Source organism: Bufo gargarizans, chromosome 2, assembly GCF_014858855.1.
Source record: "Bufo gargarizans isolate SCDJY-AF-19 chromosome 2, ASM1485885v1, whole genome shotgun sequence".
In the NCBI taxonomy this organism is placed as follows: domain Eukaryota; kingdom Metazoa; phylum Chordata; class Amphibia; order Anura; family Bufonidae; genus Bufo; species Bufo gargarizans.
In genome coordinates this window covers 59,637,978-59,710,066 of record NC_058081.1, presented here as the reverse complement: position 1 = coordinate 59,710,066, position 72,089 = coordinate 59,637,978, and the positions used below count along the sequence as shown (strand labels likewise).

At 45.2% G+C, this 72,089-nt stretch overlaps 1 protein-coding gene and 1 long non-coding RNA gene across 3 annotated transcripts in view; one reads left to right on the top strand and one right to left on the bottom strand.

Annotated features, from left to right (window-relative positions):
* LOC122926207 overlaps window positions 1-4,110 on the top strand; it is an 8,411-nt gene extending 4,301 nt beyond the window's left edge. The window contains exon 3 of the long non-coding RNA XR_006387654.1: window positions 3,806-4,110. This is a non-coding gene — a long non-coding RNA (uncharacterized LOC122926207). The remainder of the gene's footprint in view (window positions 1-3,805) is intronic.
* Window positions 4,111-17,428: 13,318 nt separating this feature from the next.
* Window positions 17,429-70,358, bottom strand: LOC122927301 (tumor necrosis factor receptor superfamily member 10B-like). Of its 2 annotated transcripts, none has more exons than XM_044279010.1 (9): window positions 70,194-70,358; window positions 40,553-40,640; window positions 31,784-31,915; window positions 30,399-30,516; window positions 28,227-28,315; window positions 27,578-27,664; window positions 27,317-27,336; window positions 20,649-20,766; window positions 17,429-17,780 (listed from the first exon to the last, which is right to left on the bottom strand). In XM_044279010.1, the coding sequence occupies exons 1-9, from the start codon at window positions 70,293-70,295 to the stop codon at window positions 17,491-17,493; spliced, it is 1,044 nt and encodes a 347-aa protein (XP_044134945.1). In that variant the 5' UTR covers window positions 70,296-70,358; the 3' UTR covers window positions 17,429-17,490. The 2 variants fall into 2 exon arrangements, with proteins under 2 accessions (XP_044134945.1, XP_044134946.1); XM_044279011.1 differs by having other exon boundaries at window positions 20,649-20,742.
* Window positions 70,359-72,089: the final 1,731 nt, after the last annotated feature.

The window sequence follows — 72,089 nt, the reverse complement described above, 5'->3', positions numbered from 1 at the left end:
TCCGGCATTCCGGTATTTTGAATGCCGGATCCGGCACTAATACATTCCTATGGAAAAAAAAGCCGGATCTGGCATTCCGGCAAGTCTTCAGTTTTTTTCGCCGGAGATAAAACCGTAGCATGCTATGGTTTTCTCTTTTGCCTGATCAGTCAAAACGACTGAACTGAAGACATCCTGATGCATCCTGAACGGAATGCTCTCAATTCAGAATGCATGGGAATAAAACTGATCAGTTCTTTTCCGGTATTGAGCCCCTAAGACGGAACTCTATGCCGGAAAAGAAAAACGCTAGTATGAAAGTACCCTGAGTGTTATGAGTAGTAGAGGCATCGGATGGCGAAAATAAATAAGATATTTATGCAACATTCCATCTTGAGTGTCGCGGTCTTCCAAGTAACATTTGTATTATACTTACCACTGAGCACCATCCATACTAAATGAGTTCAACTCTTACTTTCAATCGAGTGTGACACACAGACATCTTAGCTTCCTCACTTTTCTCTACCCCCAAATACTATCCTGAAGAAAAATGAGTGCCCCCCATAGTAATAGTACTTCTCATAGTCCCACCAATAGTAATTCCCTTCTAGAATGCCCTCATTAATAATACTGCCCTCTACAGTGCCCCCCAACAGTGATAGTGCTCCCCAAGAGTGCCCCCATTAGTAGAAGAGCCCTCCGGTATTAATAATGTCCTTACAGAGCCCCATATAGAAGTAAGGCCCCCCTATTGTTATCCCAGTGATAATAAAGTTTTCTACAGACCCCTCAGTAGTAATAAGGCCCCCTATAATGCTCTTAATAGAAATAATGTGGATCTATAAGTCCCTCCTATAGAGCCCCCAATAGGAACGCTTAATGTCCCCTGTCCACACAGTGCCCCCAGTATTTATATTGCCTCCTACTGTTATAATGCTCGCCTTGAAGCGCCCCCAGTATTTATAATGCCCCCTGTAGTTATTTTCCTCCGTTTACTGTCCACAAAAATGATAATTCCTCAGCCCCTCCACCATACAGTCCCATGTAAATAACATCACCCCCTCCCCAGCCACCTTCAACATACAGTCCCATGTAAATAACATCACCCCTCAATATTCAGTCCCATGTAAATAACATCACTCCACCCCACTGTCCCACACTTCAGCCCTAACATACAGTCCCAGTTAAATAACTACAACTCCCAACATTGCTCTGCCTCTCACACTGAGTAATCTTCACTTACCTGTCCTCATGTAGCAGATCTCACCACAGCTATTTCCCAGGACTTCTCTTCACTGCTGAGCCATCCTGTCCTGCACTGGTCACATGATGGTGACATCATCGCAGGTCCTTTTCAGCTACTGCATTTAGAACTGATCACATGGACTGTGATGTCATCACAGGTCCTTCAGTTCTTGCATTGCATTAGATTTAATTGTATTGACATCCTGAGGACGGCAATACAGTTGTATCTAGCTGGCAGGCAGGACATTTGGGGCCTGGGACATAACATCAGGGGCCCAGGCCCCGAATGTTATAATCTAGCAACGCCCCTGGCCTCGATCAATGTTTAATGTGCATCTAAAGGGTTAATTGATGGGGCGGTGCGATCCCTGTTCCCCGTCATTGCAACCGCTCCATACAATGGAAAGCGATTTGTGCCGAATTCATTTGTAACAAATCAAATTTCGTGTTGAAATTCGGCAAAGCAGCAGAATTGAATTTTTTGCTCATCTCCGGTTACATGTATATTAGAGCCGATCCATAAGTCGGTATTCTACGGTGCGTTTGCAGTATTCGGGTCTTAGTTGCCCCGAGTTTAGCGACTACAGTGATTTTATCAATGGCTTACTGTGCCGTCATCTACGCAATAGGATCCTATCCGGCTCCTGATAATGATGGAGAGGAATGGAGCATCCTTTCCATATAAACTAGCACTAAAGGGATAACCTCAGAAGCTGGAACGGTTCCATTGTGGGTGATGCTTCAGTCTTCTTCCCGCTATGCAGAAGTATTTCCTGCTGTTTAAAGGAAATGGAAAGTATGTCACCCTGACATTCGACTGAAGCAGAGCCAATCGGCCCTTCCTTTCTCCAGCTGTAGAGGTGTCTATTCCCAGATTACAATGGGCGTGCCGAGCATGAACATGCTGATGCCGATGGCTTAGGGCTCATTCAGACAAGTGATCTTTCTTGGCAGCACCTGGATTGAACATTGACAAATTGCAGTCAATGGGCCAACTCATGCCATTTTGATTTTGTGGTTCTTTTAGAGATTATCTCAGCATGCGCCATCTTCGTCCTTTTTTTTTTTTCATGCTGGACTGGCTGATTCAAGTCCATGTGTCCATAAAAATCATTGTGTGTGGTCCGTTTTTCAGTATATGATTCCTAGGAGATGCTGAGTGGGCATTCTTCAGAGGTTTTTTGGCAGACGTGAAAATGGATGATGTATTGATGTCGTATGAACGGAAAATGTGGACAAACTGAATCCAGTCGGAGACGATCCTGACTCAACATGGACGAAAAATCAGCACTAGGCCTCATGCATACAAACGTGTGCCAGCCGTGCCTGTGCTGAAGACCGTAAATTGTATTCGACAGTCCGCACAATTTTTTTGCAGACAGTCCGCACTACTTTTTTGCAGTGTGGAGGCACTGACAGAAAATGGGTCCACATCCGTGATACAGTGCGCACGCAACCGGTGCCTGTATATTGCGAACCTGCTGTTTGTGGGCCAAGATACATGCACGGACCTGCTACGTTTGTGTCCATGATGTCCATCACGCGTCTGAACAAGCTCTAAGAAGGACTCAAGCTCCTAGTTGTGGACCAAGGATTGGAGTAGCAGACAGACCGGCATCGGACTAGGAACTTAAAGTGGCCCTGGAAAAAATACTAAAAGTGGCTCCGCTCTGTAGTTAGGTCCAATTTGATGGAAGGCAGGGCCAGCAATACCATATTGCGGCACATTATACCACCCAAACAGAGCCAAATACCACAGTGCATCACAAAATACTGCCACCAGCAGCACAAAATACATCCCCAAAAACTTCCAATGGCCTGCTCTGAGGGGGGCTCAGACGGCCCCCTGGGAAATTTCCCCGTAAGGGCTATGGCCATTCCGCCCATGCAGACAGCGCTGCAGCCTGAGACGGTGAGTGACCACCGGACACCAGGCACTTGACTCGTTCCTTTTTTCTTACTTTTTCTCCCATACACAGAGCCTGTGGTACACAAAATACACAGTAAAGTCACATAACCACATTTTAGCAGCAACCGTATGGTGTTGACCCTTTTAGCAGTGAACCACCAGGTCACTGCACAGGCGATATATGCAATTCATCCAGGCACTATATGACACTAAGAAGACTTTATCTGGGCACTGTAGGGTATATTAGGTATTTTTCACACTCTCGTTACATTTCCAAAAAGTGGTCTGGAGGAGGTGGGTCACAGACAAAACCTCCGCCTCCCTATTCATTTGTCAATGTGCGCCTTAAAACTGGTACAGATTACACCAGAGCTCTACTCCAGCTGCAGTAGATTTAAGCTCTGGAGCACAGGCAGCCCGACATGCACCATAATAACTAAGGGACATACGCCTCTATAATTGTGATCGTCTCACTCCAGCACAGGACAAATCATGGCCGCCGTACACAATGCCAGTCATAATAATGCTGCCCCATCATGTATTTATAAAGGCGGTGCAGTCTCTGTTTATGGCACTGTCATGGCAATGGTGGCACTGTTGTGTGGTTGTTATTTGCACACTGTGTAGCACTGTGTTTTCACAATGATTGGCATTGTCCTTTACTCATTGCAGGACAGAAAAGATGGCTTTGGAAAGAAATCGCACAAAAACCCCCGCCATCCGCACTGCTTTCTCTTTGAAAGAAAAAACCTGCTGGACGTGATTCCAAGTTCTACTATTCATGTGATCTGTGTACAGAGGTGAGACCTAAGCACGGATGCATCATACCGCTCCAGTCCACACCCTTAATGAGCAAGCAGGATGACTAAGACTGCAGGCGGCAAGATAAAAAAGTAATCTGGACAGTCCTTTTGTAATTTTCCCTTATAAGGAAGAATTCTCAAGCGGCAGATTGTTTGCAGAATTCTCTGCACATGTCCCAGTCATCTGAATGAGGTTCGCAGAAAGACTGACATTTCTTATGGCAGTCTTAACAAAGAAATAATCTAGTGTAAGTTAAACCAAATTTAAAGGGTTATTCCCATCACAGACAATGGGGGCATATCGCTAGGATATGCCCCAATTGTCTGGTAGGTGCAGGTCCCACCTCTGGGACCCGCACCTATGCCGAGAACGGAGCGGGGAGTGTGGTGGCTGGAGGATCCTGGGTTTCCTGGAGTCCAGCCACCGCCAACTGCTCTCCCCATACAAGTGCACCGTTCTTGCGAGGCTACCGTTCCCATTTATTTCTATGGGGCCAACGGAAACGGCCTAGTCAGTGCTTGGCTATTTTCGGCAGACCCAAAGAAATGAATGATAGAGGGCGGCTGCGCCTGCGCAGTGAGCCCTCTGCCGCCTTTCCCGCTCTGTTAACGGTGTAGGTGCACCTACCAGACAATGACAATATGCCCCCATTGTATGTGATGGAAATAGCCTTTTAAAGAGCACACCTCTTAAAGGAATATTCCTAGCTGTCGTAAATTTCAGTTTTTGGTCCACCAACCACTCGTTCTAAAAAGTGTGAAATTTACCATGAATTATGCCGGACTGAACCCCACCACTGCCATTCTGACTGCTTGACTTTCTCCTCCAGGAATTGGCAGAAATGGATCGGCGAGGTGAGAAATAGTGTTTTTCTTTTTTTTTCTTTTACAGCACTTAGTTTTTACGCTGGAATACCCCTTTAAAGCGAATATATCAGTTCCGAAACACACCCCGAAACTAGAGTACACGGTGTATATCTGGTTATGTAATTCACTTTCATTCTGACGCTGTTCTCTGACAAACCAGCAGGACAATGCACTTATAGGACTCCTCTTTGAGTCCTCTCCATTATGTGTGTGAGCTCAGGAGTCCTCCCAATGATCATTTTACTGCTGGTTTGTGGGAGCACATAGCTTGCCTCTGGTGTTCTCCAAACAGGGGGAACATATGGCAAAGTAATCTAGATTATATTCGCTGTAATACACGATAGGTGAGAAACATACGCTTGTACTTCCTCAAACTAACACTGGTGTTTCCTCTCCAATCGGCAGTTTTCAGACAGCACGCTAATAAATGGGAATGTATAAATAGCACCTAAACGTGGTACTTAATGTCTGCATTTGGCGAGCAGTATATTTCGTCCAGACCGTCTATGATGGAGTAGTCTCTGAGCAGGCTGGGTTCAAAACTATGTCCTCTTGTAGCAGTTTTTCTTCTTTAAATATTCTCTCCTCTTTTACCTTGTTGATTCCCTTTATGTATTTAAAAGTTTCTATCATATCCCCTCTGTCTCGTCTTTCTTCCAAGCTATACATGTTAAGCTCCTTTAATCTTTCCTGGTAAGTTTTATCCTGCAATCCATGTACTAGTTTAGTACAAATCTTTGTGTCATCAGCAAAAAGACACACCTTACCATCGAGGCCTTCTGCAATTTCGCTGATAAAGATATTAAACAATATGGGTCCCAGAACAGATCCCTGAGGTACCCCACTGGTAACAAGACCATGGTCTGAATATACTCCATTGACTACAACCCTCTGTTGCCTGTCCCTCAGTCACTGCCTAATCCATTCAACAATATGGGAGTCCAAGCTCAAAGATTGCAATTTATTGATAAGCCTTCTATGTGGGACAGTATCAAAAGCCTTACTAAAAGTCTATATAAGCGATGTCTACTGCACCTCCACCATCTATTATTTTAGTCACCCAATCAAAAAAATCAATAAGATTAGTTTGACATGATCTCCCTGAAGTAAACCCATGCTGTTTTTCATCTTTCAATCTATGGGATTTTAGATGTTCCACAATCCTCTCCTTAGGTATGGTTTCCATTAATTTCCCCACTATTGATGTCAGGCTTACTGGCCTATAGTTGCCCGATTCCTCCCTACTACCTATCTTGTGAATGGGCACATTTGCTAATTTCCAATCTTTTGAGACGACTCCTGTTACCAGTGATTGGCAATCTTGGCTTGCTGTCAGTGAATGCAAAATCTTTATTTACATGGGTAAAGGGCTCATTAATTTTATGAGCTCTCTTGTAATGAAGTGTGCACCTGTGTCAGTAAGATATGTTCATTGGGGATTTTCAGCCTCTAGAAATAAACTAAAATGAATAAGATCTCAAGTGCGCCCCCCTCATACCTTAAAGACTCATCGGTCCTTGGACTTCTTATATGTGGCTAGTGAAAGCCCATGGCATACTTGCCAAAATTCTTGTTGGTAAATTTGGAATTGGGACTTTTAAGCCCTGAAAACTTACAAAATTCATGCTCAAAGGTCACTTTATTTCAACAGAACAGACTTTGCATAAATCAGTACTACAGGTCAATATAAGAAACTTTGTAACATATCTTATCAAAAAAAAGCTTCTTCCGCCATCCCAACCCCTTATAAACTTACATTCTCTGCTAAGTCTGTCCGGAGAGACAATACGTATGGTAGCTCACTGAATGATACCCATTGAAGTCTATGGGAGTTGATTTGCATTACCCTGGCAAGGCCACTACAAAGTGGACAGAGCTTTCACCTTCCCATTCCGTCCCCTGTTTAGTCCCTAGTGTTGGTGGGGCCTAAAAACAGCTGATTGGTTTGGGTGCTGAGTATTGGACCCCCACCGATTTGATTCTAAACCTGATGTACATACAGTGGCATGAAAAAGTATTGGCACCCCATGTCAAAATGTTACTATGAGTAGTTAAGCAAGTTGAAGATGAAATGATCCTAAAAAGCCATAAAGTTAAAGATGAAACACACTTTTCAACATTTTAAGCCATATCAATGTATTATTTTTGTTTTGTACAATTTTAAAGTGAAAAAAGGAAAGGAGTACCTTGCATGGGAGCCCAAGGAGATTTGAGTGCTCATATAACCTGTTTGGGTTAAGGCTTGTTCACAATCATCGTTAGGAAAGGCCAGGTGATGCAAATTTCAAAGCTTTATAAATACCCAGACTACTCTAACCTTGTTCCAAAAACCAGAAGCCATGGATTTTTCTAAGCAGCGTCCCAACACTGTGAAAATGAAAATGGTTGAGACCCACAAAGCAGGAGAAGGCTATGAGGAGATAGCAAATCATTTTCAGATTTCCATTTCCTCAGGTCAAAATCTAATTAAGAAATGGTAGTTAACAGGAACAGAGGAGGTCATGAGAAGGTCTGGAAGAGAAAGAAAAATTTCAGAGACAGCTGCTCGTAGGATTGCTAGAAAGGAAAATCAGAACCCCTGCTTGACTGCAAAAGACTTTCAGGAAGATTTGGCAGACTCTGGAGCCGTGGTACATTGTTCTACTGTTCAGCGACACCTGCACAAATATGGCCTTTATGGAATAGTTAGCAGATGAAAACCGCTCCTGCGTCCTCACCACAAAATTCAGCATCAGAAGTTTGCAAAGGAACATCTAAACAAGACTGATGCATTTTGGAAACAAGTCCTGGTGACCGATGAGGTTAAAATAGAACTCTTTGGCCACAAAAAAAAAGGGCACAAAATGTCATGAAAAGAACACCTCTCCAACCATTAAGCATGGGGGGGATCAGTCATGCTTTGGGGTTGTGTTGCAGCCAATGGCACAGGGAACATTTCACTGGTAGAGGAAAGAATGGATTCAATGAAATTCCAGCAAATTCTGGAAGTAAGCATAACACCAACTCTAAAAAGGATGAAGTTAGAAAGAGGATGGCTTCTGCAAATGGATAATGATCCTAAATAGTGTTTATCGAGCACCATAGTGCTCGGGGGCTCTGGCCAAACACATTGTGATATTCGAGCACCCAAGTATAATGGAAGTCAATGGGAGAACCCGAGCATTAAACCAGGTACCCCCTGCTCTGAAGAGGGGAGGGTGCCTGGTTCATAAGAAAATGTCAGAAATTGTTGGTTACTATTGAAATGACCCTTCACAACGTTTTGAGACACAGTAATACTTTTTATTTTCAAATGGTCAGTGAGACCAATAGTTGTCTCTGGGTTGACACGTGTGATTGCATTCTAAATTAAAACGTAACGTTTATTATTGTGTATATATATAACACTACACTAGACTTACATTTAAAAATCTCAGCTATGCCTGCTATGTGGATCATCAATCATTTGGATTATTTTTAGTGTGATATTCGCGCCCTACGATGGATTGGAGGTGCTGATATCTACCCTGCTCTCCTGCTCTGCTGGGCTGCTTTATATTAAACAGCCGCTGCAGATTGTTTCTGATGCCGGCACTGTTGCTCCAAAGTGCAGGGTTGTACACGGTAGTCAGTGAGCACTCACTCCACAATTCCTTCCTATCTGACTGGCGCTATCTGTGGATTATAATTTATGATTCGCTGGCATAAACTGTCTGCCCGAACCCCTGAAGACGCCAAGTTAATTTGGCGAAACATGTCGGGGGGCAGAGTGCTATAATGCATGTTTTTTGACAGTTTATGCCAGCGAATCATAAATTATAATCCACAGATAGCGACAGTCAGATAGGAAGGAATTGTGGAGTGAGTGCTCACTGACTACCGTGTATGACCCTGCACTGTGGAGCAACAGTGCCAGCATCAGAAACAATCTGCGTACCGAAGTTTGGGGTGTCCATGACACGGACCCGAACATTTTCGTAAAAGTCCGGGTTCGGTGTTCGCCGCTTTCTTGTCGCTTTTTGAAAGGCTGCAAAGCAGCCAATCAACAAGCGTCATACTACTTACCCCAAGAGGCCATCACAGCCATGCCTACTATTGGCATGGCTGTGATTGGCCAGTGCAGGATGTGACCCAGCCTCTATTTAAGCTGGAGTCACGTAGCGCCGCCCGTCACTCTGCTCTGATCAGTGTAGGGAGAGAATGCAGCTGCTGCTGTTAGGGCGAGATTAGGCAGGGATTTACTCAGCTGTGGATCATTCAACTGCTGCTATTTAATTGCTCACAGTTTTTAGGCTGCCCAGAGCGTTTTTCTGTCACTTTTTTCTGGGGTGATCGGCGGCCATTTTGTGTCTTGTGGTGCGCCAGCACAAGCTCCACCAAATACATTTAACCATCAATAGTGTGTTTTGTTTTTTTTGCTATATCCTACATCAGGTGCTTGGCTGTGCTTGCTATTTTATTGAGGGGTGAAATGCAATTGTCAAAATAGCAGTACCCTAAATCTGGTGTCTCAGCTGTGGCTAGCCAATTGTAATACTGTCTGCTGTCTGGCAAAGGATATATTTTTTTCTGGGTTGAAATACAATTCCCAAATTAGCAATTCCCTAAATCAGTGGTTTCCCGCTGTAGCAGGCCAAGTTTAAAACTATCCATAAAAGGGTATATTACATTGAAGGTGCAGATAGGGTCATCCTCAATAACTTCACACGCTACCGTGCATTTCCAAGTCTAATTCTGTCCGTAAACATATACCTGTCATCCAGGGCCTAAATACTAGGCCTACAATTTATATTCAGCTAAATCTGTGGTTATTGCTGTGGCTGGTCAAGTTATTTAGTGTCCGTCAAAGCACAGTTTTTGTTCTGGGTTGAAATACAATTCCCAACTTAGCAATTCCCCAAATCAGTGGTTTCTGCTGTATCAGGCCAACTTTAAATCTATCCATAAAAGGGTATATTAGATTGATGGTGCGGATAGGGTCCTCCTAAATAACTTCACACGCTACCGTGCATTTCCAAGTCTAATTCTGTCCGTAAACGTATACCTGTCATCCAGCGCCTAAATACTAGGCCTACAATTTATATTCAGCTAAATCTGTTGTTACTGCTGTGCCTGTATTAGTGTAATACGGTACCTAAATAGATAGCCAGATACTGTTAGGTGTCTGTAAAAAAAGGCCTGAATTTGAATTCAATACATTGGGCCAAATAATTTTTTTCTTATTGTGGTGAACGGTAACAATGAGGAAAACATCTAGTAAGGGACGCGGACATGGTCGTGGTGGTGTTAGTGGACCCTCTGGTGCTGGGAGAGGACGTGGCCGTTCTGCCACAGCCACACGTCCTAGTGAACCAACTACCTCAGGTCCCAGTAGCCGCCAGAATTTACAGCGATATTTGGTGGGGCCCAATGCCGTTCTAAGGATGGTAAGGCCTGAGCAGGTACAGGCATTAGTCAATTAGGTGGCAGACAGTGGATCCAGCACGTTCACATTATCTCCCACCCAGTCTTCTGCAGAAAGCGCACAGATGGCGCCTCAAAACCAAGCCCATCAGTCTGTCACATCACCCCCATGCATATCAGGGAAACTGTCTGAGCCTCAAGTTATGCAGCAGTCTCTTATGCTGTTTGAAGACTCTGCTGGCAGGGTTTCCCAAGGGCATCCATCTAGCCCTTCCCCAGCGGTGGAAGACATAGAATGCACTGACGCACAACCACTTATGTTTCCTGATGATGAGGACATGGGAATACCACCTCAGCACGTCTCTGATGATGACGAAACACAGGTGCCAACTGCTGCTTCTTTCTGCAGTGTGCAGACTGAACAGGAGGTCAGGGAGGAAGACTGGGTGGAAGACGATGCAGGGGACGATGAGGTCCTAGACCCCACATGGAATGAAGGTCGTGCCACTGACTTTCAGAGTTCGGAGGAAGAGGCAGTGGTGAGACCGAGCCAACAGCGTAGCAAAAGAGGGAGCAGTGGGCAAAAGCAAAACACCCGCCGCCAAGAGACTCCGCCTGCTACTGACCGCCGCCATCTGGGACCGAGCACCCCAAAGACAGCTTCAAGGAATTCCCTGGCATGGCACTTCTTCAAACAATGTGCTGATGACAAGACCCGAGTGGTTTGCACGCTGTGCCATCAGAGCCTGAAGCAAGGCATTAACGTTCTGAACCTTAGCACAACCTGCATGACCAGGCACCTGCATGCAAAGCATGAACTGCAGTGGAGTAAACACCTTAAAAACAAGGAAGTCACTCAGGCTCCCCCTGCTACTGTCACGACCATGTTCATGGTCGTGACTCCTTGGGAGCCGCATGTTGTTGCCCGCGGTCTGGTGTTGTGTCAACCGCAGCTGGGGGCACATATTTGTTCGCCTCAAGTGCGGTTGCCGCGGACAACAGGTATGCGTGTGGTTGCCTTTGGTTATGTGGGTGTGTTTGTATGCACTTTGAATGTCTGGTGTGCACTGTGTTTTATGTTATGTGTGCACTCTGACATTTTCCCTTCGCCTGTGGCTGCCCGTGGCAACGTGTGGTGTTGTGTACATGTGGTGGCAGCGTCTCGGCCTTTTGGCCAGCTCCCAGGACACGTTTGCTACGCATGTCGTTGTCGACGGTAACAGCTGCAGTGAGAGTTTGTTTGTGTATTCCCCTTTATGTGGTTTCACTACACTCCCTGGTTAAGGAAGGGTTAACTCCCTCAGTGTGTGTGCACTAGGTGTGTCTGAGTGTGGATGTGGCTACTTTGGGCTATAAAGCCTCTGCTGGTTTCAGTTAGCTGAGGGGTTCTTCAGCCATGGTTGCTGGAGACATCCTCCTGTTATTTACCTACTGCCAGTGGGGCCACCCTTGTGGTCATAAAACTCTATGTCTGGTGTTAGATGATGTCTTTATGGTCTATCTGTTTATTACAACTATGGATGTCCTGGTTACCTGTGTGATATGTGTTGTGTGCTGTGTCCCATAGTGTTTTGTGGACATCAGTTGTCATGCACGGGTTCCAGTCAGCGTGGCTGTGGCAGGTAGGTTTGGAACTGCTTTAGTTCTCCTGCCATATCTATATGTTGTATTTGTGTTCCCCTTTTCCTTGCAGCTTGGCCAGTGAGACTCTTGTTCCTCCGTGTCCAGGAGGAACAGGTAGTCTTACCCTGCTCCTAGTTTAGGGCCACCCTGAGGGCTAGCAGGGACTTCAAGGTTCCGGAGTATGAGCCCTTCTACCATCAGGGTCGGCTCATACAGTTAGGAGTCAGGGTCAGATTAGGGATGCGATTAGGAGGTGACCTGCTCCCTAATTCTGTCTTCCTGGTCGAGCAGCGACCACCATCATCCGGCATTGCACGGCTGAGGGTTTTCCCCATCCTCAGCCGTGACAGCTACCTCTTCTGCTGCTGCCGCCTCGGCCTCTTCCTCCGCCTCTGGAGGAACGTTGGCACCTGCCGCCCAGCAAACAGAGGATGTACCACCAACACCACCACCTCCCTCACCAAGCATCTCAACCATGTCACACGGCAGCGTTCAGCTCTCCATCTCACAAACATTTGAGAGAAAGCGTAAATTCCCACCTAGCCACCCTCGATCCCTGGCCCTGAATGCCAGCATTTCTAAACTACTGGCCTATGAAATGCTGTCATTCAGGCTGGTGGACACAGACAGCTTCAAACAGCTCATGTCGCTTGCTGTCCCACAGTATGTTGTTCCCAGCCGCCACTACTTCTCCAAGAGAGCCGTGCCTTCCCTGCACAACCAAGTATCCGATAAAATCAAGTGTTCACTGCGCAACGCCATCTGTGGCAAGGTCCACCTAACCACAGATACGTGGACCAGTAAACACGGCGCTATATCTCCCTAGGGACGCTATATCTCCCTAACTGCACACTGGGTAAATGTAGTGGCGGCTGGGCCCCAGGCGGAGAGCTGTTTGGCGCACATCCTTCCGCCACCAAGGATTGCAGGGCAACATTCTTTGCCTCCTGTTGCCTCCTCCTCCTACTCGGCTTCCTCCTCCTCTTCTTCCACCCGCTCATCCAGTCAGCCACACACCTTCACCACCAACTTCTGCACAGCCCGGGGTAAACGTCAGCAGGCCATTCTAAAACTCATATGTTTGGGGGACAGGCCCCACACCGCACAGGAGTTGTGGCGGGGTATAGAACAACAGACCGACGAGTGGTTGCTGCCGGTGAGCCTCAAGCCCGGCCTGGTGGTGTGCGATAATGGGCGAAATCTCGTTGCAGCTCTGGGACTAGCCGGTTTGACACACATCCCTTGCCTGGCGCATGTGCTGAATTTGGTGGTGCAGAAGTTCATTCACAACTACCCCGACATGTCAGAGCTGCTGCATAAAGTGCGGGCCGTCTGTTCGCGCTTCCGGCGTTCACATCCTGCCGCTGCTCGCCTGTCTGCGCTACAGCGTAACTTCGGCCTTCCCGCTCACCACCTCATATGAGACGTGCCCACCAGGTGGAAGTCCACCTTGCATAAGCTGGACAGACTGTGCGAGCAGCAGCAGGCCATAGTGGAGTTTCAGCTGCAGCACGCACGGGTCAGTCGCACTGCGGAACAGCACCACTTCACCACCAATGACTGGGCCTCCATGCGAGACCTGTGTGCCCTGTTGCGCTGTCTCAAGTACTCCACCAACATGGCCAGTGGCGATGACGCCGTTATCAGCGTTACAATACCACTTCTATGTCTCCTTGAGAAAACACTTAGGGCGATGATGGAAGAGGAGGTGGCTCAGGAGGAGGAGGAGGAGGAAGAGGGGTCATTTTTAGCACTTTCAGGCCAGTCTCTTCGAAGTGACTCAGAGGGAGGTTTTTTTGCAACAGCAGAGGCCAGGTACAAATGTGGCCAGCCAGGGCCCACTACTGGAGGACGAGGATGAGGAGGAGGTGGAGGAGGATGAAGCATGTTCACAGCGGGGTGGCACCCAACGCAGCTCGGGCCCATCACTGGTGCGTGGCTGGGGGGAAACGCAGGACGATGACGATACGCCTCCCACAGAGGACAGCTTGTCCTTACCCCTGGGCAGCCTGGCACACATGAGCGACTACATGCTGCAGTGCCTGCGCAACGACAGCAGAGTTGCCCACATTTTAACGTGTGCGGACTACTGGGTTGCCACCCTGCTGGATCCACGGTACAAAGACAATGTGTCCACCTTACTTTCTGCACTGGAGCGTGATAGGAAGATGCGCGAGTACAAGCGCACATTGGTAGACGCGCTACTGAGAGCATTCCCAAATGTCACAGGGGAACAAGTGGAAGCCCAAGGCGAAGGCAGAGGAGGAGCAAGAGGTCGCCAACGCAGCTGTGTCACGGCCAGCTCCTCTGAGGGCACGGTTAGCATGGCAGAGATGTGGAAAAGTTTTGTCAACACGCCACAGCTAACTGCACCACCACCTGATACGGAACGTGTTAGCAGGAGGCAACATTTCACTAACATGGTGGAACAGTACGTGTGCACACCCCTCCACGTACTGACTGATGGTTCGGCCCCATTCAACTTCTGGGTCTCCAAATTGTCCACGTGGCCAGAGCTAGCCTTTTATGCCTTGGAGGTGCTGGCCTGCCCGGCGGCCAGCGTTTTGTCTGAACGTGTATTCAGCACGGCAGGGGGCGTCATTACAGACAAACGCAGCCGCCTGTCTACAGCCAATGTGGACAAGCTGACGTTCATAAAAATGAACCAGGCATGGATCCCACAGGATCTGTCCATCCCTTGTGCAGATTAGACATTAACTACCTCCCCTTAACCATATATTATTGTACTCCAGGGCACTTCCTCATTCAATCCTCTTTTTATTTTCATTTTACCATTATATTGCGGGGCAACCCAAAGTTGAATGAACCTCTCCTCTGTCTGGGTGCCGGGGCCTAAAAATATCTGACAGTGGCCTGTTCCAGTGTTGGGTGACATGAAGCCTGATTCTCTGCTATGACATGAAGCCTGATTCTCTGCTATGGCACCTCTCTCCTCTGTCTGGGTGCCGGGGCCTAAATATCTGACAATGGCCTGTTCCAGTGGTGGGTGACGTGAAGCCTGATTCTCTGCTATGACATGAAGCCTGATTCTCTGCTATGGCACCTCTCTCCTCTGTCTGGGTGCCGGGGCCTAAATATCTGACAATGGCCTGTTCCAGTGGTGGGTGACGTGAAGCCTGATTCTCTGCTATGACATGAAGCCTGATTCTCTGCTATGACATGAAGCCTGATTCTCTGCTATGGGACCTCTCTCCTCTGTCTGGGTGCCGGGGCCTAAATATCTGACAGTGGCCTGTTCCAGTGGTGGGTGACATGAAGCCTGATTCTCTGCCATGAGACCTCTCTCCAATTGATATTGGTTAATTTTAATTTATTTTATTTTAATTCATTTCCCTATCCACATGTGTTTGCAGGGGATTTACCTACATTTTGCTGCCCTCTAGCCCTTTCCTGGGCTATTTTACAGCCTTTTTAGTGCCGAAAAGTTCGGGTCCCCATTGACTTCAATGGGGTTCGGGTTCGGGGCGAAGTTCGGGTCGAGTTCGGATCCCGAACCCGAACATTTCCGGGAAGTTCGGCCGAACTTCTCGAACCCGAACATCCAGGTGTTCGCTCAACTCTAGTTGGGAGGATTCATATTGTTAGAATGGTCACCCTCCCAAAACTTCTTTGATTATTTAGGACTCTCCCTGTTCCGGTTCCCAACAGTGACCTAAAATCCCTGCAAGCAGACGTGTTAAAGTTCATCTGGGCAAATAAGCGCCCCCGCATATCCAAAATAGTAATGTGTAGACATAAGTCCCAAGGAGGCCTTTCGGTCCCTGAATAAATATTACAAGGCGGCTAGACTGGCTCAGCTTTTCCTAACTGACTTAGAACCCAAAACACATCCGTTATGGGTATCACTGGAACAATCCCTGTTCACCCCATTCACCTGGAGGGCCCTGACCTGGTCTACTCTCCCCTTGCCACCTGCTATTCGCAACATCTCCCTTTTATCTTATTACTCCCTTCTCCTACGGATTGCTGCTAGATTTGCAAGTCCTCACTGCAATCCAAACACTCCCCGCTGACATATTTGCTGGGAAATCCAGCATTCCTCTGTGGGTTGAGGGCGAATGCTTTTAGGTGGTGGACATCCAACAAACTATGTTCTCTCCATTACTTCCTGGTAAGAGGTAAATTGACTTCCCTAGCTTACTTTGAAGACAAACATGTTCTCCCCAAGATGGAGATGTTTAACGCCAATCAGATTTTCTCTTTTCTACACTCTCTAAAAATTGCAAACTACACTCTAGAATTCACGCCCTTCGAGCGTTCGGTCACCCATTCTTTATACAAACAGGGTTTACTATCCAGGATTTATGGTTTACTAAATGCTCCACCAGAAGGAACCAAATTGTCGTATATGAAAGCATGGGAGGAGGACACGCCTACAGAATATACACTTCCCAGATGGTACCAGCTTTCCCAGACTCTCTCTAGGGGTTCTTGGCAAATTACCTTAGCAGAGACATCAATAAAAATATTACATAGGACATATATGGTCCCGAATAAGCTGCACCGTATTCACCCTGAAGTCAGTAACCTATTGTTATCAGTCCTGGGATGTACCTATCCTACGTTCCCCATCTTTATGTCTTCTAGGGGACAAACCCCCTTGGTTAACCTTTGCTAGATTTAAACTATCGCAATATATACTCCACATAGCATTCAAGTGGCGTTCACATTCACTTAGCTATCAAGCAGTACTGGACAGGATTAACAGAATTCTCTTATATGAGAGAATTTTGGCGATCTGCCTGGACACATATGACATTTTTGAGAGATTCTGCGAGCCCTGTTTGTCCTTCTCTTATTCCATAGACCTCCGTTACTGTATGACATGATGATATATGAAAGATGATATATATTATAAGGACCTGGCATTATATAAAGTGACAGGATTAACCAGTGAATACCACGGCTACTTGACCCTGAAGCTGTTATTACTCTAAACTGTACCAATGTTGATACTTTACCTGTATGATCACCCAGTATTGTTGTAACATTTACTTTATTTAATTTCCATATTTCCTTTTTTTTTGTGTGTGTGTGTGTTTTCCATCACTTCTTCTGATATCTTATGCTACTACAATTTAGTACTGTATAACCTCAATAAATGAACCTTTGAAACTAAAGTATTGGGGTGGGTGCCAGAGAAAGGACCCGCCCCGGGTGCCAAACACATTAGGCACGCCGCTGATGCTGTTACAATGCTGTTCTAACACCTCTGCCAAGGCAGTTTAATCACACCCAATAGCGTTAGTCATGCAAATTGCAATCAACATCTTGTGTCAATTATGATAAACAGATTATACTGACTGAAGCGTCACCAGTATTTAATGACAGAGTTTTCTTGTACAAGTCATTCTAATTGAGAATTCCAGTCGGAGGACTAGCAAAATATCTTCAAGAAAAAAATACAAGAAGTCCAGTTGCTCTGACTTACTACTGACTTCCGTACATTCTTTGCATACGTAAAAATGTCATGTGCAAGTAGGCTTACGCTTTGCAGTACATTGAAAAATGCCAGTATCACTGGACAATTGGGCAGTGTATGATTTGTTTCCGTTACACAAACACACTCACACAGATCAATGACACTGAGACAAGTCACTAGGTTTTTTTTTTTTATTGTATAAAAAAAAAAGGTGGAATATTTACAATAATAAATAATCTTCACTTTTGAATTGACGTCACAAACCATCCCTCTCTCGTCAATTTCTCAGTTATCCTTTGCGCCACGTCCCCCATTCTAATATCATACAGTTTGTTTAACCAGATATTCACATCAAATTTTCCATCCTGCCTCAGTTTAACAAACATGGCGTAATGCTGGTTGTAAGTGCCTGAGTTGTCCTGTTTTGCCCAGTCAATCTCGTTGTTTGTCAGCCCCAGCTCTCGCACAAATTTCTCAAATTCATTTGTCGGGACCAGTTCCAGAAAGTAATTGAAAGTCTTATGAATGGCTGTAAAGATAAAAAAAAAAAAAGTGTTATAAGATAGTAGCTATATTGGTAGGAGGAGGACAAAGCAATATCATCAGCTGTTTTACCAGAGAAACTCTGTGCATTATGGGGACTGATCCTTGGGAACTGTGTAATACTCAATTTCTCCTCTAGAGGTGCTGCAGCAAAACTGTACACTTACTGCAGAGTGTCCTCACAGATTACAGTAGATTACTATGGGTCACAACAGTGGACATCCGGTGATCGGCTTATCATTGGTGCCGCCTTTTAACAGAATTCAGAAAACTTGTTTCATACACCCTATTAGGAAACTTTAAGTTAGGGCTCATGCACACGACAGTGTGCGGGCCGGGCCCATGCTGTGGACCGCAAATTGCGGTCTGCAATGCACGGGCACTGACTGTAGGGCCGCCGCATGCGAATGCAGACCCATTCACTTGAACAGGGACCGCACCACTGAAAAATAGTGCATGCACTACTTTTTTGCCGAGGCACGGACAGAAACATCACGTTCCGTGCCTCCGGTACGCACCGCACCTTCCGGATTGTGGACCCATTCAAGTGGGCCCATATTTTGAGGACCCGCTGTTTGCTGGCTTCAATATGGGTCCAGCCGGCACACGGTCGTGTGCATGAGCCCTTAAAGGGAGTCTGTCGTCCAGGAAATTCACTGTTTAACCAATTAGAATCCCTTGTAGGGAGAGCTAGCTGAATGGAATGATACCTTTCACGTAGCGATCCTTTGCTTCTTTTTGGAGAAAAAGTACTGTTAATCCATATGCAAATGAACAGCTAAGTGCACCGAGGGGGGTCCCCTTGCTCCTCCTGCTTTCTTCACCAGCCCCTTCTTCTGACTGTACAGGAACTTGATCCTGTCAATCTAGAAGGAGAGGGAAGCAGGCAGAGCAAGGGTGCACGGAGTGGCTTGGGTCTGCTCTCTGCGCACTTAACTGCTCATTTGTAGAGACAAGTGAATTGATTCATTATTTGTCTCATCGAGCTCCTCGTCCTGCACCTGCGACAGGTTGTCCCCAAAGCTGAGGATGTTCCCCCCCAAAGCTTGATTGACACGGACAGACATTTTGGCCAGACCTGACAATTTTGCAACTGCGTCGCTGCTTCCAGTACTGGCGTAAGTGCAGAGGTCCTGCTTCCGTTACTGGAGCAGCAACTGCACAGACACCTCTCTGCAGTTCTGGGAGATGGCCAACCCTGTCAATCAAGCATCAGGGCAGCATACTTAGCTTTTCATTTTTACTGATGATCTATCCTCTGGATAGATCATCAGCTTGTGATCGGCGAGGCTCCGACACCCGAGCTGTTTGAGAAGGCGGAGGCCTTTTCTCTGTTTCCCTCAGTCCTCATGTCTGGTATCACTGGCCTGGGCATGGATGAGCTCTATTCAAGTGAACGCGGGCTCATGCTACTTTCACACGCGCGTTTGGTGCGGATCCGTCATGGATCTGCACAGACGGATCCGTTCAGATAATACAACCGTCTGCATCCGTTCAGAATGGATCCGTTTGTATTATCTTTAACATAGCCAAGACGGATCCGTCTTGAACACCATTGAAATTCAATCGAGGACGGATTCGTTTTCTATTGTGCCTGATTGTGTCATAGAAAACGGATCCGTCCCCATTGACTTAAATTGTGTGCCAGGACGGATCCGTTTGGCTCAGTTTCATCAGATGGACGCCAAAATGCTGCAAGCAGTGTTTTGGTGTCCGCCTCCAAAGCGGAATGGAGACAGAACGGAGGCAAACTGATGCAGTCTGAGCGGATCCTTATCCATTCAGAATGCATTAGGGCAAAAGTGATCCGACGGATCTCACAAACGGAAAGCCAAAACGCCAGTGTGAAAGTAGCCTAGCCGTGCCCAGGCCAGTGATGTCACTGGGCCTGCGGTAAACAGCGAGAAAGCCGCAGCGCTCCTGGAGCGCGGATACCTTCTCAAATAGCTGATCGGCGGCGGTCAGACCCCCATCAATCAGATACTAATGATCTATCGAGAGGATAGATCATCAGTAAAAAATAAAATGCAGAACCCTCTAGGTGAAAGTATCATTACATTCAGCTGAACTAGCCCTACAAGGCATGGTTCCTGGTTTATTAGTGAATTTCCTGCTGACAGAATCCCTTTAATAGAGGGGGGGGGGTCCTCTGTTCACGATCATCTCTTGGTCAGATTGTAGGTACTAAAAGTGCTCTTGCTCTGAAGGACCTGTCCTATCCTGCATTACACAGGCAACCCATTGATGTGAATAGACACTGCGTAATACCAAGTTTATCCTGTAGTGGCGCTGCAGGGAAACTGAACACTAAGGCTAGGTCTACACGACGACATTTGTTGCGAGACAAAAAGTCGCGCGACAGATAGGGCGCAACATTTGTCGCGCAACATTTTGTTGCACTAATGTCGCGCAACAATTTTTATAATGGCAGTCTATGGTGTCGCACTGCAACATGCGACATGCTGCAACTGCGACGCGACAGTTTCAGAAAAATCCATCTCGAATGGATTTTCTGCGACTGTCGCATCGCAGTCGCAGCATGTCGCATGTTGCAGTGCGACACCATAGACTGCCATTATAAAAATTGTTGCGCGACATTAGTGCAACAAAATGTCGCGTGACAAATGTCGTTGTGTAGACCTAGCCTAATAGTCGGCTTTTCCTACAGAATACAGCCGATCACTGCTTATTTTCGATGAACCCTTTCTAGCAAGTACGGACCGGACGTTTCTGGAAATCAAATTATTGTGATTAAAGACTCTAAGTAGGCCTCAATAAGTCGTTCATTTGTGAGAAGGGATCAAATGCAGGAAGAAGGGGTGAAATACGGGCGAGATTTTAATATTGAGCATACCTTCATTCGTCTCATTTTCTTCTGTGTTTTCCTTCCAGTGAAGCTGGGGTCTTGGCGGAGGTAGAAATGGCCTTTCTATGTCTTCTGCTGGGGCCTTATCACAATTGAAAGTTAATATCTGTCAGCAAAATACAGTTCATATCAGTGCACACACGTATGAGCTTATATCTATGGGCAGGTAAAAAATACATAATAAACTAGGCTCTTCATATCGATGACCTAACCTCAGGATAGGTCATTAATATTTAATCGGAGAGGCTCCGACACCCGGCGGCCTCCAGTGCTGATAATAGCTCTTGAATGGAACAGGAAGCTGAGCTCCGTTCAAAGTGTCGTGGCCGTGCTGGGTTACTGCGGCTTCCATTCACTTCCATGGTAACTGAGTGGCAGTAAACCAGCGTGGCTACTTTGACCAGAGCTGATCAGTCGGGGTGCAGGGTGTCGGACCATCACCAATCAGATATTAATGACCTATCCTGAGGAGAACGTGTATAAGAAAGGATGGCTCCGGCAGCATGTAGCAGTATCAAAAAACTTCTTTATTTGTACCTCCAGACACAAATGGCAACGTTTCGACTGTTCACCAGTCTTTGTCAAGCCTAATAACATCAGTGTTGGTAGGCATATAAATACCCCCCATAATAAAAATAAAAAAAAATAAAAAAAAATTAACCATCAAACCAGCTGACAAGGGGGGTGCCGTGGTCGTTATGGATACCTGTAAATATATTAATGAGATCATACGACAGGTAGGGGACGTTGATGTGTATGAGATATTGAACAAGGATCCGAAGTTTGATATAGCATGTGTTATAGGGGTATTATTGGATGAGGCACTTAGTCAAGGAGTCATCGATGATGAACTATATAATTTTTTACATGTCAGCCACCCGATTACCCCTGTAATATATGTTCTACCAAAGATCCATAAGAGTTTAATGGATCCTCCTGCCCGACCCATTGTGTCGGGCAGGGGCTCCATCTTCAATCCCATATCCATTTTTTTGGATAGGGTATTGCGGATCCATGCGACCACGGCCCCCTCCTATATCAGGGATACTGGCCATTTCCTGACCAAGCTGAACGCACTAGTTTTGCCTGAGAAATTTTTACTTGTAAGTTTTGATGTGGTATCGTTGTACACATCCATCGACCACTCTTATGGTTTAAGTGTCGTCGATGTGGCCCTTGCCAGCACAGAGCTCTCTCCTGGGGCATGCCGGTTGATCCTCGCCCTCCTGAGGAGAAATTATTTTCTCTTTGGGGACACCTTCTACCAACAAAAGCGTGGTGTGGCGATGGGGTCCAATATGGCCCCTACCTACGCTAACATCTTCATGGCGGAGGTCGAGGATCGGCTTGTATATCGCTCCACATTTTTTGAGAGGGTTCTGTGCTGGTGGCGCTACATCGACGACATTTTTCTGATCTGGACAGGCACTATACCTGAACTGGAGGATTTCCATGTGCACCTGAACTCTGGGGTCCGGGACCTGCAGTTCACCGTGATGCAATCTGCCCGTGAGCTGCAGTTCCTCGACGTCCGGGTTCAGGTGCACAATGGAAGGATCCGCACTGATCTATTCCAGAAACCCACAGATAGGAACACCCTACTTATGTATGATAGTAATCACCCTCAGACCATGGTGAATTCTCTTCCGTGGAGCCAACTCCTCAGGGTACGTCGGATCGTATCCGATGATACCCAGTTTGATTACAGAATAGATGAGATGTGCATGAAATTTGCAAAAAGAGGCTACCCTAACCAGTTGATCAACCGCACCAAACATAGGATTATATCCATGAATCGTGGATCTACATTGGTGAGAAAACCACTGAAACAAGAGACTGCCCGTATCCCTTTTGTGTCCATCTTTGGGGGTGACAGCCGCAATATTGCTGCCATCTTACGTCAGGATTGGCAGATCCTTCAGAAAGGATTGCCAACAGTTAAAGAGTTTTCTGTCCCCCCTATGATGGCATATAAACGGACCCGTAACTTACGTGACAGACTAGTTAAAGCGGACATAGGGGGTAAGGATCTAGACAAACAGAAAAGACTGGCACCACTTAGGAATGGTAATTTCCCTTGCCTCTCCTGCTGCAACTGCAGTTGCATCATGAGAGGTGATGGTTTTACTCATCCCTATAGTGGCAAACGGTTTAAGATCAAGGGACACTTTACATGCAAATCCACAGACGTGGTTTACATGATACAGTGTCCATGTAGCCTTATATATGTGGGTGAAACCACAATGGAACTGAGGGAAAGAATTAATAAGCATAAGAGCACTATCAGAACAGGAGCCATTGACAAACCGGTTGCCAAACACTTTATTGATTGTAAACATGCTATTAATCAACTAAGATTTCGAGTAATTGACAGCGTTGGGTATCTGAGAAGGGGTGGTGACAGGAAGGCGATTCTGAGGAAAAAGGAGCTTAAGTGGATCCATACCCTCAGATCCCTTCAACCTTATGGGTTAAATTTAGAATTTAACGTTACATCCATCGACTGATGTGGGTCGTTTGATAGTCCTCTTCAGTATAGGGACATCATTAATTAATTGTTCATAATTAATTTTTTATAAGTGATACAACATCCCTAACATAGAGATTGCTATAATTGTATGATATAATGCCTTGTATTGTCTGATGGGTGTTATTTTGGAAAATGTACTACACATAACGATTGTGATATGCGAAGCTGGATATGGTCTCCACCTCCGTTGGATATGTGCATCAGCTAGCGAGAATGTGGCGATCATCATTGTGATTTTGATCTGACAATATTCATTCAGCCACCTATGTGCATTGATTGGGTTCATGTTAGCATATGGATCATGCACATTACTTTAGGCCAGGTTGCGCAGGACACGGCGTCTGGGGTTACCATGGCTCCAGTACTTGTACTGTATCTCCAATGGCTGCGCCACCCATGTGACCCATGAGATTGACGCACGGTTGTGCGCACCATGTGGGGTGTCACGTGAGTGTCGCGCTGAGGATGACGACAGTGCTTCTTTCTGGCTGCCTATTGGTTGGGGACGTCAGTTCCGGCCGTAGCCATGGTGACTGATGACACTTCCGGCATGTGTAGCCGGTGAGCCGCGGCTGCGCAGTGGAGAAAACAACACGCTGTGGTGCACATGTTGAGGATGGAGGCCATGCCGGCTTCAGTAAGTAACAATTTGTACAGATTTATTCCATTACAATGATTAGCTTTGTTGATGTAATGTGGGGCGTGTTTTTTTTTTTTTTTTTTTTTTTATTATGGGGGGTATTTATATGCCTACCAACACTGATGTTATTAGGCTTGACAAAGACTGGTGAACAGTCGAAACGTTGCCATTTGTGTCTGGAGGTACAAATAAAGAAGTTTTTTGATACTGCTACATGCTGCCGGAGCCATCCTTTCTTATACACGTATTCCAAGGCCTGATGGATCAAGGGCCTACGGCTAGGCTGCTGCATTGATCAACGCATTATCTTGAGACCGTAAGGTGCTGCTTCTACATTTTTTCACGTTTATCTATCCTGAGGAGAGTCATCAATATCATGAGCATGGAAAACCCCATTAAGAACAAGCAATATAAAACTTATACAATAAGAAGAGGGAGGTGGCAGAGGATAGCAATGAAGTCATGCATTGAGGGAAATTTTTGAACATGCTGAAAGATAAAAAAGAATGGAGCCATTTTAGCAGAAATGATTGGCGTACATATAGGCCAGCCATTACGTGGTGTAAAGAAGGGAATTGTGAGTAAGGGGACTTTCACACTAGTGTTTTTGTTTTCTGTCACAGGAAACTGATCAGTTTTATCCTAATGCATTCTGAATGGAGAGCATTCAGTTCAGGATGCATCAGTTTCAGGATGCATGCTGCAGTTTTCTCTCCGGCCAAAAATACTGAACACTTGCCGGCATTGAAGTGTATTAGTGTCGGAACTGCCTACCGGAATCCTCTGCCGCAAGTGTGAAAGTACCCTAAGGCTTCACTTACATCTCAGTCATGGAGATCTGGCTCAAATGCTGGCTGCCAGCTGGACAAAAAAAAAAAAAAAGTTGCATGCAATGGTTTTTGTCAGGCAGTAACCCAGCATTTATGCCGGAAAGTGGCCGGATGACCGTCGGGCCTCATTACAGTCAGTAGGGTGAAGTAGACAATCCAGTATTGTCTGCTCTGTGCTGGGACAGCCTGAAAGATCTTCTTGACAGATGTGAACTCAGGACATCTATTGAATTTCCCCGATATACAGGGAGATTCTCTCGAAAAGAGGCTTTGAATATTCTGTAATAACTCTCAGTAGGATGAATAATCTGAACGAAACCACGTACAAAGTACTCCTTAGTATATGGATCTTAGACAACCCGGGACGCCCCCGCGACGCAGCAATGAGCTAGGTCCTTGGACAACATCCGTTTGCGACTTCCGGGTGTATACTCCCCTATCTCTTCACTCAGTCACTTGACTTCTCATCAGGATGTACAGTGTTGAGCAACACGTCTTCACGGTGTGATGTGTACCTAAACATTTTTGAACAGTTCGTGATTCAACTGGATGATTACAAGGCTACTTCCAGCATGATAGAGCAACGTGTCACACATCGGAAAGGAACATGGCACAAATTGAGTCCCTCTTCGGCAACAGAGTAATTTCAAAGGGACTTTGACCACCACGGTCGCCATATCTGACACCACCAGACTTTTTCCTTTGGGGTATGCTCACGGGAAAAGTCCAGATGGAGCAACGTGTCACACATCGGAAAGGAACATGGCACAAATTGAGTCCCTCTTCGGCAACGGGGTAATTTCAAAGGGACTTTGACCACCACGGTCGCCATATCTGACACCACTAGACTTTTTCCTTTGGGGTATGCTCACGGGAAAAGTCCAGATGGAGCAACGTGTCACACATCGGAAAGGAACATGGCACAAATTGAGACCCTCTTCGGCAACAGAGTAATTTCAAAGGGACTTTGACCACCACGGTCGCCATATCTGACACCACCAGACTTTTTCCTTTGGGGTATGCTCACGGGAAAAGTCCAGATGGAGCAACGTGTCACACATCGGAAAGGAACATGGCACAAATTGAGTCCCTCTTCGGCAACAGGGTAATTTCAAAGGGACTTTAACCACCATGGTCGCCATATCTGACACAACCAGACTTTTTCCTTTGGGGTATGCTCAAGGGAAAAGTCTATCTGAACAAGCCTTGTACTACGGAAGATTTGAAGGAAAACATAAAACGTGAAATTGCTGTCATTCCCCCTGACATGCATGCCGATACATTTCAGGAACATGGATCGCTGTGTCGAAGTACGTGGAACAGAGATCACTTCCAGCATTGCATGTAATGGAATTGATTACACACACGTCAAGATAGGTAGCATACGGTATATATTTTTTCCAATTGCTTTATCCTAATGGGAGTTACAAAACAATATTCGGGGCCTCTTTCGAGTGAATCTCCCTGTATTATGTCATGTGCACGTTTTGAAAATTTTGGTTTAGTTTCCACCATTTTTGCACATAATGCATCCGACACCATAACTGATACATCACCAATGTATCATGCTTGTATGAGAAATATGGCCACAGATGCAGTGAAGATTTTTCCACTCTTTTGTGTATGTGATAAGATAATTAGACAAAAATTGTTTCCAATTTCCAGCTGCTAGGTGTATAATTCCCATTGGTTGAGAATTGCCCTTTTCCTTTAGAGGGGAATTCACATCCTAAATGCAAAGGTTTGCCTGGAAGAGTTGAGCCCTGATACCCCCAATATCGAATGCGAGGGGGTTGGTGCATAACAAGTTTGGCACCAAACCAATAACTGACTAGCCTGCCCAGTAAATGATACCAGACTATTGCAACATTTTCACAAGCAGTAATAATTTTGGGAGGAATCTGTCTGCTCCTGCACAGGGTGTTATCCCACGCTCCTTTCTGCCTGGACACAGAACTCTGTGGCTGTTCAATCACAACCTTAGGACTATGTAAGCCCTGTGTGATAAACATGAAATAAGTAATCTAGTAGGACCAGGCATAATTACCCCCTTGCTAACCCAGGCCACCCGGGATGCTTACATAAGCCCTAGTCAATACCATAGATACGAGGAAACTTTAATGAGAAAGTGGTTGTCTGAAGCCACATTCTAAAATCACTTTCCTTAATGAGTAGACTCTATAAAGTGTGCCCTGAACATCTCCAGTAAAAGATACTGGATTAGGCCAACGGAAGTAGGCAAAAGTTGTGGGTGTCCGGAACGGGACCACCGATTAGATAAGTACAGTAGTTGGGGAACCTCAATTGTTGTCAGCGAAGTTCAGTTTGTTAGTTTTGCCCAGGTTATGCCTTTAACCATTGCATGAATAAAAGTTCTTAGTCAATGGCTGCCCATCATTAACAGAGTGAACGACAAGGAAGATGTGCATTGGGTGGTCAAGCCAGTGTGATACCTGTATAACATGTGCCGTGTACAGTAAGTGCACAATTTGTGTCACTAAAACTCGGTCACTTACAGTTCACAATTCCTGAGCCTCACACATAAATGTATGACTGCAATAAATAGAAAAAGAGTATGGCATGACATTAAATATAAAGAAAAGCGAGCCACCATATCAGTTCTCAAGCAGAACCACCATCAGGCTTTTGTACTTACCTTTTCTTTCCATTTTAACTCTGAAAGAAAGCGATAAAAACATCAGAATTAATTGTATTTTATCTACAATGACACAAGACATATACAGTACACCTCTTACTGCACATTTCAGCCCAATACGCCTCTGCAGGTTTTGGAACTACAACTGCATGACTGTTAGGAAATGCTGAGAGTTGTAGTTTCATAACAGCCTGAAATCGACAGTCTGTGGTCCACTGCACTAAGCTAAATAATAATATAAAGTTTCATTAAGACACTTACTATTACATTTCTTCCCGAAGCAGAAGTAACAGACACAGGCACAGAATGCAACAAAGAGAATGGACCCAATAGGCAGCAGGATGGCAACTGAAAAAGAATAGCGCAATTGAATATCAAGTGCAGCAATAAAAAACATAACCTACACAAAGTCATCCTATGTGATTTCCTGCTAGGAGAGAGGGAGCTGCCTCGTGCATAGTCTGGACACAGAGCTATTCCCACTGACTATCAGTAAAGGAGACAAAAATACAAGGGTTTTGCGCCATGGATGTAATTCAACTGCTGATGGTGTTTGAGATCCCACGTGACTTCCCATTACGAAAAGGAGAGGAGGAGCTGCCTCATCCATTGTCTGGACACAGAGCTATTCATATTGATTAAAGGAGACAAGGACACAAGGGTGTTGGCTGCATGCAGCAGATTTTCTGGATGTAATTCGGGCACTGATTGGTGAATTACATTTTCTGATACTTCCTGCTAGGAGAAGGAGAGAGGGAGCTGCCTGATTCATAGTCTGGACAAAGAGTTGACAGTCTGGGTATCTTATTGTGCAGACTTCTTTTTATTTTACAATTCAACAGACACATTTTTAGTAATGTGGAGCAAAAGGAAGACATATATATCATAACTAGAGAACAATGTAGCTTACGTAGCATTTTGTTGGCAGTTTTTGGAGGTCCACATTCTATATCAGATGTCGAGTTGCAGGGTGTCTGTATCTCCTGGTTTGGTGGACAGCTGAAGAATAAGAAAAGTGAGTGTTGATCGTGATGAACACACATGTATCTAATGTTCACAGCACATTTTGAAACAATTTCCTAATGTTTTTGCCAATTTCAGTTTGAGCAGTCAATGATCTCGCATATGGGGCCTTCCAATTCTCAACCAATGACATCAGTCATGTCAGCAGGCATGTTGGATTTCAACATTTAGTAGCTTAAGGCCGAATGCACACGCCGTGTTCCGTGGCCAGGAGCGGTCCGTGGTATGCCGGCCTGGATTCCTGTTCAGAGCAGGAGCGCACGGCGTCATTGGTTGCTATGACGCTGTGCAGTTCATGCTGCCGCTGCACTACAGTAATACACTGGTATAGATCATACAAGTGTATTACTGTAGTGCAGCGGCGGCATGAAGCGCATGGCGTCATAGCAACCAATGACGCCGTGCGCTCCTGCTGTCAGCAGGAATCCAGGCCGGCATACCACAGACCGCTCACGGCCGTGTGCATTCGGCCTATAGGAGATGTCTGTCAGAATTAGGCTACATTCACAGAAACTTATTTTGTTTCCCTGTCCGTTCCATTTTTTTGCGGATTGGATGAGGACCCATTCATTTCAATGGGTCTGCAAAAAATGCGAACAGCACACCGTGTGCTGTCCGCATCCGTATGTCTGTTCCGTGGCCCAGCAAAAAATATACAGCATGTCCTATTCTTGTACGTTTTGCAGACAAGGATAGGCATTGTTACAATGGATCTGCACAAAAAACGGATGCAACACAGATGTCACAAGGACGTCATCCGTATTTTTTGCGGATGCGCATATTGCGGACTGCAAATTACATACAGTCGTGTGAATGTAGCCTAAGGGTCAGAATATGTTTAAAAAAAAATCAACAACATTACTTCACTGATCCCCTTCTGACGCTATTCCCCACTGGTCTCTACTTTGTAGTCCTACATTGGCACCCAGGAAATGGCGGGAGATGCCCACTTAGCCAATCGTTGGTGACTGGCTGAGCAAACCTCTCCTGCCATTTGTCGAGCTGGAACTAGAAATTGGAGACTTGCAGCAGAACAGCAGCAGGGGGGTTTGGTGAGAGTTGTTTCTTTGCTCATCTGCCTCTGTCCCAGTGGCTCTGTCCCACCTCCCACTCGCCTCTTCTTCAAAGCAGGTCCAGCTGTCAGCGTAGCACTGTCCCTCCACACAGGCTGTGGCATAGCCTCTCTCACACTACCTGTAGGAGACACGTGTGCTCTCCTCTGGCTCTTAAAGGGCAAGAATATTTGCATGCTAATCTTCATCAGATGGAAACTATTGGCTGGAAACCTTTGGGTGCTTAAGGCACCTTCCCTTGTGGTAAGGTGCCTGAGCAATAGGTTCTAGTTCTCTAGTGTCTTGCTGTTTTGTGTTTGTCTGCCCGTGTACCAACTTTTGCCTGTTTTCTGGATTTGATGCTTTGCTGCCTAACCTGACCTCTACCTGACCTCTGTGTTGATCCTTCGCTACCTGACCAGACTGTTCATTGGATTGCATGTATTTTGCCTGCCCTGACAGCAGCCTGTCCCTGAGTAAATTTTGGCCTGACCCCTTGGTGCTCTGCACCAGTGTCTCCTGACCCCCATGGGGACCACACAGGGACTACTCCAGGCTTGTAGCAGCCTGGTGGTTCTGCTGCAGTGGAAGTCCAGATCCCTATACACGGGTTAAAGAGTGAAAACCAGGGGAATGCCATTAAGAGTAGCAAGTCAAGTCTGTTTAGTTGACACTGTGGTTCCATATCCACTGTGTAACATGTGTCTTATTTTTTAACCCTTTAATAATGGCACTTAGTGAAGAACTGGATCACCTTATCTATGAATATTGACAAAGATCACCAAAAGAAAACTCAGATTTTGCCCAAAAGATGCCAACCAGAGTTCTCTTATAAAGCCATATAGATCCCACAATCGACTAGGTCTTCTCCTAGAGATTTACTGACCACTAACTGGCATGTTATATACCATAGGGGTTTCATTTCATGTATATGTCCATGTATAATAAAGTAATAAAGTGTTTGGTGTGTGTATGCCAGTCCCATAAGTGCCATGGTGAGCCCTCACCTTGTTGTACATTTCTGGCAGATCTCACAAGGCTCATCACCAGGACAATAGGTTCCTTTCTTGCAGCGGCATACGGTGTTCTTTTTCACCATGCATGGAGACACTTCTTCTTCTTCATCTGCAAATGACAACCGTATGAATACTAATAGTTTAACAGAAATTTAGCAAAAGGGGGCATGCCAGGGAAATGTCCCTGGTGCTGGGAGGGGTGCCAACTGCATCTGCCAGGTCAAGACGGAAACTAACCAAGGTGGAACAATTTTTTTTAATCAATTCTCTTTTTATTGAAGAAAAAGGTAAATGTAAATGATATACAATCTTCAACAATAAAACATCTTAACCAATTAATCGCTACAAATAGTAGTACATGTGATATCTCAATATGAATAAGTACTTGAGTGACTCTTCATTAGATAGTAGGAATTACAGCATATGACAAAAGATGGGTTTACAAGAGCCAAATATATATGCAAAAGACCTTAGAGAGATGAGATCATGGGTGCAGGGGGGGGGGGGAGGGGGAATATTAGAAAAAAATTAGCCTTAAATTAGAGAACAATAGGTGTTGACATTCACGTCTTTTTTGCTGATTTTCAAATCGTAGACTGTTATAAAATTTCTGGGATGTGTGTCTCAGGGTACCTAAGAGATCATGGTCTTTTCCCTTAAAATGGTTGGCAATCAAGGCATGTAATGCTATAATCTGGGACTGTGTCCTTTATACTATACTTGGGGGGTCGCAGAGACGTAATTGCTTTCGAGAGGTGGGAAAGCGCTATGTATCAAAACCCCTAAAAAGCTTCCAAGGGTTCCATGTCTTCAGGAACTAAGATGCCTTTATTGTCACTGTACAATACAATGTAATACAATGTACAATACAATGAAATGTTGTTTGGAGCAATCCTAGATGCCATGGACAGTCGGGTGTGAGTTTCCCAATGGGCTAATTCTTTAAAAAGGTATAACTGATCTACTTTATCTATCCAACCAGATATAGTAGGAGCCGAGTTGCTTCTCCATAGATATGGAATAAGTAGGGGGGCTGCTGTGATGAGCATGGTAGGGAGGTTATGGTGATTTGGTGTAAGGGTTTCGTTTGGGCACCATAATAGGATCAATTTGGGATCTAAGGTAATTTTTGTAAGGCATTTATGTTTATCACGGAGCTCACCTCCGACCAAAAAGGTTTTATGCTGGAGCAGTGCCACCAGATGTGAGGGAGAGAGCCTACCTCCGTCTCTCCTCTCCAGCATAGATCGTGTAGGAACTCTGGAGTTTTATACCACCTTATCAGAAGCTTGTATGAGTTTTCGTGGATTTTGATGCATCTCAATAAATCCGTGTGAGTGAGTTAAAGGAGGAACAATTTGGGAGAAGTAACTTACCTGTACGACACACTTTACACTGAAGGCATTCAGTTAATCCTGTAAGGTGTTCGCTGTATGTTTCTCCACGGAGACATGACTCACAAGTGCTCGGAGTGTCCTGGATGGTGCAATGCTTCACTACATACTTGCCTACAAGAGACATTGGTAGAGATATCAACCCAGACACATTGTAAACTATGGTACTCACATATGGAAACTCATATAATAACTTGCACGCTAGATATATATATATATGCCATTATCATGTGTCTCCTATCTGCAAAAGGATATATTATTCCATACATTTAAATACAAATGTAATATTTATTCTATTTCATCAAAATTGATCTAAAATTCACTGCTTACTAATTCTATAATATATCTTTATGGTGGTTTTTCTGTTACAGAGCCGCAAATGCCCTAGTTAAATGATACATTCAGGCTGTCTGCAGCCGCCACTAGGAGGAGCTTAAGAGCTTAGTGAAGACTGTAGTGTCATTGAAAGCAATGCTTAAATAGTATGCAGTGAGCTCCTAGCCTTCATTACTCCCCCCAGTGGTGGTGGCACTGAACTGCATAATTTATAATATATTCATGCAGGGGAATTGCAGAAATTCGAGCACTGACTGCTAAAGAGATATATAGACTTATTGTGTTGGAGCTGGACCTAAAATCGACACAAGGAAGCTGCCATGTCGGTCATATCAGTATCCAACCATTTTATTAGAAAAATGGAGACACCTAAGAAAAACTAATTAGGATGTAGGAAAAGGCTGCCTGTGCCTTTAAATTGAATGCAAATTTGGATAGTGAGGAATGTAGCAGGGCTAATATCTATGCAGATCTACGCAGATATGTGTCAGTGGAGAACATTGCCAGCTATGCGAGAGAGAGAGGAGACACTTGGCAACTATATACAGTCCTGATCAAAAATTTAAGACCACTTTAAAAATGGCAAAAAATCATATTTTACATGGTTGGATCTTAACAAGGTTCCAAGTAGAGCTTCAGCATGCAACAAGAAGAAATGAGAGTGAGACAAAACATTTTCTGAGCATTCAATTCATTGAAAATAACGAATAAACTGAAACAGGCTGTTTTTCAGCTGATCCAAATTTTAGGACCACATGCCTTTAAAAGGCCAAATCTGTGCAAAGATGTGGATTCATTGTCATTTTCTGTCAGGTAGTCACACGTTGTGATGGCAAAGGCAAAAAAACTCTCCTTTTTTGAACGTGGTCGGGTTGTTGAACTGCATAAGGAGGGTCTCTCACAGCGCGCCATCGCTGCTGAGGTGGGACGCAGTAAGACAGTCATTTGGAATTTCATTTCTTAAATGATCCTGAGGGTTATGGAACAAAAAAGTCAAGTGGAAGACCCCAAAAAATTTCTTCAGCACTGAGCCGGAGGATCCAATTGGCTGTCCGTCAAGACACTGGACGATCCTTGACCCAAATTAAGGCCCTTACTGGTGCTGACTGCAGCCCCATAACCATCAGACGGCATCTGAGACTGAAGGGCTTCAAAAACAAAAAACGTCTTCAAAGACCTCGTCTCCTTTGAACGCCACAGAACTGCTCGTTTGGACTTTGCAAGAGAGAGCACCAAACATGGGACATTCAAAGGTGGAAGAAAGTTTTATTCTCTGATGAGAATTTTTTACCTTGATGGTCCTGATGGTTTCCAACGTTACTGGCATGACAAGCAGATCCCACCTGAGATGTTTTCTACGCGCCACAGTGGAGGGGGCGCCACAATGGTCTGGGGTGCTTTTTACTTCAGTGGAACAATGGAGCTTCAGGAAGTGCAGGGGCGTCAAACGGCCACTGGCTATGTCCAGATGTTGCAGAGAGCATTCCTCATGACTGAGGGCCCTCGTCTGTGTGGTAACGACTGGGTTTTTCAACAGGACAACGCTACAGTACACAATGCCCGCAGGACAAGGGACTTCTTCCAGGAGAATAACATCACTCTTTTGGCCCATCCTGCGTGTTCCCCTGATCTAAATCCAATTGAGAACCTTTGGGGATGGATGGCAAGGGAAGTTTACAAAAATGGACAACAGTTCCAGACAGTAGATGGCCTTTGTGCGGCCGTCTTCACCACTTGGAGAAATGTTCCCACTCACCTCATGGAAACCCTTGCATCAAGCATGCCGAAACACATTTTGGAAGTGATAAACAATAACGGCGGAGCTACTCATTGCTGAGTTCATGTTTGGAAGTTAGATTTCTGTTTTGGGGGGGTTTAGTTTTTTTTGGGAGGTGTGGTCCTAAACTTTTGATCAGCTGAAAAACGGCCTGTTTCAGTTTATTCGTTGTTTTCATTAAATTGAATGCTCAAAAAATGTTTTGTCTCACTCCCATTTCTTCTTGTTGCATGTTGAAGCTCTACTTGGAAGCTTGTTAAGATCCAGCCATGCTAAATATGATTTTTTGCCATTTTTCAAGTGGTCTTAAACTTTTGATCAGGACTGTACCAACCGGGCGGTAAGGTCTGATACCTACAGTGTGAATTAGGCATTTGACAACTGGCCTACAATCCGGTGGTAACGTATGACGTTAATCGCATGTACTTCTGATACTATTTACTTGAGATACGGACATACCTCTGTAACTGATTTACCTACAAGGTACATACCAAAGGAGACACGCTCCTAAGAGGCATGTTTTTGTCTTTCTGAGACCCACCCTCATATGGGACAATTGTCCACAGCATCTCCTGATCAGGCAGCACCTCCTATCACGCTCCATAGGGACCCATTAGCCTCCATATTGGGTCCTATTTGGCTACCAACGGAGCCACAGACTTGATACACTACTGTGCATGATTATATGGATATGTTAGTACATTTTATATTTTTGATCTGCTCATGAACATTAATCCACCATTTTTATAGTTTTAGTTTTATGTATTTTTATGTCTATTTTATCCAATTGATTTAGTTGTATTGGTGTCTATTAAATGCTCTATTTTCCACTACTTGCTGTCCAGGGCTCTTTGATATTTGAGTGCCCCTCCATTACCACATATACTTTCTACCTCCTGGAACCGAGTGATTTTTGAGGAGTGCACCTCCCCGTAGTGATCTCCCAGGTGAGCCGCCATGTTTTGTTCTTTACCTAGATTCACAATTTACGTACGATCCTGAGCATAACCTTCACTCCCTCTGACCTATTTCTCCAGTAATGTCATATAATGATCTGTTGCAGTGTTGAACAGTGACATCATGTTTTTAGGCCATATGGCATTCCGTTCATGTCAGTGCCAAAAAGATGCCCAGCCCAAGTAAGGCGTGTATTATTCCTCCAAGACATGCACTGGGCAGAGGCGTGTACCTGCACCCATATGGAGGCGCACAGTCGCTCGGTATTACCTAGAGACAATGCTTCAGTACAGACCCATAGAATTCCATGAGCACCGTATTCTAAATCTGTGTTGGACTGGGATTCCTTGGGCCCACCAGAGGAAATTATTCTCAGGGCCCAACCTCCATATCATCAATAAAGCCCATTAGGTTTCGTATCAAAGAAATAGACTGGCTCCAAATTGGATTTTTCTCCTAGACCACTTGGGCCCACTGGAGAATCCTCGGCTAATCTGGTGGGCCAGTCTGACCATAGACATAGGATATGGCTTTGTGCATGACCCTTTAATGTCAGGGAAAATAAAACTAATTCTATATTACTTATATATTTGGGCATACATATGTGTGTTTGGTCTATATCTTCTATATTCTCCATGTGCCTTTAAAGGGAATGTGTCATCAGAAAATTATTTATTGTTTAAATCACATTTTAAACAAATTTTTAAAGAATTTGTGATGATGATTTCACTATGCCGTTTTCCCACTGGCCACTAGGCCTAATAACAAATGCCACTTCTTGGTCTGTACAGATCACTTTACTGCAGTTATCTGATTATCTGCCATTCTAATCCTGCCTGTAGTGATATCACCTCTGTGTACAGATAAGACAGGATCCACCATTCACAATAGGTGATTGTCGGAGCTTATCTATTCTTTCCTTGTACAATGACCTCTGCACAGGACACAGAGCATGTCTAGAAAACTCTCCCATAGAAGTCAATGAGGTCCCCTCCTGACCTTGTGTCTATGGCCCATGGGGCTGCCGTAAAGCAATGCTTTGTAAATGCTGTTAAGAACAGGTCAGGCAAGATGGCCACCCCAATAATCGTGTTCAGGGAATAGAATATAAAAATCTAAAATCAGAATATAAAAACAGATTAGAAAGAAAGATGTTTTGCTATCTAGTTTTCACTGGAAGAAAAAAGAATTTGATGACACAATCCCTTTAAGAACCCGGCTTTACAGCGGAAACCTAGATGACGCAAAACAGGAAATTCCCGTCTTTCCAGAATCAAGTCCAAATTCCCCTGTTTCCTTCCTTTAGAGAGCACAAGACACAGGGCCCGGTCATGTGCACAACATGCAGTGTCACCGTCTGTAATCAGTATGTGACACTGGGGTCTTCCAGCTGATCTCATAAAGGATCGGCGCTATGGGGGTGGGCTTCACACCCAGATGCACACATTTCTGCAACTGGAAATCAGTTCCATTCATTTCAGTGAGGTTATATTATAGCACATGGATTTCTGCAAGCCCCGTTCAGGGGAAGGGAACCGCGGCTGCGTGTGAAGGGGGCTCTGCATGTGCGACATAGGGGAATGCTTGTGCAGGATTAAAGGGGAAAGAGTCTCCGACGTCACAGGCATAGCTATAGGGGTGCAGAGGTAGCAGTTCCAGCCTGGCACTTATGGGGCGCGATTTGTTCACAGTGCATTTTGTAGAATTCTAGGTCACAAAATCCACACATGTGACACACATTTAATTTGTTGCAGAGAATGGTATTTTGTGACAGAATGTCATTTTGTCCTACAGATTTTAATTTTGTCGCACAAAATGTCATTTTGTCCCATAGAAACAATTTGTCGCACAGAATGTCATTTTGTCCCATAGAATTGAAATGAACTGTGAACAAATGGCGCCCCATAGGCTGTAGTGCCTGAGAGGAGCCAAGGACGCCTCCTCCACTTAGGCCTATTGCACATGACCTTAGGTGTCCCGTGCTGCGGAACGCATATGCGGATCCGCAATACACGGACGCCGTTCCGTGGGCATTCCGCATCACGGATGCGGACCCATTCACTTCAATGGGTCCGCAAATCCGGAGATGCAGAACGGTGCGGAACGGAAGCACAGACCGGAACCCTACGGAAGCACTGCAGAGTGCTTCCGTGGGGATTCGTCCCGTACTTCCGTTCCGCAAAAAGATAGAACATATCCTATCTTTTTGCGGAACGGGTGGATCACGGACCCATTCAATTGAATGGGTCCGCGATCCGCTGCGGCTTCCCCATGGTTGGTGTTCGTGCAGCACGGCCACGGGGCAGAAGGCCCTAAGAAGACACTTTTACAGGTTTTACATAGGGGCCCAACTTTAAAGTTATTATCCACATGCAAAAACAGGAAACAACTGCTCAGCCAGTCACTGTACAAGCCCCGCCTTCCATATTAAGCCACACCCACCCAAGTCTGTAAAAAGCATAGAAACTAGATGTTCCAGATTGTGCCAAAATTGCACTAATTTTGTGCCCCTTTGTAGACAGATTCTAGGAGCTGACACATTAGTACCGGTAAATCCGAATTTTGACAATGGACCTCGCCCTAGTTTGACCACAAAGTAAAAGAAAAGGTAGGAAATATCACAAAATAACTTCCACTGATAGACACACGTGTCATCCCAAAACCACATTAGCCACAACATAACAATCCACACAAAAGTTAAAAATAAAATCACACAATAGCGCAGAACTGTCCATACAATGATCCAAACCGCCCCAAGGAAAATTAGAACCCTCTTGCCGATACTGTGTGTCCAATATGGCAGCTTCTGGTTCCCTTGGGTGTTAGGCTAGGTCTACACGATGACATTTGTCGCACTAATGTTGCGCAACAGTTTTTATAATGATAGTCTATGGTGTTGCACTACGACATGCTGCGACACGACAGTCGCAAAAAATCAATTCGAAATGGATTTTTCTGTGACTGTCACGTCGCAGTCGCAGCATGTCACATGTTGCAGTGCGACACCATAGACTGTCATTATAAAAATTGTTGCGCGACATTGGTGCGACAAAATGTCGCGCAACGGTTGCAGTGTAGTTGTGCCCTGACTGTTGCGAGACTTATTGTCGCGCAACACATGTCGTCGTGTAGACCTAGCCTTAGTTACAAAAAATATGTGGCCTGCTGCATCTGAGGCCATAGTATGAATATGTTCTCCACTAGATGTGTCTATGGGGGTGTAGTATGGAGGAGCTCTGTCCGTGAGGCCTAGTCTATAACCATTCTTAAAGTGAACCTACGAGTTTGATTTATGGGGTTATTCGAGTAAATTTTTTAAAGGCAGGAAAGTTAAAAACGTATACTCATCATCCCAAACCCCTCCATTCCCGCGCAGCTCCTATCCTGTCCACAATTGTAGTGAAGACGTCATGAGACGTCTCTATCTTTATTACCTTTCTTGCTGCTTTCTTTTATCTTGATTTTACCTTTATACTCCTGACGGCTGAGCACAAGATACAGACACGCCCAAGGATCATAATATGAACTTTCCAGAACATCTCAGAAATGCAAATAAAAAACGCCTATGTAGTCGCATGATGTTATATCTTGACACTTGCGACCAAAATCTAGTAGTCCAGGGGACAGATAATGAGGGATAAGAGTTTGTCAGAGTAAGGGTCCATTCACACGACCGCTGCTGCACAGATCCGGAAATGCGGATCCGCACTTCCGGGTCCGCATTTCCGTTCCCGGAAAAAATAGAACATGTCCTATACTTGTCCGCAATTGTGGACAAGAATAGGCATATTCTATTATAGTGCCGGCGATGTGCGGTCTGCAAGATGCGGAACGCACATTGCCAGTGTTCGCAGGTCTGCAAAACACATACGGATGTGTGAATGGACCCTTATGTTACACATGTCTAGTAACATTTACAGATGGCCCTCGAAGTGTGTTCGCACTTTGTTTAACAAAACTTAAAGGGGTTCTACACTTTGTTTAAACTGATTTATCCTCTGGACACCCGGGACCCCCGCCGATCAGCTGTTTGAGAAGGCAGCGCCGCGACCTTCTCTTGTTTACCGCTGGCCCAGTGACGTCACGACTACTATCAACTGGCCTGGCCAGGGCTAAGCTCTGTTCACTTGAATGGAGCTTAGCCGCGCCCAGGCCAGTGATACTAGTCGTGACGTCACTGGGCCTGCGGTAAACAGTGAGAAGGCCGCGGCACTGCTCCCTCTCACAGCCGCCTCCAACATACAGTCCCATGTAAATAACATAATTATAGAGTTTCAATCTTGCATTGTATTGTACTTTTACCTGCAGCCTATTATATTCAGGCAGATACAGTCCTAACATGGCAGGGCTGGGGGCAGTCACTTGTCAACTGATCAGCGCCCCACAATTGCATCATGGCCGGGGGGAATTGGGCTACAGAGGGAGTTCCATCCCTCTGTCTAATCTCTCATATAATACTGACTGCAGCATCTGAGGGATTACATTGCTGGGATTGGAGTTATGTCCAGATTGGTCTGTTGCAGGCGGGTGTATAATACGGCTGACACTCCCTTGCAAGGAGCTGGCTCAGCTCATGAACCTCCGCATACATTCCCTGCATACCGAAAACCTACGGTTACGACATGGTGCACATATGGGTTAAGTATAGTAACTGTTGCTATTGATTTAAAGCAGTGTGTCTAAGGGACAAAGTGTACTCCCATGCAAACTCCTTGAACTTCCTCTTAAAGGGACACTACAATCATTTTTATCACGTATTGGCCTATAGGTGGACGTTCTATGTCAGTTTTTTTAAATACTGCTCTTCTGGGCATCTTTAGGCTACTTTCACACTCGCGTTTGGTGCGGATCCGTCATGGGTTTGCAGAAACGCTTCTGTTCAGATAATACAACCGCATGCATCCGTTCAGAACTGATCCGTTTGTATTATCTGTAACATAGCCAAGACGTTTTCTATTGTGCCAGATTGTGTCAGTGAAAACGGATCCGTCCCCATTGACTTACATTGTGCATCAGGGCGGATCCGTTTGCCTCCGCATCGTCAGGCTGCAAGTAGAGTTTTGGTGTCCGCCTCCAGAGCGGAATGGAGACGGAGCGGAGGCAAACTGATGCCCTGAACGGATCTCACAAACGGAAAGCCAAAACGGCAGTGTGAAAGTTTTAGCTAGGCCAATCAAGAGAAAATAGAGCTCTCAGCCCAATGATACACCTACTATTATCATGAAGACTACCTTGCAGATAATATCTTTCCCTCACAGCAGATTCTTAAAATTAAGCCATACACTGTTCTAGAGCACCAGGGATAATACAACAAGCTCCGTCATTGCCTTAAAGGGAACCTGTCACCTCCTAAATGCATGTAAACCCGCCAGCAGTGCCTCAGGGTAGATCGCAGTGTGATACTAATCATACTTTTCATCCTGCAGTCCAATGCTGCATAAGGTCAGAAAACGATATTTTATCCTCCGTCCGCGTAATTTGCATGTCAGCTTGAAGTCAAGAGGGCAACGGCCTCCTTGCTTTAAGTCAAGGTAACCACGCCCCCTCTTGCCTTTGAGTGACAGCCCAAAATTCGGCTTCGCTTTCCAAAGTCTCACGCATGCGCGGTGCCCTCTATTTTACTGCGCAATCCCATGCCCTGACAGAGGGTACCGCACATATTTTACTAAAAAGAAGAGTACCTGCAGGGCATCGCAAGCATCTGGTGCTTCCATTCATGTAGTAGCTCTCATTTGTATTGTCGTCACTCTTTCCAGTGTCTACAAGCACCTGAGGAAAAAAACATATCAGTGTTAGAATTTTCCTGCAGTGTGTAGAATATTCTACAGTTTTCAAACGAGCCCCTGGATCTGAATACTTTTGTAATTGCATGTAAGTAAACATTTTGTATAGCTACTGAGTTATTCAATGAAATGTATTTGTATAGCGCCACCTAATTTCTTATTTCTTTGACCTGCTCACTGAGAAGGCCGCACATGCTCAGTTTAATCCTTCAACTGCCTCCTGAGCTGTGATAGGCAGAGCATGGACACGCCCCCTGAGCTGTGATAGGCAGAGCATGGACACGCCCCCTGAGCTGCAGCAGAAAAGACACTCCCCCTGAGATGTCAGCTTGATATAAATCTAGCAGAGCAATGAATGTGGAGATCTATCCATCCATGTGAGGTACAGGGCTGGTTCTGGCTTTGTTAGACAGAGATTGTCATTTACTATATGAAGTCTGAGTTTAATTTTTTACATTATTCATCCCTTTAAATCACTTGTATATGAAATTTTGTAATATATCTTATTCATTAATCACCAAACAATAGCTGAAACCAGTAAATAGAAGACAGTGAAGAAGGAGAAGGTAGAGGTGCAGCTACAGTCTCTTTAGTGTATGTGAGACTGCATGCTGTGAGAGGGGAGAAAGAGCAGCATACGGCACCACCAGGAAGAGTCCATCCACTCAACAGGCATAAAAAAATTGTTACACAACATTTGACTGCCGTGATAGATTATTATGTGAGCAGATGTGTTACACAAATGTCTGTTATTTCCTACGCACAGTGCAGCACTATGGGGTCTAGATAGCAAAAACCTCTGATGGTCACCTAACTCAAGACACATGCTCTTACACAAAATGTTCTTCATATCTGTCCATGAAGCTGCACATTGAAGATCTCCATCAGTATGGAATGTACTACAACCCCTCTAGAACAGATCAGTTTCACTCCTCTGCTTTCATAGGGCCTCAATGAGAGGGTGCTTAAAGGGTGATCTGACACACCGTGTACCTGGAGCCTCGTGCTACCATTACATCTGACTGTGTATTATCTCACAGATCAATTACAAGATTGTGGTGTCATGTCAGCAGCTCGTGCCTGAAGCTGACCTGGTATTTCGGGCAGGTATGGGTGCTGCTCCAGTGCCTTCATTGAACCACACCTCCTTCTAAAGCACTGTAAGGGTTAATGCCCTACTTTGCTCTGTGTGCTTTTGATAGACTGTTTCCAATTTGCTACTCGGCTTCTGCTATATATGCTGTGCTGTTTGACCAATTGTCTGCTTGGGAAATAGTCCACTAATCTGCGAGTTCCTGCTAAGGCATGCCATTTATAATTGTCTGCCCGTGTACTGACTTCTGCCTGATTCCTGGACCAGTATCTCTAACCCTTGAGGGTTAGCTGTCAACCACACTGGGACTACTCCAAGAGGTAGCGGCCTGTTGTGTACCCTGCAGTGAAGTCCAGATCCCTGTATAGGGGTTAAAGGGGTATACACAGGCGGACTGCCAGGATAGCGCTCCTAGGTTTAAAAAAAAGTTGATTAAAGGGGTTTTCTAGTAAAAAAAAAAAAAAAGGGAAAAAAGGCAGAGAAGGTGCTAAAATAAGCTATACTCAATCCCCCTCCATGCCAGCACCTGAGGTCTGATTCTTTCGAGATGTGTGCATACACGTGACTGCTGCAACCAATTACTGGCTTCAGTTGTCTGGTGATATATACCTCTGAAGCCAGTGATTGGTTGCAGAGATCGACTGCAGCAGCGGAGAGGATTGAAGGACCTTCCCTGCCTTTTTCCATTTCTTTTTTTTTACTTGTATGACCCCTTTAGCCAAACTCTAGAGTGATCCTACTTATCTTCATTACAGAATGTAAACATTATATATATATATATATATATATATATATATATATATATATTTTATATATTAGAGACTATACACTGATAAACAGACTTATTGTGTAAATGAAGATACTCTTTGCATGATGGCGGACTGTCTTCTACTATTGCATGAAAAACAAATATAGGAGAACCAGCTTATTATGTAATAGGTTCTTGTAGTAGTAAAACTGCATTCTTCTGAGAAGTACAAATAGAGGCAGAGTTCACGCCTCGGAAGTTTTGCAACCGTGATCTTCAGAGTGAAACTCTTACCATAGAATTTAACCGTAACTAAAATGTATAAAGATACAATGGTGCTTAAAAGTTTGTGAAGCTTTCAGAATTTTCTATATTTCTGCATAAATTTGACCTAAAACTACATTAGATTTTCACACAAGTCCTAAAAGTAGATAAAAGGTAAACAAATGAGTCAAAAATATAAATCTGTCAGCAGATCTGTACCTATGAAACTGGCTGACCTGTTACATGTGCACTTGACAGCTGGAGACATCTGTGTTGGTCCCATCTTCATATGTGCCCGCATTGCTGAGAAAAATAATGTTTTATTGTATGCAAATTAGCCTCTAGGAGCAACAGGGGCGTTACCATTACACCTAGAGGCTGAGCTCTGTCTGCAACTGGTGTTCCCTCTGTACTTTGATTTAAAAGGCCCAAGTGTGATGATGTTTCCACTGCCTGGCCCTGTCAATAGGTTTTCTTTAAATTGACCACTTTCCCACTATCCACTGAAAACTGCCAATATCCCTGCTACTTGAAAGGGTCTGAAGGGAACCGTGAGCAGGAAATTCACTGATAAACCAGGCACAATGCCTTGTAGGACTAGTTCAGCTGCATGTAATAATGCCTTCCATTTAGCCATTCGTTGCTTCATTCTAGAGAAAATGCACTTTAAAATCATATACAAGTGAGCAGTTAAGTGCACTGAGGGCGGGCCTAAGCCACTCTGTGCACCCTTGCTTATCCTGCTTACTCTGCCATCCCCTCCCTGTCCTCAACTGATAGGCCCAGCTTCCTGCATAGTCCTCTCAATAAAGATAGAAAAAAACGAAACGGTGGACTTTACGTCCAACGTATGGACCTTAAAAGGCGCACTGACACAACCGATCGTAGACAGTATTAGGGTTTCAGCTGTTTTTTTGCTTTATTCATAGACAACGCGTTTCGGGGTACTAGGGACCCCTTTATCAAGTCTAAAAAGTAAGGTTAAAATAAGGGGGGGAGAAACAAATATATGGAAGGACACAATACAAATGCATCCATCAATAGAAAAGTAATAATATAAAAATATATATAAAATGATAGAATGCAACTGAATCAACCAAAAGAGCGGACTACAAGACAGCTTTTATCACGACCTTCAACCCCAATCATGCAGCTCTGAGAGCCATTCTATCGAAGCATTGGAACTAGAGTTGAGCGAACACCTGGATGTTCGGGTTCGAGAAGTTCGGCCGAACATCCCGGAAATGTTCGGGTTCGGGATCCGAACCCGATCCGAACTTCGTCCCGAACCCGAACCCCATTGAAGTCAATGGGGACCCGAACTTTTCGGCACTAAAACGGCTGTAAAACAGCCCAGGAAAGGGCTAGAGGGCTGCAAAAGGCAGCAACATGTAGGTAAATCCCCTGCAAACAAATGTGGATAGGGAAATTAATTAAAATAAAAATTAAATAAATAAAAATTAACCAAAATCAATTGGAGAGAGGTTCCATAGCAGAGAATCTGGCTTCCCGTCACCCACCACTGGAACAGTCCATTCTCAGATATTTAGGCCCCGGCACCCAGGCAGAGGAGAGAGGTCCCGTAACAGACAATCTGGCTTCATGTCAGCAGAGAATCAGTCTTCATGTCATAGCAGAGAATCAGGCTTCACGTCACCCACCACTGTAATAGTCCATTTTCATAAATTTAGGCCCAGCACCCAGGCAGAGGAGAGAGGTCCCGTAACAGACAATCTGGCTTCATGTCAGCAGAGAATCAGTCTTCATATCATAGCAGAGAATCTGGCTTCCCGTTACCCACCACTGGAACAGTCCATTCTCAGATATTTAGGCCCCGGCACCCAGGCAGAGGAGAGAGGTCCCGTAACAGACAATCTGGCTTCATGTCAGCAGAGAATCAGTCTTCATATCATAGCAGAGAATCAGGCTTCACGTCAGCCACCACTGCAACAGTCCATTGTCATAAATTCAGGCCCAGCACCCAGGCAGAGGAGAGAGGTCCCGTAACAGACAATCTGGCTTCATGTCAGCAGAGAATCAGTCTGCATGTCATAGCAGAGAATGAGGCTTCACGTCACCCACCACTGCAACAGTCCATTTTCATAAATTTAGGCCCAGCACCCAGGCAGAGGAGAGAGGTCCCGTAACAGAGGATCTGGCTTCATGTCACCAGAGAATCAGTCTGCATGTCATAGCAGAGAATCAGGCTTCACGTCACCCACCACTGCAACAGTCCATTTTCATAAATTTAGGCCCAGCACCCAGGCAGAGGAGAGAGGTCCCGTAACAGACAATCTGGCTTCATGTCACCAGAGAATCAGTCTGCATGTCATAGCAGAGAATGAGGCTTCACGTCAGCCACCACTGCAACAATCCATTGGCATATATTTAGGCCTAGCACACAGGCAGAGGAGAGGTTCATTCAACTTTGGGTAGCCTTGCAATATAATGGTAAAATGAAAATAAAAATAGGATTGAATGAGGAAGTGCCCTGGAGTCCAATAATATATGGTTATGGGGAGGTAGTTAATGTCTAATCTGGACAAGGGACGGACAGGTCCTGTGGGATCCATGCCTGGTTCATTTTTATGAACGTCAGCTTGTCCACATTGGCTGTAGACAGGCGGCTGCGTTTGTCTGTAATGACGCCCCCTGCCGTGCTGAATACACGTTCAGACAAAACGCTGGCTGCCGGGCAGGCCAGCACCTCCAAGGCATAAAAGGCTAGCTCTGGCCACGTGGACAATTTAGAGACCCAGAAGTTGAATGGGGCCGAACCATCAGTCAGTACGTGGAGGGGTGTGCACACGTACTGTTCCACCATGTTAGTGAAATGTTGCCTCCTGCTAACACGTTGCGTATCAGGTGGTGGTGCAGTTAGCTGTGGCGTGTTGACAAAAGTTTTCCACATCTCTGCCATGCTAACCCTGCCCTCAGAGGAGCTGGCCGTGACACAGCTGCCTTGGCGACCTCTTGCTCCTCCTCTGCCTTGGCCTTGGGCTTCCACTTGTTCCCCTGTGACATTTGGGAATGCTCTCAGTAGCGCGTCTACCAACGTGCGCTTGTACTCGCGCATCTTCCTATCACGCTCCAGTGCAGGAAGTAAGGTGGGCACATTGTCTTTGTAGCGTGGATCCAGCAGGGTGGCAACCCAGTAGTCCGCACAGGTTAAAATGTGGGCAACTCTGCTGTCGTTGCGCAGGCACTGCAGCATGTAGTCGCTCATGTGTGCCAGGCTGCCCAGGGGTAAGGACAAGCTGTCCTCTGTGGGAGGCGTATCGTCATCGTCCTGCCTTTCCCCCCAGCCACGCACCAGTGATGGACCCGAGCTGCGTTGGGTGCCACCCCGCTGTGACCATGCTTCATCCTCATCCTCCTCCACCTCCTCCTCATCCTCGTCCTCCTCGTCCTCCAGTAGTGGGCCCTGGCTGGCCACATTTGTACCTGGCCTCTGCTGTTGCCAAAAACCTCCCTCTGAGTCACTTCGAAGAGACTGGCCTGAAAGTGCTAAAAATGACCCCTCTTCCTCCTCCTCCTCCTCCTCCTCCTCCTGGGCCACCTCCTCTTCCATCATCGCCCTAAGTGTTTTCTCAAGGAGACATAGAAGTGGTATTGTAACGCTGATAACGGTGTCATCGCCACTGGCCATGTTGGTGGAGTACTCGAAACAGCGCAACAGGGCACACAGGTCTCGCATGGAGGCCCAGTCATTGGTGGTGAAGTGGTGCTGTTCTGTAGTGCGACTGACCCGTGCGTGCTGCAGCTGAAACTCCACTATGGCCTGCTGCTGCTCGCACAGTCTGTCCAGCATGTGCAAGGTGGAGTTCCACCTGGTGGGCACGTCGCATATGAGGCGGTGAGCGGGAAGGCCGAAGTTACGCTGTAGCGCAGACAGGCGAGCAGCGGCAGGATGTGAACGCCGGAAGCGCGAACAGACGGCCCGCACTTTATGCAGCAGCTCTGACATGTCGGGGTAGTTGTGAATGAACTTCTGCACCACCAAATTCAGCACATGCGCCAAGCAAGGGATGTGCGTCAAATTGGCTAGTCCCAGAGCTGCAACGAGATTTCGCCCATTATCACACACCACCAGGCCGGGCTTGAGGCTCACCGGCAGCAACCACTCGTCGGTCTGTTGTTCAATACCCCGCCACAACTCCTGTGCGGTGTGGGGCCTGTCCCCCAAACATATGAGTTTCAGAATGGCCTGCTGACGTTTACCCCGGGCTGTGCTGAAGTTGGTGGTGAAGGTGTGTGGCTGACTGGATGAGCAGGTGGAAGAAGAGGAGGAGGAAGCCGAGAAGGAGGAGGTGGCAACAGGAGGCAAAGAATGTTGCCCTGCGATCCTTGGCGGCGGCTGGACGTGCGCCAAACAGCTCTCCGCCTGGGGCCCAGCTGCCACTACATTTACCCAGTGTGCAGTTAGGGAGATATAGCGTCCCTGGCCGTGCTTACTGGTCCACGTATCTGTGGTTAGGTGGACCTTGCTACAGATGGCGTTGCGCAGTGCACACTTGATTTTATCGGATACTTGGTTGTGCAGGGAAGGCACGGCTCTCTTGGAGAAGTAGTGCCGGCTGGGAACAACATACTGTGGGACAGCAAGCGACATGAGCTGTTTGAAGCTGTCTGTGTCCACCAGCCTAAATGACAGCATTTCATAGGCCAGTAGTTTAGAAATGCTGGCATTCAGGGCCAGGGATCGAGGGTGGCTAGGTGGGAATTTACGCTTTCTATCAAATGTTTGTGAGATGGAGAGCTGAACGCTGGCGTGTGACATGGTTGAGACGCTTGGTGACGGAGGTGGTGGTGGTGGTGTTGGTGGTACATCCCCTGTTTGCTGGGCGGCAGGTGCCAACGTTCCTCCAGAGGCGGAGGAAGAGGCCGAGGCGGCAGCAGCAGAATAGGCCGAGGCGGCAGCAGCAGAAGAGGTAGCAGGGGGAGCCTGAGTGACTTCCTTGGTTTTAAGGTGTTTACTCCACTGCAGTTCATGCTTTGCATGCAGGTGCCTGGTCATGCAGGTTGTGCTCAGGTTCAGAACGTTAATGCCTCGCTTCAGGCTCTGATGGCACAGCGTGCAAACCACTCGGGTCTTGTCGTCAGCACATTGTTTGAAGAAGTGCCATGCCAGGGAACTCCTTGAAGCTGCCTTTGGGGTGCTCGGTCCCAGATGGCGGCGGTCAGTAGCAGGCGGAGTCTCTTGGCGGCGGGTGTTCTGCTTTTGCCCACTGCTCCCTCTTTTGCTACGCTGTTGGCTCGGTCTCACCACTGCCTCTTCCTCCGAACTGTGAAAGTCAGTGGCACGACCTTCATTCCATGTGGGGTCTAGGACCTCATCGTCCCCTGCATCGTCTTCCACCCAGTCTTGATCCCTGACCTCCTGTTCAGTCTGCACACTGCAGAAAGACGCAGCAGTTGGCACCTGTGTTTCGTCATCATCAGAGACATGCTGAGGTGGTATTCCCATGTCCTCATCATCAGGAAACATAAGTGGTTGTGCGTCAGTGCATTCTATGTCTTTCACCGCTGGGGAAGGGCTAGGTGGATGCCCTTGGGAAACCCTGCCAGCGGAGTCTTCAAACAGCATAAGAGACTGCTGCATAACTTGAGGCTGAGACAGTTTCCCTGGTATGCATGGGGGTGATGTGACAGACTGATGGGGTTGGTTTTCAGGCGCCATCTGTGCGCTTTCTGCAGAAGACTGGGTGGGAGATAATGTGAACGTGCTGGATCCACTGTCGGCCACCCAATTGACTAATGCCTGTACCTGCTCAGGCCTTACCATCCTTAGAACGGCATTGGGCCCCACCATATATCGCTGTAAATTCTGGCGGCTACTGGGACCTGAGGTAGTTGGTACACTAGGACGTGTGGATGTGGCAGAACGGCCACGTCCTCTCCCAGCACCAGAGGGTCCACTAACACCACCACGACCATGTCCACGTCCGCGTCCCTTACTAGATGTTTTTCTCATTGTTATGGTTCACCACAACAACAAATATATTATTTGGCCCAATGTATTGTATTCAAATTCAGCGGGATATAAATTTGAGGCCTAGTATTTAGGCGCTGGGTGACCGGTATGGATTTAGTGACAGAATTAGACTTGGAAATGCACAGAAGCGTGTGTGTGAAGTTATTCTGAATGACCCAATGTGCACCTTGAATATTATATACCCTTTTTGGGATAGATTTCAAATAGCTCTGATATAGCAGGAACCACTAAATTATGAAATTGCTAAATTGGGAATTGTACTTCAACCCAGAACAAAAAATGTGCTTTGACGGGCACTAAATAACTTTCCCAGCTACAACAGGACAGCGGTAACGAGAGATTTAGAGGGATTTAAATTTGAGGCCTAGTATTTAGGCGCTGGGTCACCGGTATGGATTTAGTGACAGAATTAGACTTGGAAATGCACAGAAGCGTGTGTGTGAAGTTATTCTGAATGACCCTATGTGCACCTTCAATATTATATACCCTTTTAGGGATAGATTTCAAATAGCTCTGATATAGCAGAAACCACTAAATTATGAAATTGCTAAATTGGGAATTGTACTTCAACCCAGAACAAAAAATGTGCTTTGACGGACACTAAATATCTTGCCCAGCAACAACAGTACAGCGGTGGGTAACGAGAGATTTAGAGGGATTTAAATTTGAGGCCTAGTATTTAGGCGCTGGGTCACCGGTATGGATTTAGTGACAGAATTAGACTTGGAAATGCACAGAAGCGTGTGTGTGAAGTTATTCTGAATGACCCTATGTGCACCTTCAATATTATATACCCTTTTAGGGATAGATTTCAAATAGCTCTGATATAGCAGAAACCACTAAATTATGAAATTGCTAAATTGGGAATTGTACTTCAACCCAGAACAAAAAATGTGCTTTGACGGACACTAAATATCTTGCCCAGCAACAACAGTACAGCGGTGGGTAACGAGAGATTTAGAGGGATTTAAATTTGAGGCCTAGTATTTAGGCGCTGGGTGACCGGTATGGATTTAGTGACAGAATTAGACTTGGAAATGCACAGAAGCGTGTGTGTGAAGTTATTCTGAATGACCCAATGTGCACCTTGAATATTATATACCCTTTTTGGGATAGATTTCAAATAGCTCTGATATAGCAGGAACCACTAAATTATGAAATTGCTAAATTGGGAATTGTACTTCAACCCAGAACAAAAAATGTGCTTTGACGGGCACTAAATAACTTTCCCAGCTACAACAGGACAGCGGTAACGAGAGATTTAGAGGGATTTAAATTTGAGGCCTAGTATTTAGGCGCTGGGTCACCGGTATGGATTTAGTGACAGAATTAGACTTGGAAATGCACAGAAGCGTGTGTGTGAAGTTATTCTGAATGACCCTATGTGCACCTTCAATATTATATACCCTTTTAGGGATAGATTTCAAATAGCTCTGATATAGCAGAAACCACTAAATTATGAAATTGCTAAATTGGGAATTGTACTTCAACCCAGAACAAAAAATGTGCTTTGACGGACACTAAATATCTTGCCCAGCAACAACAGTACAGCGGTGGGTAACGAGAGATTTAGAGGGATTTAAATTTGAGGCCTAGTATTTAGGCGCTGGGTCACCGGTATGGATTTAGTGACAGAATTAGACTTGGAAATGCACAGAAGCGTGTGTGTGAAGTTATTCTGAATGACCCAATGTGCACCTTCAATATTATATACCCTTTTAGGGATAGATTTCAAATAGCTCTGATATAGCAGAAACCACTAAATTATGAAATTGCTAAATTGGGAATTGTACTTCAACCCAGAACAAAAAATGTGCTTTGACGGACACTAAATATCTTGCCCAGCAACAACAGTACAGCGGTAACGAGAGATTTAGAGGGATTTAAATTTGAGGCCTAGTATTTAGGCGCTGGGTGACAGGTATGGGTTTAGTGACAGAATTAGACTTGGAAATGCACAGAAGCGTGTGTGTGAAGTTATTCTGAATGACCCAATGTGCACCTTCAATATTATATACCCTTTTAGGGATAGATTTCAAATAGCTCTGATATAGCAGGAACCACTAAATTATGAAATTGCTAAATTGGGAATTGTACTTCAACCCAGAACAAAAAATGTGCTTTGACGGACACTAAATATCTTGCCCAGCAACAACAGTACAGCGGTAACGAGAGATTTAGCGGGATATAAATTTGAGGCCTAGTATTTAGGCGCTGGGTCACCGGTATGGATTTAGTGACAGAATTAGACTTGGAAATGCACAGAAGCGTGTGTGTGAAGTTATTCTGAATGACCCTATGTGCACCTTCAATATTATATACCCTTTTAGGGATAGATTTCAAATAGCTCTGATATAGCAGAAACCACTAAATTATGAAATTGCTAAATTGGGAATTGTACTTCAACCCAGAACAAAAAATGTGCTTTGACGGACACTAAATATCTTGCCCAGCAACAACAGTACAGCGGTGGGTAACGAGAGATTTAGAGGGATTTAAATTTGAGGCCTAGTATTTAGGCGCTGGGTCACCGGTATGGATTTAGTGACAGAATTAGACTTGGAAATGCACAGAAGCGTGTGTGTGAAGTTATTCTGAATGACCCAATGTGCACCTTCAATATTATATACCCTTTTAGGGATAGATTTCAAATAGCTCTGATATAGCAGAAACCACTAAATTATGAAATTGCTAAATTGGGAATTGTACTTCAACCCAGAACAAAAAATGTGCTTTGACGGACACTAAATATCTTGCCCAGCAACAACAGTACAGCGGTAACGAGAGATTTAGAGGGATTTAAATTTGAGGCCTAGTATTTAGGCGCTGGGTGACAGGTATGGGTTTAGTGACAGAATTAGACTTGGAAATACACAGTAGCGGGTGTGTGTGAAGTTATTCTGAATGACCCAATGTGCACCTTCAATATTATATACCCTTTTAGGGATAGATTCCAAATAGCTCTGATATAGCAGGAACCACTAAATTATGAAATTGCTAAATTGGGAATTGTACTTCAACCCAGAACAAAAAATGTGCTTTGACGGACACTAAATATCTTGCCCAGCAACAACAGTACAGCGGTAACGAGAGATTTAGAGGGATTTAAATTTGAGGCCTAGTATTTAGGCGCTGGGTGACAGGTATGGGTTTAGTGACAGAATTAGACTTGGAAATACACAGTAGCGGGTGTGTGTGAAGTTATTCTGAATGACCCTATGTGCACCTTCAATATTATATACCCTTTTAGGGATAGATTCCAAATAGCTCTGATATAGCAGGAACCACTAAATTATGAAATTGCTAAATTGGGAATTGTACTTCAACCCAGAACAAAAAATGTGCTTTGACGGACACTAAATATCTTGCCCAGCAACAACAGTACAGCGGTAACGAGAGATTTAGATGGATTTAAATTTGAATCCTAGTATTTAGGCCCTGGGTGACAGGTATGGGTTTAGTGACAGAATTAGACTTGGAAATACACAGTAGCGGGTGTGTGTGAAGTTATTCTGAATGACCCAATGTGCACCTTCAATATTATATACCCTTTTTGGGATAGATTTCAAATAGCTCTGATATAGCAGGAACCACTAAATTATGAAATTGCTAAATTGGGAATTGTATTTCAACCCAGAACAAGAAATGTGCTTGAACGGACACTAAATAACTCGCCCAGCTACAGCACTAGGGACAGATTTAGCTGGATATAAATTTGAGGCCTAGTATTTAGGCGCTGGGTGACCGGTATGGATTTAGTGACAGAATTAGACTGGGATATGGCCAAAAAATAAACAGACTATTGCTGGTTAAATGCACTTGGTGTGACAGCTTCACCCTGATGTAGGCTTTAGCCAAAAAACAACCACACCATTGAGGGTTAAATGCACTTGGTGACAGGCGCAGCTTGCCCCTGATTTTGTATATGGCCAAAAAATGAACAGACTATTGCTGGTTAAATGCACTTGGTGTGACAGCTTCACCCTGATGTAGGCTTTAGCCAAAAAACAACCACACCATTGAGGGTTAAATGCACTTGGTGACAGGCGCAGCTTGCCCCTGATTTTGTATATGGCCAAAAAATGAACAGACTATTGCTGGTTAAATGCACTTGGTGTCACAGCTTCACCCTGATGTAGGCTTTAGCCAAAAAACAACCACACCATTGAGGGTTAAATGCACTTGGTGACAGGCGCAGCTTGCCCCTGATTTTGTATATGGCCAAAAAATGAACAGACTATTGCTGGTTAAATGCACTTGGTGTGACAGCTTCACCCTGATGTAGGCTTTAGCCAAAAAACAACCACACCATTGAGGGTTAAATGCACTTGGTCGCAGCTTGTGCTGGCGCACCACAAGACACAAAATGGCCGCCGATCACCCCAGAAAAATGAGACTGACAAACGGTCTGTGCAGCCTAAAAACAGTGAGCAATTGAGGATCAGCAGCTCAATGATCCACAGCTGCAGATCGATCAGTTAATCAAGTCCTTTGGAGGAGTTAATCTGCCTAATCTCGCCCTACTGTCGCAGCCGCAACCTCTCCCTACGCTAATCAGAGCAGAGTGACGGGCGGCGCTATGTGACTCCAGCTTAAATAGAGGCTGGGTCACATGGTGCTCTGGCCAATCACAGCCATGCCAATAGTAGGCATGGCTGTGATGGCCTCTTGGGGCAAGTAGTATGACGCTTGTTGATTGGCTGCTTTGCAGCCTTTCAAAAAGCGCCAAGAAAGCGTCACAAAAGCGCCAAGAAAGCGACGAACACCGAACCCGAACCCGGACTTTTACGAAAATGTCCGGGTTCGGGTCCGTGTCACGGACACCCCAAAATTCGGTACGAACCCGAACTATACAGTTCGAGTTCGCTCATCCCTAATTGGAACATCTTGAAAGATGACCCATATCCGAAAGACCTGATACCATCAAAACCCCGCATTACCTTCAGGAGAGCGAAAACTCTGAAGAACATACTCGCGCCAAGTAAACTCAAGAAGAAAAAGAATATCAACACAATTTCAGCCGGTTTAACGTGCCAGCTAAAATTCAAAGGCAGCTACAGGTGCAATCACAAACTGTGTAAATGCTGCGACAATATTTCAAACCGTGTCCAGACCTTCAAGAGTAATGTAACGGGAGAGGAACACCCGATAAAAAGCCTCATGAACTGCTCGTCAACCTATGTCATATATCTGATAGAATGTGAGTGTGGGCTATATATAGGCCGTACCATCCAGACACTGAGAGAAAGATTGAACAAACACCGATGGAATATTTCGTGAGGCTACCTCCAACATAGCGTGTCCCGCAATTTTCTCACTACTCATAACAAAGATGCTTCAAAACTAATAATAACACCAATCGAGATCATCTTGGATACAGCATCCGATAAATTCAGGACATTGCAAAAGAGAGAAATGTATTGGATTTTCAAACTCCAAACTCTGGAACCGTACGGACTCAACGAGTCCTTGGAGAGCAAATGCTTCTAATTGGCGCGACCTACATTATACCTATCCCCCTCATTCAGTTCAAACATTTCTTCACATGTATCTTTTCGGTCCATTCCCGTGTCCTCGTCTCACATTGTGTCCCCCTTCCCTCCCTCTATTCAACACTTAGTGAGTTTAATTATATGCCATCCCCAGCCCACCAGTCATATACCCACATTAGTATCCACCTTTCCCTGCAGGGTATGTACCCCTCTAATTCCTTTCCTTCTTTCCCCCTTGCCAACAATCTGCCGTGCCTAAATAACCCCACAGCCACCACTATCGGCTTAATATCAGGCTTGCCTTAGTCTTAATGTCATACACACGTCCCTACCTCAGCATCGGTTTTTGCTGATGCCATCCGACCCCCGATCCCTCTCTTTGCCCGCTTCGTTCTCTCCCCCATTCATCTCTCCGTGCGCAGCTGCTAACTCCGCCCCTCGGTCCCACCCCCCCACGGACGCGCCTCCAATGTTGGAAATCAGGCCCTCCCACACAAGCGCAGCCACCTCTTAACCATCAGGCTTGCTTTAGTCATAATGTCATTTACGCGTCCCCACCTCAGCATCGGCCTTTGCTGATACCATCCGACCCCCGATCCCTCTCTGCCCGCTCCGTTCTCTCCCCCATTCATCTCTCCGTGCGCCGCTGGTAACTCCGCCCCCCGGTCCCACCCCCCCACAGATGCGCCTCCAATGAAGGAAATCGGGCCCTCCCACATAAGCGCAGCCACCTCTTAACCATCAGGCTTGCTTCAGTCGTAATGTCATATACACGTCTCCACCTCAGCATTGGTTCTTGCTGATGCCATCCGACCCCCGATCCCTCTCTCTGCCCGCTCCGTTCTCTCCCCCATTCATCTCTCTGTGCGCCGCTGGTAACTCCGCCCCCCGGTTCCACCCCCCCCACGGACGCGCCTCCAATGAAGGAAATCAGGCCCTCCCACACAAGCGCAGCCACCTCTTAACCCCCAGCAGTGCGCGCGCCGCAGCAGGTCAGCGTCCCCCTCGTGCTTCTCGGATTCAGCAGCAGCATCGCTCTGCCGATCCGATCCAGGTATGCCAATACCCCAACATCAGAGTCCATTATTCCTATTGCTAGCAGCCTCATCTTTCACCACAGTCCGTAGAACACACACCCAGACATTGATTGACATTTAGCCAGACTCTGCTTCAAATTGAGTGAACATATATATATATTTCTGCCTTGGCCCTTGGGGGTAATGACCTTGTACAATATAGTGGCTTTCATTTAAACAATGGACAGTCATTCACTGCTATTCTTTCAAAACCATCATTTTTCAATATATGGGACATTAGTGATTAGATTTTATATTTTTTATTTTTTTTCCATATATATATAATATATATATTTATTTTTTTTTGGGTTCTTTTAAACTATATGCCTCCATGTATATGTAATACCCTTCATGAATTTTATTTGTACATATTTTTATTGATCATTTTCCCGCTCGATATATACATGTAATAATATATATATGCATTCTATCATTTTATATATATTTTTATATTATTACTTTTCTATTGATGGATGCATTTGTATTGTGTCCTTCCATATATTTGTTTCTCCCCCCTTATTTTAACCTTACTTTTTAGACTTGATAAAGGGGTCCCTAGTACCCCGAAACGCGTTGTCTATGAATAAAGCAAAAAAACAGCTGAAACCCTAATACTGTCTACGATCGGTGGTGTCAGTGCGCCTTTTTAAGGTCCATACGTTGGACGTAAAGTCCACCAGTTCGTTTCTTCTACCGTTACCCGAGTGGCAGGGTGGCTCCTGCCCAAGGCGACCGGACGATTCTAGGCTGCACCAACCGTTGAAATTCCCTGTTATTCAGTCTTCCTTGCGGTTGCACCCAAACTGGTGCAACCCCAATAGGTGAGCAGAATACATCCTATAGTAGATGTTTTGCTTTTTTTGAACATACTCACCCTATGAGCGCCTTTCTCTATTTTAATCGCCATCACTAGCAATAAAGATAGAAAGGAAGGGGTTGGCAGAGGAAGCAGGAGGGGCAAGGGTGCACAGAGTGATTGGGCCCACCCTGGGTGCACTTAACTGCTCATTTGCATATCAATTTAAAGTAATTTTTCTCCAGAATGAAGCAAAGGATGAAAGATATCATTGAATTCAGTTGAGCTCGTCCTACAAGGCATTGTGCCTGGTGTATGACTAGAAAAGTAACAATTAAATACCCATGACAAGGGCTCAGGAACCTTAAAGGGGTTGCGCCACTAATAAAACGTGTTCCCTATCCACAGGATAGGGGATAAGTATTTGATCGCTAGGGGTCTGACCTCTGGGACTCTTAGCAATCAAGAGAAAGGGGGTCTGCAATGCCATCAAACTGCGCCCTCTGCTCCATTGTCTTCTATGGGACTGCTGCATTGCGCTATACTTGTGGTGGAACAGGCGCTCTATCACCCGGAGTTGTTAATAGAAAATTTATATTTTATTGTTGATATATATTCATGGTTAAAATTCCCCAAAAATATACAGTAAGTTAAAAAACATACAATATGTTAAAATACATACAACATAAGTATTACTTGCCAGTCCTATAGAAGTGAATGGAGTGGAGGGCGCACAGGCACACCACCGCTCATTCTGATGGGGCAGTTCGGTGGCATTGCAGACCCCCTTTGTCGTGATCGCTGGGGTCCCCCAGTAATCAAACACTTGCGGATAGTGGCATAACCCCTTTAAGTTATCAGTCTGACTGTACTTAAAGGGGTTGTCCGAGTTATTTTTTTGTTCTTTCTATGTTTCTAACTAGGCAAATGTAACAGCTTTCCAATTAACTCACTTTATCTCCAGTGCCTGGTTTCTCAGATTTCACTTACCCTGGGTTCACACCTGAGCGTTTTACAGCGCGTTCAAACGCGCTGTAAAACGCTTAAGACATGAAAACCAATGCTTCCCTATGGGAAGGGTTCACACCTGGGCGTTTTACAGCGCGTACGAACGCGCTGTAAAACGCCCGACGCTCAAACAAGTACTTGAGCTTCTTTGGGGCGTTTTGACGCGCGTTTGTGGCCATAGGACACTGCAGTCAATGACACAAACGCGCGTCAAACGCGCGTTTACTATTACAAAAAACGCGCATAAAAACGCGCGACAAAAACGCGCGTAAAACGCGCGTTTGAGGAACGCTCAGGTGTGAACCCAGGGTTAGGGTCACATAGTTCCTGCAAAAGCCTGAGAGCTCTGTACACGAGAGGTCACTGTGCTGGCCACGCCCCCCTACACTGCAAGCTGCTGCTTATTGCTCTCTCCCAGGATTCTTAACCCCTTGAGCTGCACATACTGGGGGCTGAAGTGTTTACTGTGTAGCTGCAGGCAGTGAGAAGACAAATGCTGGGCATAGGAGCTGAAAGAGAAGTTCTGCAGAGCATTGCAGGTAGGGGGAAGATCCTGTGTGTATTAGCAGTGTCATTGTACAGCTAGGACTTATAGTCCTACACATACAACATGCTGCAGAGTCTCCCAGCAGCCAGACATGTCACTCAGGGCAGCTCTTGTATTCACTCCCTTAGCAGTGTCATTATACTTTGCAAAAGCCAGGGCTTGTCGTGCAGTCTGCGAGTCTCTTCCAAGCGGCAGATCACGTGTAGTCCGGCGGGTCACGTGGCGTCCCACGTGACAGGTTTGTGTGCCAGGATTCAAATTGGCCAATTGCGATATCCCAAGAAACTTTGACATTTAATGTAAACACTGTGACCAAGTAGTTACAAGCCGGCAACAGAACGATGAAAAATTTGATTTTTTTTATGTCCATTGAGGGTAACAGTGGCCGCCTCTGTAACGGTGACCATCCCTTTAACAGTGAATTTCACAGTGGCCGCCCCTTTAACGGTGACCGCCCCTTTAACTGTGAATTTCACAATGACCGCCCCTTTAACAGTGACCACCCCTTTAATGGCGAGTTTCACAGTGGCTGCCCCTTTAACGGTGACTGCTCATTTAACAGTGACTTTCATAGTGGCCGGCCCTTTAATGGTGACTACCCCTTTAACAGTGACTTTCATGGTGGCTGCCCTTTTAACAGTGACTTTGACAGTGACCGCCCCTTTAACAGTGACTTCCACAGTGGCCGCCCCTTTAACAGTTACTGCCTCTTTAATAGTGACTCTTTCACAGTGGCCGCCCCTTTAACGGTGACCACCCCTTTAACGGTGATTGCCGCCTCTTTAACAGTGACTTTCACGATGGCCACCCCTTTAACAGTGACTTTCACAGTGGCCGCCCCTTAAACGGTGACCGCCCCCTTTAACAGTGACTGTCCCATTAACAGTGACTTTCATGGTGACTGCCATTTTAACAGTGACTTTGACAGTGGCCGCCCCTTTAACGGTGATTTTGAAGGTGGGCGCCCCTTTAACAGTGACCACCCCTTTAACAGTGACTTTCACGGTGGCCGTCCCTTTAATGGTGACCGCTCCTTTAACAGTCACTTTCATAGTGGCCGTTCCTTTAATGGTGATTGCCGCCCCTTTAACAGTGACTTTCACAGTGACTGCCCCTTTCACAGTGACTGCCCCTTTCACAGTGACTGCCCCTTTCACAGTGACTGCCCCTTTAACAGTGACTGCCCCTTTAACAGTGACTGCCCCTTTAACAGTGACTGCCCCTTTAACAGTGACTGCCCCTTTAACAGTGACTGCCCCTTTAACAGTGACCGCCCCTTTAACAGTGACTTTCACAGTGGCCGTCCCTTTAACAGTGACCGCCCCTTTACCAGTGACTTTCACAGTGACCGCCCCTTTAACAGTGAACTCCACAGCGCCAACCCCTTTAACAGTGAACTCCACAGCGGCCGTCCGTTTAATAGTGGCCCCTTCCCCCCAATGCATGTAGCAATGTAGTTGTGCCATTATACGTCGTATGACTGAATATTTAAGGACCTGTGAACTGCTAAAACCTGTGATCAGCTGTTATGGTAACCTGGAGTAGGACCTGCGAGCTTCTATTGGCTGATAAGGGACATGAGACCGTGTGTATGGCAGTTGGGATATGAAGAGAAAGACTTGCAGGCTTGTATTTGATAATGCAGGAAATTTTGGGGGAATATCTCAGGAACGGTACGACCTAGAGAGCTGAGACCCCCACAAGATTTCTTTCCAGGTAGCAAGGGATGTGTATACCAAGTTTCGTTGAAATGGAACAGTGACTTTCACAGTGGCCGCCCCTTTAACAGTGACTTTCATAGTGGCCGCCCCTTTAACAGTGACCGCCCCTTTAACAGTGACTTTCACAATGGCCACCCTTTTGACAGTGACCGCCCCTTTAACTGTGACTTTCACGGTGGCCGCTCCTCGTTGAAATGGATGGCTGTGTTTTAGAATTTTCTCGGAACATACATACTGTACATACATACGTCCTTTTTTATATTTATAGATTGTATATTGTATGTTGTATGTTTTTGAGGAATTTTAACCGTGACTATAGCAACAATACAATGTTAATTTTCTATTAACAACTCCGGGTGATAGAGCGCCTGTTCCACCACAAATTTATTAAATGTTATTCTTTAAGAAGACTGTGGGGCAGTCCTGGAACATGAGCACCTAGGTCCACTAGTTGAGTGGGGTGAGCCGCTATCCATAAATGATATGCGCTATACTTGCCAGTCCTATAGAAGTGAATGGAATGGAGGGCGCACAGGCACACCACCGCTCCATTCTGATGGGGCAGTTCGGTGGCATTGCAGACCCCCTTTGTCGTGATCGCTGGGGTCCCCCAGTAATCAAACACTTGCGGATAGTGGCATAACCCCTTTAAGTTATCAGTCTGACTGTACTTAAAGGGGTTGTCCGAGTTATTTTTTTGTTCTTTCTATGTTTCTAACTAGGCAAATGTAACAGCTTTCCAATTAACTCACTTTATCTCCAGTGGCTGGTTTCTCAGATTTCACTGAGGGTCACATGACCTGTGATGTCAGCTTCTCTCCCTGCTCTGATAATGTTAGTGCACAAGCCTGAGAGATCTGTACAGGAGATGTCACTGTGCTGGCCACGCCCCCCTGCACTGCGGCTGCTGCTTATTGCTCTCTCCCAGGATTCTTAACCCCTTCAGCTTCACAGACTCAGGGCTGGGCACAGGAGCTGAGAGAGAAGTTCTACAGAGCATTGCAGGTAGGGGGAAGATCCTGTGTGTATTAGCAATGTCATTGTACAGCTGGGACTTGTAGTCCTACACATACAACATGCTGCAGAGTCTCCCAGCATGCAGACATGTCACTCAGGGCAGCTCTTGTATCCACTCCCTTAGCAGTGTCATTATACAGCTGAGACTTGTAGTCCTACACATACAACATGCTGCAGAGTCTCCAAGCAGGCAGACATGTCACTCAGGCAGCTCTTGTATTCACTCCCTTAGCAGTGTCATTATACAGCTGGGACTTGTAGTTCTACACATACAACATGCTGCAGAGTCTCCCAGCAGGCAGACATGTCACTCAGGGCAGCACTTGTATTCACTCCCTTAGCAGTGTCATTATACAGCTGGGACTTGTAGTCCTACACATACAACATGCTGCAGAGTCTCCCAGCAGGCAGACATGTCACTCAGGGCAGCACTTGTATTCACTCCCTTAGCAGTGTCATTGTACAGCTGGGACTTGTAGTTCTACACATACAACATGCTGCTGAGTCTCCCAGCAGGCAGACATGTCACTCAGGGCAGCTCTTGTATTCACTCCCTTAGCAGTGTCATTATACAGCTGGGACTTGTAGTCCTACACATACAACATACTGCTGAGTCTCCCAGCAGACAGACATGTCAGTCAGGGCAGCTCTTGTATTCACTCCCTTAGCAGTGTCATTATACAGCTGGGACTTGTAGTTCTACACATACAACATGCTGCAGAGTCTCCCAGCAGGCAGACATGTCACTCAGGGCAGCTCTTGTATCCACTCCCTTAGCAGTGTCATTATACAGCTGGGACTTGTAGTTCTACACATACAACATGCTGCAGAGTCTCCCAGCAGGCAGACATGTCACTCAGGGCAGTACTTGTATTCACTCCCTTAGCAGTGTCATTATACAGCTGGGACTTGTAGTCCTACACATACAACATGCTGCTGAGTCTCCCAGCAGGCAGACATGTCACTCAGGGCAGCTCTTGTATTCACTCCCTTAGCAGTGTCATTATACAGCTGGGACTTGTAGTTCTACACATACAACATGCTGCAGAGTCTCCCAGCAGGCAGACATGTCACTCAGGGCAGCTCTTGTATCCACTCCCTTAGCAGTGTCATTATACAGCTGGGACTTGTAGTTCTACACATACAACATGCTGCAGAGTCTCCCAGCAGGCAGACATGTCACTCAGGGCAGCTCTTGTATCCACTCCCTTAGCAGTGTCATTATACAGCTGGGACTTGTAGTCCTACACATACAACATGCTGCAGAGTCTCCCAGCAGGCAGACATGTCACTCAGGGCAGCTCTTGTAGCCACTCCCTTAGCAGTGTCATTATACAGCTGGGACTTGTAGTCTTACACATACAACATGCTGCTGAGTCTCCCAGCAGGCAGACATGTCACTCAGGGCAGTACTTGTATTCACTCCCTTAGCAGTGTCATTATACAGCTGGGACTTGTAGTCCTACACATACAACATACTGCTGAGTCTCCCAGCAGGACAGACATGTCACTCAGGGCAGCTCTTGTATTCACTCCCTTAGCAGTGTCATTATACAGCTGGGACTTGTAGTTCTACACATACAACATGCTGCAGAGTCTCCCAGCAGGCAGACATGTCACTCAGGGCAGCTCTTGTATCCACTCCCTTAGCAGTGTCATTATACAGCTGGGACTTGTAGTTCTACACATACAACATGCTGCAGAGTCTCCCAGCAGGGCAGACATGTCACTCAGGGCAGCTCTTGTATCCACTCCCTTAGCAGCGTCATTATACAGCTGGGACTTGTAGTCCTACACATACAACATGCTGCAGAGTCTCCCAGCAGGCAGACATGTCACTCAGGGCAGCTCTTGTATTCACTCCCTTAGCAGTGTCATTATACAGCTGGGACTTGTAGTTCTACACATACAACATGCTGCTGAGTCTCCCAGCAGGCAGACATGTCACTCAGGGCAGCTCTTGTATTCACTCCCTTAGCAGTGTCATTATACAGCTGGGACTTGTAGTTCTACACATACAACATGCTGCAGAGTCTCCCAGCAGGCAGACATGTCACTCAGGGCAGCACTTGTATTCACTCCCTTAGCAGTGTCATTATACAGCTGGGACTTGTAGTCCTACACATACAACATGCTGCTGAGTCTCCCAGCAGGCAGACATGTCACTCAGGGCAGCACTTGTATTCACTCCCTTAGCAGTGTCATTATACAGCTGGGACTTGTAGTCCTACACATACAACATGCTGCTGAGTCTCCCAGCAGGCAGACATGTCACTCAGGGCAGCACTTGTATTCACTCCCTTAGCAGTGTCATTATACAGCTGGGACTTGTAGTTCCTACACATACAACATGCTGCAGAGTCTCCCAGCAGGCAGACATGTCACTCAGGGCAGCTCTTGTATTCACTCCCTTAGCAGTGTCATTATACAGCTGGGACTTGTAGTTCTACACATACAACATGCTGCAGAGTCTCCCAGCAGGCAGACATGTCACTCAGGGCAGCTACTTGTATTCACTCCCTTAGCAGTGTCATTATACAGCTGGGACTTGTAGTCCTACACATACAACATGCTGCTGAGTCTCCCAGCAGGCAGACATGTCACTCAGGGCAGCTCTTGTATTCACTCCCTTAGCAGTGTCATTATACAGCTGGGACTTGTAGTTCTACACATACAACATGCTGCAGAGTCTCCCAGCAGGCAGACATGTCACTCAGGGCAGCTCTTGTATTCCACTCCCTTAGCAGTGTCATTATACAGCTGGGACTTGTAGTTCTACACATACAACATGCTGCTGAGTCTCCCAGCAGGCAGACATGTCACTCAGGGCAGCTCTTGTATTCACTCCCTTAGCAGTGTCATTATACAGCTGGGACTTGTAGTTCTACACATACAACATGCTGCTGAGTCTCCCAGCAGGCAGACATGTCACTCAGGGCAGCTCTTGTATCCACTCCCTTAGCAGTGTCATTATACAGCTGGGACTTGTAGTTCTACACATACAACATGCTGCAGAGTCTCCCAGCAGGCAGACATGTCACTCAGGGCAGCTCTTGTATCCACTCCCTTAGCAGTGTCATTATACAGCTGGGACTTGTAGTCCTACACATACAACATGCTGCAGAGTCTCCCAGCAGGCAGACATGTCACTCAGGGCAGCTCTTGTATTCACTCCCTTAGCAGTGTCATTATACAGCTGGGACTTGTAGTTCTACACATACAACATGCTGCTGAGTCTCCCAGCAGGCAGACATGTCACTCAGGGCAGCTCTTGTATTCACTCCCTTAGCAGTGTCATTATACAGCTGGGACTTGTAGTTCTACACATACAACATGCTGCAGAGTCTCCCAGCAGGCAGACATGTCACTCAGGGCAGCACTTGTATTCACTCCCTTAGCAGTGTCATTGTACAGCTGGGACTTGTAGTCCTACACATATAACATGCTGCTGAATCTCCCAGCAGGCAGACATGTCACTCAGGGCAGCACTTGTATTCACTCCCTTAGCAGTGTCATTGTACAGCTGGGACTTGTAGTCCTACACATACAACATGCTGCTGAGTCTCCCAGCAGACAGACATGTCACTCAGGGCAGCACTTGTATTCACTCCCTTAGCAGTGTCATTGTACAGCTGGGACTTGTAGTTCTACACATACAACATGCTGCAGAGTCTCCCAGCAGGCAGACATGTCACTCAAGGGAGTGAATACAAGTGCTGCCCTGAGTGACATGTCTGCCTGCTGGGAGACTCTGCAGCTTGTTGTATATGTAGAACTACAAGTCCCAGCTGTATAATGACACTGCTAAGGGAGTGAATACAAGTGCTGCCCTAGCAGTGTCATTATACAGCTGGGACTTGTAGTTCTACACATACAACATGCTGCTGAGTCTCCCAGCAGACAGACATGTCACTCAGGGCAGCTCTTGTATTTGCTCCCTTAGCAGTGTCATTATACAGCTGGGACTTGTAGTTCTACACATACAACATGCTGCAGAGTCTCCCAGCAGGCAGACTTGTCACTCAGGGCAGCTCTTGCATTCACTCCCTTAGCAGAGCGGGGGAGGGGCAGAGATTGTTATTGCAAGTAAACAAAGGGCCAGAAGAGAACCAGGGAAATGCGGAAACATATTTTTTTGCCTAAAACTTGCTTAGTTATATATTGCTGGACATCAGATTTACAGTGCTATATCTTTTTTTTCCATAACTCGAACAATCCCTTTAAGATTCTGAGAGCTGAAATGAGTGCTCAGTCACAAAAAGCATGTTTAGTCCTTTGCTATGGAAACCTGTGATATCATGATGATGTCATAGGTTTCTGTATGTCACATGGGTGGGGAAGACATTTGTCATCCATCTTTTCCTCTCTTTACTGATCTGCTACTTGTGACTTGTATTCACTGCTATGTGTGATCAGTATATAACAGGGGTGATTCATTTATTTGGATATAATTCAGATCATTCCTTGTGTCTCGCCCTTTTGACACCCCCCGCGGTGCCCCCAGCATGCCACTGGAGTAGCACTGGATACCTTTTTATCCTCGTCCCATATCACTTCAGCAGTTCACTGCATCTACCTACTTTTTCAGCCACCATTTTCGCTCATCCATCTCTCTGTGGTATCCTTTGGCGCCTCGCACCTAGTTCCCTTCTCCCTCAACTCTTTTGTACCTCTTCGCTCAACTCTTTTTTTTTTTTTTTTTTTTCATTTTATTTCCATATGTTTTAGTCACTACTTGCATTTCCCAGACAATAACAATTCTGGAGCATCTATTCTTATAGTTCTATTTTGCGCCATTCCTCTATTATCCCTACTATGAACGAATTGCTAACAGTCTGCAAAAAAGGTCCATCTGGGTGTTACCAGTCGGGGGGTGTATCCCTGTACAGTCTGACACTAGCAACACTGATTGGGCGGTATCAGACTGGGCAGGGATACCCCACAACCGGTAACACCCATCTGGACTTTTACTGCCGAGGGCTGGTAATTAATTTATAAATTCTAGTAGGAATAACAGAGGAATGGCATAGCATAGAGTCATAAGAATAGATGCTCCAGAATTGTTATTACATGGGGAATGCAAGTAGTTACTGAAACAGACATGTCAGGACACGTCCTCTTTAACCAATCTCCAAGTATTCAGATGACCTAATAACGGCGTTAATCGTGTGTTCTACAGAGCCTGATTGTGTAATGAATTGTACTAGATCTGAGGGATCCATCATCACTAAAGAAAAGCTAGTGTACTTGTACAGCAGGAAGTACATTCATTGCCATAATAAATGAGGCTCCAAGGGTAACCAGCAATCTATACACAAGAAAATGCAGGGACGACAAAACTTGTGTCACCCCTGCATTCTTACTACCATTGTCAGCTTGGAAATGTGTCACCAGCGACCTCCCTATCCAACTGTTTGCATCAGACACATAGCTGTGGTTCGCCTGATTAAAACTGAGGCTCCATTCCCGAGTTATTATACTTTTTCTTAATATTCAAATTAGGCTCTTGGTGCAATGAGGGTGTCACCCTTTCTCCTGTTGCACCCAAGATCCACTAATTTCTGTGGCCCTTCCCTCTCTCCCACTGTCTGGCCCTGTCAATCAAAGCAGCGAGGTAGAGCCTGGCCACAAAAAATAACAGAGCTTGGATGCAACAAGAGCAACGGCGATGCCCTCATTGCACCAGAGGCCTAATTTGCATAAAATAATGATGTTGTAACTCAGGAATGGAGCCTTGAATCAACAAAATAAAAACAACGTTTTAATCAGGTGAACCACAGCTATGTGTCTATGAAAACAGTTGTATAGGGAGGTCACTGGTGACAAATTCCCTTAAAATGACCTGGAACCTGTTCAGCAAGTCCATTACAGATTGGTGTGATCATGCCGATCGCAGACATTTAACCCCTGATGCATCTGAGAGGTGAAAACCTGAAAGAGCCTGGAACGGCTTCCCCACGCGGCAAACGGGGTAGCTGTTAATTTGTTGTGAAAGGCCAGAGCCTGCTGGAGGCTTCGATGCCTTTCACAGGTATATTCCACTGTGGCAGGTGGCAGCACTACATCGGAATACATCGAATTTCCAATTTGCCAGTATATTTAATTCCATTGCTAAGTAGAAATGGCAATCTGACGATTGTATGTTGTTAGGCACTTGGGGGTCTTAAAAATGTCAAGAAAAAAATATAAAAAAAAATATTTTAAAAAAACTGAAATCATATAGAATCACCGCCTTTTCACCAGAATAAAAATAAACAATAAAAAAATAAACGTCATGGGCATCACCGTGTCCCATAACAGCCGCCCTATTAATAGTTTATCCCATACGGCGAACAGTGCAATGGAAAAAAATATTAAAATGTCTGATTTGATATTTTTTCATCACTTCACCTCCTCAAAAAAAAAAAATGAATGAAAAGAGATCAAAAAGTAAAAACCACTCCAAAATGGTATCAATAAAATCTGCAGGTTGTCCTGCAAAAAAATGAGCCCACACACAGCTTCATAGACATAACTCTAAAAAAGTGATAGTGAAATATGGCAATAAAAATTAAAAATAGTTTTCTTTTTTTTTTCAGCATTAAAACACAAGAAAAACTATATAAATGTGGCATCACTGTAAACGTACTGACCCGGAGAATGAAGGGAACATGTCAGTTTTACCACATAGGGAATACCGTAAAATCAAACCCTATAAAACTGCAGCAGAATTGCATTTTATTTTTCAATTCCACAACATTTAGATTTTTTTCCAGCTTCCCACTACATCGTACCCAATATTAAATGGCGCCATTAGAAAGTACAACTTGTTCTGCAAAAAACAAGCCCTCGTACGGGCTATGTGAATGTGATGGCTCCTGGAAGGCAGGGAGTGAAAAACTAAAACAACGGAAATTCCCAGGGTGCTGAAGGTGTTAATAAGTACTATAACCATGCCGACCTATACCGATGTGACATCTGCCGGTGCCCGCTATATCATATTTCAGAAGTTCCGCTGTTAACTGCACAATAAAGAATGACTTGCACTTTTTAATTCTAGAACTTCCAGTATGTCGTAACTCTTGCTTCAGAAGTATGAAGCTGGTATGAGCAGATATGTTCTACTGGGAATACGACGGCCGATATACACGGACAGGAGCGGACTCGCAGCTACATTGTGGGTAAATCATGGAGGAAGGAGAGGCTAAGGTCTTGGTCTGGTCAGCATTATGCATTAGGATTCATAGGCTGACGGATTAAAGTTGATGGAGGCTCCTAGGCAAAAAGAGATTGGTAAGGGTTCCAGTCCCACTCGACCATCTACTGCATGTGCCTGGTCCTCTCCTCTATGGGAAGTATGGAGATGGCCAAGCTGATGGCCCCACAAGGCTAGGTCTACACGACGACATTTGTCGCGTGACATTTTGTTGCACTAATGTTGTGCGACAATTTTTATAATGGCAGTCTATGGTGTCGCAATGCAACATGCAACATGCTGCGACGAAACAGTCGCAGAAAATCTATTCGAGATGGATTTTTCTGTGACTGCTGCGTCGCAGTCGCAGTATGTTGCATGTTGCAGTGCGACACCATAGACTGCCATTATAAAAATTGTCGCGCGACATTAGTGCAACAAAATGTCGTGCCCTATCTGTCGCGCGACAAATGTCGTCGTGTAGACCTAGCCTAACCGTCGGTACCTGCACTTCAGCGATAAGCTGAAGGCCCCAATGTCTTCCTTGGCCTGTGACGTCACTTCCATTGGTCACATGGCCTCTGAGCTGCATTCAAGTGAATGGGACTGAACTTCAATACCAAGCACGGCCAATATACAATGTGCGGCACTGTGCTTGGTATACTATGAAGAGGCCGCAATGCTCCTCCGAGCACAGGGGTCCCTTCAGATTGCTGATTGGTGGGGTTGGCGGGATTCAGACCTGAGAGGATCGGTAATTAAAGTTGTTTCCTAAGCTCCTGATATTATGATTTATCCCACCTATCTAGTGCACCTTTTGACCTTTTAGTGTAATTTTATACCATCTATTAATCGGCTTACTTTGTAACAAAAATTTATGGCAAAACTTTGGCACAAAATGGCGCATTGTAAGCCACACCCTTTCACACACAGCTACACCATTTCCCACTAAGCCAATCCATAGATGAGGTACAATGGATAATTCCCTTTGGCTTATATTACTCACAAGTAAGTCTAAAATGAGACGTGCCCAAAAAAAAATGAACAGAACTTTAGTACAAATTATGTCTTCACCACAATAGTAAATGTGAGCCATTGTGTTATAAAATTACCATGCAAATTATGCAGTCATAATTATCTGCTAAAAAAAAACATAACTATAATAAAAATAATAATAATAATAATAATAAAAAATAGTAAAGAATAGTGAATAATAATGAATGGGTAATAAAAAATAAAAAGGAATATTGTTAAAAAAAAAGGAAAAGAAAAATCATCTGAATTCATGCATTTTTTTGCACATTTTTTTTAATGTAATAAATAAAAAATATATTAATAAACTAAAAATGAAACAGTGGTAAACTAAAAAAAAATTTTTTATAATGTATATATCTTTGTTATAATAACCGGCATTTTTTCCTTCTAATTATATAATGTAGAAAAATAATTATCGGCCACTCAATGAGGAAAAATTTGCAATTTTTTTTGTTTGACATGTAAACTCCGTTTCTAAATCAGTAATTATCTTTATATATATATATATATATATATATCACACACATACAGTCATGGCCGTACAATCACATTTTTTTTTTTCACAACTAAAAAAAATAAAATATAAATTCTTATATATCTACTTAAAACCATGTCATTGGTGCCTATTTGGGGAGTCCCTATAGCGCGTCCTCCTCATATGATTTTTAAGGATACGACCTCTGTATGAAATCGCCGGTACCCATGTGTCTTGCCGAATGACAAAAAAACGTCACTTTTACTCATGACGCCAGATGAAAAAACACAAATTATTATTTTTTTTTACAAAGTTGGTGATCTAGCGCCTCTCATATCAGGATATTTCTCAAACCAAGAACCAAGGTAAGGAAGGAGCCATCTGTATGTGGCGGTACACTATGGGCCCATAGGTCGGGTATTATGGATCGACATAAGAGACCTACGGTCGTTTACATGAGCCTTTACTACATTTCACTTCTATAGTCTATTCTCAGGTAGAAAATACCCGCAATGTACATTGTCTTTTACGAATTAATCCAGTTAACAAAAAAGTGCTAGAATTACCCAACAATCATAAAATTACCTAAAAACTCTTTTTTTTTCTTGACCGTATACAATATTTTTCCTCATATTCCATATCTTGTTAGCAGGTAATTACTCACTTCATTCAGTAGTATTAAATGACATTGAAAAAATGACACACAAAAAATAAATAAATAGATTTAGGCATCAATCAAGTGTCGCCGCCCTGACATTTAGCCAAGGTTTTATTGGTTGAGTTATTTCAGAGGAATCCGTATTTTTGTCTGAATGGTCATCGCTATATTTCTTTCTGTACCACGGAGACAATGCAAATCCATGATATAGAAGCCATAAAAATATAAAACATGGATCCAACAAAAAATGTACTTTCACATTAAGTTAAGTCGAGAAAATGTATAACCAACTTCAAGTATAGAGTAAAAAAAAAAAGTTTACCAAATTTTGCAAATGTAAAAAAAAGTAAGTAAAAAAATAAATAAAAATGGTGTAAATGTCAACTTTTAAATTCTACACAGTGAAAGGAAATGCATTATTATTATTACTGTAAACTCACCAGCAGGAAGACGATGAAAAGGAGGAATCGTGGATTCATAGTCCGCAGTGCTGGGGTCATAACCAGTAAAACAGAATTGGCGTTCCCCCCATATGGGGCCATAAAATCAAAGAGTTTATAATCCAGTGTTAGTAGTAGGAGAAGCGAAAGGCAGTCAAACGCTTTTCTGAGCAATCCAGACGGGCTCACAGAATATATAGACACGGAGGCCCCTCCTCTTTACATACAGTCATCGTCAAGCAGAACATCTAGAACGTAAGAGCTCCCCCTGCTGGCAGTAGGTGTAATTACAATAACTATAAAGAACTCGTGACTAACATATTGTATGCAGATATGTTCTTCTGCAAAAAAGAAAGTAAAATTGTAAAAGTCGGCAAAACTAAACGAACTTAAACAGAGTTTATCAGAATGCACTCCTTTCCGTTTCATTACGTTCCCGTGGCGCACACAACGTGATGCAAGCAGCGTTTTTGTGTGTGCCATGTGATACTGAGCAAGATGTCATGAAACGCAATGTAAGTCAATGGAGACAGATGCATTTTTTCCGGACACAATAAAAACCGGATCCGCCCCCCCCCCCATTGACTTACAGTGGTTTTAGTGACGGGTCCGTCTTGTTCATTTTAGAGATAATACAACCGGATCCGTTCTGAACGGATGCGTCTTTGCTGATGCCCTAACGGATCCAACAAAAACGCAGATGTGAAAGAAACATAGAATGTGTCGGCAGATAAGAACCATTTGGCCCATCTAGTCCGCCCCAATATACTAAATACTATGGATAGCCCCTGGCCCTCTCTTATATGAAGGATGGCCTTATGCCTATCCCATGCATGCTTAAACTCCTTCACTGTATCTGCAGCTGCCACTTCTGCAGGAAGGCTATTCCATGCATCCACTACTCTCTCAGTAATGTAATACTTCCTGATATCACTTTTAAACCTTTGCCCCTCTAATTTTAAACTAGCCTTATACATGTGTTAAAGAAAATCTGTCACCTGGATCATCGCTAAAACTATTGCCATGTAGCACTTACTACCAGGGGCGTACATAAAAATCATTGGGCCCCATAGCAAGAATCAGAATTGGACCCCCTAACTCCGCCCATAACACACCCCTGGCTCCTCCCCAGCCACACCCATTTCCTAATAAATAAAGAAATACAATGTATAAATAACCTTTTGAAACCGTTACGGATAAATCATTTTTTTACTTTTTATTAGAGGGAACCGCATTCCTCCTCCTTCACTCACAGGTGCCGCGATCGGCATTGATCATGGCACCTGAGGGGTTAAATGATGGGGGCGGTGCACTGTCCTGAGACATTTACATCCTATGTGACTGATATCAGCCGCTCCTCTTATAACGCTCCAGCACTGATATAACCTCCAGACACATTACATCATACATGGGGGATGGGGGCTGGGAAAATTGGGAAAATTTGAAATGTCACTGATGGGGGAGGAGGGGGGGGGGTCACTGGGAGACATAACGTCTTAGCTCTGCATGAAGAATAGGTCAGGTAGTTGGTGGGAAGAGGTCTGTGAGGGGCTCTGCAGCTTATTGGGTGGGATTTGAGAAGTGTGAGGGTAAGGAGATTTCAGAAGATAAACAACCATCAGATCTCCTTACCCCTGAGGGTGCATGTGCGGTGTCCGCGCGTGCGCACTGAGGGGTAGGGAGTACGGATGGCGGTTCGCTGTGCGAGCGATCCCTGGTCGATAGTGCGCTTGCGCTGAGGAGCACACCCTCCTTCTCCAGCCAATCGCTTCACCAGAAGTCACGTGGGGTATGGTATTTTCACGGGGTAGGATTTTTTTGATAGAACACCGTCGGTCTGATCAGATAGGGATAGAATGCCTGGCGATAATAAATACATAACTGCAGAGCAGACGT

Bases quoted from the DNA above. Each gene is read 5' to 3' on its own strand.
- LOC122927301 (XM_044279010.1), bottom strand. From the start codon at position 70,295: ATGGCCCCATATGGGGGGAACGCCAATTCTGTTTTACTGGTTATGACC. The intron at 31,916-40,552 runs GTACTCTTCTTT...TGTCTCTTGTAG, and splicing joins ATGCTTGCGATGCCCTGCAG to GCAAGTATGTAGTGAAGCAT. The intron at 17,781-20,648 runs GTATGCTCAATA...TTATCTTTACAG, and splicing joins AGAAAATGAGACGAATGAAG to CCATTCATAAGACTTTCAAT.